This window comes from Prionailurus viverrinus, chromosome F1 (assembly GCF_022837055.1).
Source record: "Prionailurus viverrinus isolate Anna chromosome F1, UM_Priviv_1.0, whole genome shotgun sequence".
In the NCBI taxonomy this organism is placed as follows: Eukaryota; Metazoa; Chordata; class Mammalia; order Carnivora; family Felidae; genus Prionailurus; species Prionailurus viverrinus.
Window position 1 is genome coordinate 62557499 of NC_062577.1, and position 67970 is coordinate 62625468.

Genomic DNA, 67970 nt, shown 5'->3' on the forward strand with positions numbered 1-67970 from the left:
GAGGGGGAGAGAGGCTCACAGGGTCACAGAGTCATCATGGCGCTTCGGCCCCCGTTCTGCTCACCGGGCCTGGAGGAGAAAACGTACTTGGACGGTGCAGAGGCTTTGTGAGGCTTGGGGCACACAGACTGCCCGGGTCAGTTCAGTTTCGTCCCTGCAGGTTGGGGAGGTATAAGAGGCCGAACCAGACTGGGAAAATCATCAAACTTCTAAAAACACTTCTAGAACAGTCCATGCACAAACTGGGAAGCGGTTAAAAGGCAGGTTTCCCAAAGCCAGTTCCGTAGATTTCCATTCAGACAGCCGACAGGGCATGCGTTTTTTTTTTTTTGAATAAACTCCCCGGTCTCCGAGCTGGAGGTCAGAGGCCCCACACTTCAAGGAACTGCTCCTGAAATGACACACACATCCTCAGGGCGGGAAGTCTTCTGTGGTCTAACCAGACTCTCTCCTTTTGTGAAACTTGTTTCTTCTGATCCACGGTTGGCGGGCATCTCCGGGGCACCGGTGCAACGGTAACCATGGTAACCCAGGGGGTGTCCCGGGGCCTGGCTCTTGCAGGAGGGCCCTTTGCTAGACGTCCTGGGCCTATGCCAGGCCCCTGAGGGTTCGGGTTCCGACCCTACGGTCCAGCCAGAGCCGGAGAGGAGAGCCGGGGGCGCCCGCGCGGCTCAGCCTTTGCGGGCCACTGTTCCCACGCGGGGCAGGGGTTCGGGTCCCCAGACCGCGCCCGACGCCGGGTGCGTCCGCAAGAGCCGAGGGGCGGGGCCAGGGCCGGGGGCGGGGCCGGAGCCCGCGCGCTCTTGTTGCTATGGTAACGCATCAACATCCAGCGCCCTGGTGGCGGTGTGGGCTTTGGAGGCGGCGGAGGCGCGCAGCCAGAGCCTGCGGCTGAGATGGTGAGGTCCCGGGAGAACCAAGGAGGGGGGCCTCAGGTGTCCTGAACTGGGTTGGGGTTCCGAGCGGGGAGAGCGGGGGGCTGGGAAGCGCAGAAGTGGTGTCGAAGTCTGGGGTCAGGAAGGCCCAGGAGCGAGGCTAGAAGAAACAAGGGAAGTCCCGAGGGGGCTCCAAAGGAGGAATGATGGGTGGGGTCGCTAGGGATTGAAAGCGTGGGGTGGTACTGAGCCGGGGAGCTGCGGAGAAAGAGATGTTCTCGTCCCTGTCCCTCAGGCTAGGGCCCCCACTGGCTGGGGCCTGTGGACCGTGATGTGGGAAAACCACTAGTGAGGAGGCCACGTGACGGGTGATAGCACCTGTTCGGCCACCGATTAGCAGAGTGACAATGCACAAGTCACCTAGGGTCCCGAGCCCCTCAGTTTTCTCTCTTCGGATAGCGATGGGGGGGGGGGGGCTTGGTTCACTCAGCAGGTACTCAACAAACGTTTGTGAATGAAAGGTTTGAAAAGCCCTGCAGAGGGACTGGGTCTGCTGTGGCAGGCCTGGGGGTTCCCCGGGGTGGGAAGGATCACGGAGTCCTGAACGTTGACAGGTGCACCAGGCCTGGGAGGAGCCGAGAAGGGGTGTCTGGGTTCCGGTGAGGACTGTGTTGGTCCCTGAAGGATAAGGGCGAGGGACAGAGGACAGGCGATGGAGCCTTGGTTGGGTGTGGGAAATAACCTTAGAATTTCTGGGGCACACCAGCTGCCCTGGGTGTATCGTAGACACGTTTCATGCCCATAGGTCCCCCTGCTTTTCTAGGGCTCAGTGGTTCAAATAAATGCAGCGTCCCTAAGTTGGAATTTCAGAAGCGGTTTGTTAATTATAAAACAAACAAGTCTCCAACAAAGAGCAGCTCCCCATATCTGAGGATTCCCTGGGGTATTATAGTGGGGGATCCCCTTTCGTTTATCACTTTTTTCTTTTCTTTTCTTTTTAATATTTATCTATTTTTGAGAGACAGAGAGAGACAGAGCATGAGCAGGGGAGGGGCAGAGAGAGAGAGGGAGACCCAGAATCCGAAGCAGGCTCCAGGCTCCGAGCTGTCAGCACAGAGCCCAACACCGGGCTCAAACCCACGAACTGCGAGACCACGACCTGAGCCAAAGTCAGACGCTCAGCCAGCAGAGCCACCCAGGTGCCCCTCATTTATCCCTTTTATCATGCATACCTATTCCAAGCTGTCCTCAGCGCTTGTGAGCACAGGGTGTGGGTCTGTCTGTGATGGCCTATCATCACGCCTGGCATCTACGGCATACAGTGAATGTTAGTTCCTTTTTCTCCTGTTTTAAAAATTTCATATTTCAAGTGCAAATTAATCAGGGAATTGCACTTAAACTAGACTTGTGGTCTTAATTTTTTTAATTTTTGAGACAGAGAGAGACAGAGCATGAGCGGAGGAGGGGTAGAGAGAGCGGGAGACAGAATCCAAAGCAGGCTCCAGGCTCTGAGCCGTCAGCGCAGAGCCCAACGCGGGGCTCGAACTCACGGACCGTGAGATCATGACCTGAGCCGAAGTCGGACACCCAACAGACTGAGCCACCCAAGCACCCCCCAAAAATTTTTTTAATGTTTATGTATTTATTTTTGAGAGAGAGGGAGAGAGAGAGAGGGAGACAGAGAATCCCAAGCAGACTCCGTACTGTCAGCACAGAGCCTGATTCAGGGCTGGGACTCAGGAACCAGGAGATCATGACCTGAACCGAAATCAAGAGTTGGATGCTTAACCGACTGAGCCCCCCAGGTGCTCCCAGAATTGTCATCTTTAGAGGATTCAGATGAGGGATTCCTCACCTAAGGGCCACTCAGGGTCGGGGTTGGCCTGCTGAAATCCCTTGGACAGGACTGGGCATGTGGGCACCTTTGAGAAGTAGTGGGTCAAGTGAGTGATCTCTGCTCTTTCGGCAGGCCTTGTGTGTGTGTGTGTGTGTGTGTGTGTGTGTGTGTGTGCGTGCGTGCTCATGCGCGTGTATGGTGCTGCTCACTAGCTTTGGAGAGTGTTTGGAGGAGTGGGGAGGTTGGGAGGGGTGCTGATGGCCGCAGGAAGGCAGGGGTCACACCTAGGCAGATTTCCAGGACTCTTGCAAAAACAATAAACAGCAACACCCTTCAGAAGGAGGGTTGGGACCTCAGTACAGATGGCCAACCTTGTGTCCCGGCTGGCGAAAGAGGTGGCCTGAGTGGATCACTCAGCAAAAGACAGGTGCCTGGTGCGTGGACATCCCCACCTTCTTGGCCACCAAAGGCCACAGAAGGGGAAATAGAATCTGGCCAAGAGCTGGAAGTCTGCATTTGCCGGCTGGTGGTGCGAATCTATATGAAAAGAGAGACTGGAACCCGGGGTGGAGAGCACGTCCAGGAGAGGGCGTGAAAGGTCTTTGTTCAGCTGACAGGCGTAACAGGACAGAGAAAGTCCACAGCCGTCCGCGTCATCCATGCTTCAGCTGTCTTGCTGGATTTGAGCCGAACGTACCAGATCCGGTTTTTAAGGCCGTCACTTTTCTGTGTTCAGAGTCAGAGCATCAGGCCCACGGCCCTGTTTTGTTCTCAAATAAATACAGTGTGTTATCTATAAAAATAGTTACCTGCTCCACGGCGGAAAACTATCCACTACAAGAACCGTCTTAAGATACTAATGGTCACCCCAAGTTTCTGTCCAACATTTTTGTGGATACGCATTCTGGGCGTGTGCCCTCCAAACACACATTTCCGCAGGAATAATCTGCACGTTTCTTATAACCTGCTTTCTGCAAAAGTTGGTGTATTATGGAGATTGTCCTGTATCGATGACAAAGTGAAAGCCATCCGACTGACCAGCTAATCTTTCTGCATCAGAGTCTCTCCCCAGATTCCTAGCAGAGGCCAAATTCCTGTGGTCCTGGGGTGGGATGGTATTTGAAGAGAGAGAGAGAGAGTCAGCTAGGTCAGCAAGATGAAAATATCAAAGCGGGGCTGGCATTTTTATCGGTCCCCGATCCTCCCAGTCGCTCTTGCCTCCCCAGCTGTAGCCAGTTTTAACGGTCTCTCTTCCTTCCCTTCCTTCGGAAGCCGCCTCCCCCCGTGGGCTCCGCTCAGCTTCTTGGGGATATTTATTTGGTCATGCAAGAAATAAAACCAGCCCTTCACTTCCTGAAAGAACCTTTTGGCTACCGTCTCTGGCCTAGAGGGATCTAACTTTCCATTTCTGCTTGGTTCTTCATTTTTCCTAGTGCTTTTACACGGTGACCTCCCTAGTCCTTGTAACTCTTGGCGAAACTGGCTGTGCTAACCATGGTGCGTGGCTTGTGGCTTCAAAGTCAGCATTTCCCCCGTGAGGTTTCTCAGCCACCCAACCCTAGAGAGCTCAGTGCTTCCCTCTGCGCTGCCCACGGGCCACTTTCCTGTGGTCATCTCTTTTCCTTCCTCTCATCTGCCTTCTAGGCTCAGGCAGGCTCTCGTATCTCTTGAGTGACTTCCTCTGGACCCGGGTCCCAAGGGTGCAGGAAAGAGGGATTGGATCTCAGCCCTGGAGGAACCCGTAGTCTCGTGGACACCTGAGCGAAGAAGAAAACCTGCAGGAGCCCTGGAAAAGAACCGGGAAAACAAATGCAAAACAATAATCATACTTTCCATCTGTATTCCAAGCCCTCTCACATACATTCGTTGCCACGGTGATTCGGAAAACGCGGAGCGGTGTAGTGACCCGGAGCCAGGCGTGTTCTGGCCCTCGTGGAGGTCACCTGGCCGGGTTTTATTCATTCATTCTTCATCAAATGCATCCTAAGCGTCTACTGTGTGCCAGGCCCCACACCGTTCCCCTTAATTAGACCCAGAGCTCTCGCCATCCCTGCTGAGCCAACGCCTTCCACCTTTTCCAGGTCTCCCAATGCGTTCCCTCCTCCTCCCTTTCGTAGCTTCTATTCATTTCTTCTTATTCTATTTTTGGTGGAAAGGGGAGCCATTGCTCACCACTTACCATATAATAACCCTTCAGACTCTGTTATTAGGCATCCTCGGGGCCTGCTATATTTGCCTTTTAATAAATCCAAGCTTGCCTGCTCTGCCGTCCCCGGGGCTGCCTGAGGCTGTAAAGGGAGGCTCCCACTGGAAGCCAGGCGGTGCGCTCAGCTGGAGAATAATCTCCCGATTTGGTGTGAAAGCCTGATCCAGGTGGAACAGGTGCCCAGGGCTGTCTGGTTGGTCAGAGCAGGTCGGAGAGAGCTTTTAGAACACACTGCCCAGGGTCTGGTGACCTTGAACGACAGAGTCCGTTTCCCTGGACGGCTGCCGATTCCCAGGCTCGGGAGACCCAAAGTGGGTAGCTCGTGCCCCCGAGACGGCCCAGCTTAGAGAACTGTGGGACCGCGTGGCTCCTCCAAAGGGGGATTTGGATCAGCTTTAGATGAAGCCTGGAGTCGCCCCACAGTTCTCACAGAAACCGCCTCCTGGGGACAGACTTCCCTCCGGGCAGAGCTGAAGCCTCGCTGAGCCTTGGGCGCGGAGGGTGTCTTAGCCAGTCTCCTTGGTTGCAGGCCAAGGGCCAGAACTCTACTTTGAGTACAAGGGCATATACTGAGGGGATTTGGGAGAGCTCCCGGCTGGGAAAGTATGCTTGGAAAACGGCGACACAGGGAGATGCTGCAGCCGGAACCGGGGCCAAAATCACAACCCGGACCTGGCCTGGCAAGGACCCTTGACGCACGGGCAGCTTGGTGGGTGCTGCCGTGGGCGTCCTTATCAGCAGGGCCCCAGGCGCTGGGTGCGGCTGCTGCTGCTGCCTTCGCCAGCACCTCTCTGGGCCGCCAGCTCCCCTCCGTTCTCCGGCTCAGGAGATCCGATCGGTGAAGCCGAGGCCCTCTGCCCAGGCTCAGAAGGCGCATGTGTATCTGGTGTTTTTAGCGTCTATAGTTGGAGGAGATGGGCCTTAGCTCTCACAACTCATTAGATGAGGACTTCTCCAAATGGTGGGAGATACCGGGTGGTTAAATGCAGACTGGTGCACGCTTTTGGGGTCCCAGGAGTGGAGTGAAAGCCACAGTGTGGACACCATCAAGCAGTTTGCCTGATTGTAGAGGAGCCTTTGATCCACTGGAGTTTACGGGGCACCCACCGCGCGCCAAGCCGTGGGCCAGGTGCCTTTCCATCCTCGGTGTCCTCTGGTCTCCCCCCCGGAACCTCGTGAGCTGGTGGAGACATGGAGGAGGGCAGAGAGCCGTGTTAGTTGCCAAGGGGGCTCCGAGCTCAGGCTGAGAGGCTGGGCGGTGGAGAGGACGCTGCGTTTCTGGGGAGGCAGCCCAAGTGGCCTCACGAGAGAGTGTCCTTGTGGGAAACTGGGACCGGGATGACAATGACGTCCTCCTCCTTCCATCCCCATGTTCCTCCTCCCTGCTTCGGTGCCACACGGGGACCTGGCCTCCCTCAGGCCTTCTCACCCGGCCCCTACCCAGAGGATCCTCCGCTTCTGTGGGGTGTCTCCTACGTCTCAGGGTTTCCCAGCTGCTTTCCCTCAGTGGTTTTCCACCTGCTTCTCCCCACTACGGGCTGCCGGAGGGTTTACCTTGCCCAGGGTGCAGACGGCGCTGGGTGCTGACGAGCCCAACTTTCTGCCTCTCCCTGCAGCCGCTGAGCGCCGCTGGCATCCTGAGTTCCTCTTCCACCACTTCCAACAGGTCGAGGAATAAAACTCGCTATCGGACCAAAGCCGTGAGCTCCGAGGTGGACGAGAGCCTCTTCGGAGGTGTCAAGGTAACCCTCGCCCAGCCCCTTCCAGGTGGCCCCCCGAGGAAGACCCGAGCAGCCCCTGGGAACAGCGGCACGTGGCTTCCCCCACCCCTGCCAGCCTCACGTCCGCCCGGCGTGTAAAATCTGGTGTAACGTCGAGGGGGTTCTGTTGCCGAGAGCAGATGGCCGCCCAGTCAGTGCCCCAGGATGGAGACGTCTGAGGGTCAAGGTCGAGTTTGCAGATGGGGAGGGAGTAAGGTGTTTCCCCTCCATCCAAGAACAGCATCAGGGAGAAACCCAGCCCCCACCCCCACCCCGGGGGCTCAGCCAGCAGGGTTACTGAGCTTTGGGAAACCCCGAGCAGGTCTTCGTGTGCTGATGTCGCCCACACGAAGCGAAGGAGAGAAGGTGCCGAGAGGGAGAGCTAGCTAGAGCGGCTTGAGATATTCTTGGTACTGGGGACGTGCAGCAGGTAAGAAGGAAGAAGGGAGGCCAGGAGAGAGAGACGGAGAGACGGAGAAAAGACCAGCTGTGAACACCTGGGCGGCGGGCAGGTGGGGGGAGCGGTGGGGTGGGGAGGGTCCGCGCTTGCTATTCTCACCGTGAACTGCAAAGGGCTTTCCAGAGGGTTCAAGGCGACCATCTCTCTCCATTAGGAGACCCCCACCTGCAGCAGTTTCCTACGGACAAGGGAAAATCGGAGGAGCTCACTGTCACTTGCAGGCAGCTCTTGTTTGGGGCCCTTGGGGGGTTTCCTAGTTGCAGCGAAGATAGGTTTGGAAAGGGCCGCCTTCTCCAGGAGTCGTCCAGCTGGCTAGCGGGAGGGGCAGTGGGAAAAATGCCCGCTCCTGGCCCATTTCTTTGGCCTCTTGCGGGGGGAGTCAGAGCCGGCAGTAGGGGGCAGACGCGGCCCGCGGCGCGCCTGAGTTGCGCCCTCTTGGCGGCAGATGGGCAGCAGGGGGCAGCAGCACCCCGGGGACGTCCCTGCAAAGTGAGCTCAGGACCAGGAGGACCTCCACTGAGGCCATCCCCCTGCCTCCACTTGGGATCACAGTTACTGCATTTGGGACAAGTGAAATTCTCTCCTGTGCTCAAAATTTTCCTGAAATAAGTGCTTTTATTTTATTTTACTTTATTTTATTTTACTAAAAAAATTGTTTTTAATGCTTATTTGTTATTGAGAGACAGACAGACACAGAGTGTGAGCAGGGGAGGGGCAGAGAGAGGGGGAGACACAGAATCCGAAACAGGCTCCAGGCTCCGAGCTGTCAGCACAGAGCCCCACGCGGGGCTTGAACCCACAAACTGTGAGATCATGACCTGAGCTAAAGTCAGACGCTTAACCGACTGAGTCACCCACCCAGGTGCCCCTATTTTATTTTGTTTTATTTTATTTTATTTTTTTTTATTTTTTATTTTTTATTTTATTTTATTTTATTTTATTTTGTTTTGTTTTATTTTATTTATTTTATTTTATTTTTTATTTTTATTTTATTTTATTTTGTTTTCTTTTATTTTGTTTTGTTTTATTTTATTTATTTTATTTTATTTTTTATTTTTATTTTATTTTATTTTGTTTTGTTTTGTTTTGTTTTGTTTTATTTATTTTATTTTATTTTTATTTTGTTTTGTTTTATATTATTTTATTTTATTTTTTTATTTTCATTTTCATTTAATTTAATTTAATTTTTAATTTAATTTAATTTAATTTAATTTAATTTTTTTATTTTCAAGAGTCCTTAACTGACGGAGGCACCCAGGTGCCCCAGTGGTTTCGCATTCTTATTATCAGACTCGTTCACGGTTGGAACATTTTGGAAAAAAAATCATACATTTAATATGTATTCTTGCTAATTCTGACTCCCTGACTTTCTCACCACGTTAGTTGTAAGAGCAGTTCTCTACCAGGCCCTTTAGCCGTTTCTAACTCCCTCCATATGATTTTTTGGGGGGGGGGGAGTCCAAGTAAATTAATCATAAGGAAAGATTAAACACTCCCAAATATCATAGCCTGGATGAGTCTGTATCAAAGTGTGTTATCTCGAACCCACCGTGCGTCCGAGAGGGACCATTCTCTCTTCGTAAATATTTCATGGAGGGAGAGGACCCCGGAGACCCCAGATTTTCATTCCTGATGGTTTGGGGTTGGGAATGGACACATACTAGGCACTCCCCTCCCCATCCACCCAGGAGTGTCTGCACGAGACACGGAGGGTTGGGGGGGCTTGTTCTCGGAGAAGCTGGTCAGTACAGAACACATGCAGCCAGGTTCAAGTGCAGAACACCACACTGTTTTCTCAGTGCCCCAGCAACTCTCGGCGGTCCCCACAGGACCGGGTGCCGGCCAGCCTTCTCTGCCACCGGCTGGGGTGGAAGAAAGAGGGGAAGGCTACCCTTGAAGAAGTTAGGATTGACTGGCAGGTGTGGGCTGACCAGCTTCTAAGCCGTCCTTCCTGACCCCGTAGCCTCTGACCCAGGACAACAGTCCTACCGTGCTGCTCCGAGATAAGCACGCCATTCGGAAGACTCTCGCTGCCCTGAGCTTGGACCACAAGCCGGAGACCATCCAGGTCGTCACCCGGGACATGGTCCGGAAACTCATGTGAGTGCCCAGGGCGCGGTGCCCGGCCTTCCTGTCCCAGCCTGCCCTTCTGCCGAAGACCCGTGCGGGGAGAGGGGGCTCCCTGGGTTCATGAAGTTGGTCTGGCCCCCGCTTCTTTCCTACTCGTCTCCCCTGTTTGCCTCCTAGCTCTCCTTCCTCGGCATTTCGGCCTCTCTTTTTCTCTTCTTTTTGTATCTCTTCTTGCCTTTACCCTTGACCCCCAGCATCTTCCTTTTCCCTTTCCTCTGGCTGCTGACGGACCTATTGGCAGAGGGGCCCTGCTCGGTGGGTCCCGGCCGAGCCCCCCTACTGCTCTGGCTGCACCAAGAATCTGAAGTAAGGGGGAACTGCCCAGATGCTGCTCAGGCCCCTGGCTTCTTCCGGGGCTCTGAGGCCAGAAGAGGAAATTCCCAAGGGGGATTCCCAAGTTCCTCTGGGATCAGCCCGGCTTCCTGCCTGGAGCCGCCTCCTTGCCGGGCGCCCTGGGGTTAGGCCCCCCCCTCGGCAGTGTGAACCGAGCTTTCGCTCAGGGGCCCGGCTGCACCCTCGGGACCGTTCTCCCAACTCTGGCCGCACCTCGGAGAACTGGAGCTCCCCGCTGCGCCGCCCGCGTCGGGAGCTGGGGAAGCCCGGCTGCGACACGGCTCGGCGAGCACGGTCGGCTCAGCCCCTGGCGTCAGATGGCCCTTTATGGTCAGCAGAGCTGCAGCTGCTGGTGGGGCCCAAGGCAGCGTTCCTCCCTGGAGGGGTCTAGTCCTGCCGGCCGGGATGCCGTCTCAGATGCGACCGTTTCTGGTCCTTCAGGTCCCGGGCCACGTCCCGGATCCATCACTCATTCGGGCCTCCTCCCGGACCCTCCCCAACACACACATGGGCACGCGCGCACGCACACACACACACACACACACACCTGCACACACACGCACGCGCACCTGCCACATGCACACACGTGCACACACGCCTGCATGCACACACATGCGTGCACACACATACACACGCACACACTTGTGTACACATGGTCACATATACCCACACAATTCACACGTGTGCGTGCACACACACATGCTCACGCTCGCACACACATGCACGTATTCACACACACGTGAACACACTCACATGCACACATACTCTCACATATGCACGCACACACATGTGCATGCACAGTACACACACGTGCACATGCTCACATACATGCATGCACACACATGCACTTGCACACATACACTCACACTCGCTCACACGTGTACACATACAGCCACATGCTCACACATGCACATACACGCACGCAGACTCACACACTTGCACACGCAGACTCACACACATACACACGCACGTGCACACTTATACTCACACGCGTGCTCACACACTCACACACATACACACGCACGCGCGCACGTGCACACACATGCACGTGCGCGCACACTTATACTCACACGCGTGCTCACACACATACACACGCACGCGTGCGCACACAAGTTTTATGGGATGAGGTTCACTTCCTGCCTCAGACCGGCTGCGTCTCGCTGCCGTGTCCCTGTTAAATGGCCTCACCCAGAAGCAGCTTTAGTCCTGGCCCCTGCTGCTCCCGCCTGCATCCTCTATGTATGTCATTTGTTTGTAATCATTATAATTAACTATTGGTTTGTTGAATGTGCTGGGCGGCTAGGAGGAGAGGGCCACAGACATGCCTCCAACTGTTGTTGATCAGAGATTTTAATTAATATTTAGGGTTCAAAGCTTCTCTCTGGGCCGGATGGACAGGGATGCCTAGGTTTCTCACAGCATCCGTTTCGACCTTGTCCGGCGTCCCCTCGCCCTTTTTAAGTCGTCCTCGAGGAATAAGCTATTTTTGGAGTTCAGGTCGCCAGCGTCGTTTTGAGCTCTGCCTCTGGGCCCAGCTCTGTGCCGCGGCCTGGGCCGCCAGGCGTGCGGTCAGCAGAGTCTGAGTCCTGGAGGAGCGTGTGGCCCAGCACACAGGCTGCACCCGTGGGGCCACGGCACAGGCAGCGGGAGCCGCACGCATGGGCTCCCAGGAGGTCAGCTCCCAGCCCGGTGCGGGGATGCGCGTCTGTGCACATGGCGCAGGGGCTTGCGGCTGCACAGACAGGGCAACGTACGCACCAGGCCTCTTAGCAAAAGTCCTTAAGACGTCTCTGTTTGGCCCGTCCCTCGCCTGGGACCCCTTCTCCCCAGGGGGCCCATGGGGTGGCACTGGGGGACGCTGGCAGTGGTGAGGGAGGAGGGGAGGGCGGAGCAGTGCTGAGAGCTTCCCCCTCCTCCCCACTGACTGCTCATCCCCTGCGTCAGTGTTCCCGCCAAGGATCCCTCGGGGGAGTCCCTCATCATGAGCCCTGAGGACTTTGAGCGCATCAGGTGGGCGTCCCACGTCCTGAGCAGAGAAGAGCTGGAGGCCAGGGAGCAGGCCTTCCAGAAGGAGAAGGAGGCCATCATGGTAGCTGCCCTCCCCGAGCCCCGATCTCTGCCGATGGGAGCGGGGAGCTCTGGTCAGGGGGCCTTGGCAGGAGGCACCCACGTGTGCTTCCTGGAGACCGTAGAGCGCACGCCAGGTGTGGACGCTGCTGGGGGCGGGGGCGGGGGCGGGCGAGCAGGAAGCCAGGCGGAGAAACTTCTGGGTTTTGAGGGCATGACGGGGTGAAGCCATCCCTGGGGTCACACTGGGTCACCCGTGGTAGCGGGGCCAGCGCCCAGGGCAATCCCCCCACTGATCCAGACCGCGTCCCGTAGGACGCAGTGGCCACACGTAAGAAGATCATGAAGCACAAGGAGATGGTGTGGAGAACCAACAGGAAGCTCAGCGACCTGGAGGAGGCGGCCAAGGAGAGGGCCCAGGACCTGCTGCAGAGAGCCAGCCAGCTGCAGGCCGAGCAGGAGGAGGAGCTCAGGGGCATGAGCAAGGTGGGGGCCTCGCTCCTCCCGCACCCCCAGGACCCACTGCCACCCCCTCCCTCCTCTTACCCCCCCCCCCCCCGCCCGGACAGGCTCCGCCCCAGCTGGACGTGGGGAAAGCAGGGGTGACCGGTGAGGGGCTGATGGAGGGGGCGTGTTGCTGCAATCGGAGGGAGGACTGGCCTTGCCACAGGCTAGCTGTGTGACCCCCAGCAAGTCACATACCCACCCTGGGACTCACTTCCTTCATCTGTTTGTGTTTGTTTGTTTGTTTTTTTAATGTTTATTTTTGAGAGAGAGACAGAGCATGAGCGGGGGAGGGGCAGAGAGAGGAGTAGACACAGAATCGGAAGCGGGCTCCAGGCTCCGAGCCGTCTGCACAGAGCCCGATGCGGGGCTCGAACCCACGAACCGTGAGATGGTGACCCGAGCTGAAGTTGGATGCTCAACGACCCAGCCCCCCAGGCGCCCCTCGCTCCCTTCATTTGTAGAGCGAGAGTGGTGAAACCGCTTAGCAGGGTGATTGGCGGGGGTGAACGGGCTAACCCACAGCAGAGGCTTTCCCAAGTGTGGCGGGCACATGAAGGTGAGGACGCGACTTCCGCGTCTGTCCTGCTGGCTCCGTTCTGGCCGCGCGCCCTGCCCTTCCCCCGTAGCGGGCTTCTTCTCAAGACACCAAAGCGCCTCCTTTAGCCCAGAGCGTGAAGACCCGAGGCTCGTTTGGACTTTTGTTTCTCAGTTGCACGTGGGTCCCAAGCAAATGCACACCGCCGACCCCCAACCCCCTCATCTACACCTTCTCCTCACACCTCCTTTTATTTTCCAGAACTTTCTCTCGCTCATTCTCACGGATGGCCGTCCCCTGATGTGTCACGTGGGGCTCTTCCCCCTTAAAACTCTAGCGGCTTGGTCTCTGCAAGAGTGTCTTAGGTTCCCTGAGAAGCAGGACAGAGGGTCTGAATATGGGGGTTCATGGGTCCCCCAGGGGGAACCTCGAACCTCTGAAGTTTCATGGAAATGTAACGTGCGTGTGTGTGAGTGAATCTTAAGGAGGACGGGGTCCATAGCTTTCCTTATGTTCTCGAAGCGCGATGACCCCCCGAAACACGAAGGCCCGATACCCTGCAAGGCGCTACCGTGGCCTCTCCTCGCCCAGACCAGGGGCCTGGCACATGTCGGCGTGGAGCTCCGCCGAGGCGAGGGCGAGCACAGGATGCTCTCGCTCTCCCGGGCTTGCGCGAGGCTGTGCGCGTGTCCAGCATACCCAGCGGGACCCGTTTCTCGCCCCCACCTTCCACACCCCCGGCGCATCCTGCCCGATCCGCGTGCCTTGACCCAGGGCCCCTGTCGTCTCCCCGCCTCCAGATCATCCTCAATGCCAAGTGCCATGCCATCCGGGATGCCCAAATCCTGGAGAAGCAGCTGATTCAAAGAGAGCTGGACGCGGAGGAGAGGCGTTTGGATCACATGATGGAGGTGGAACGGCAGAAGGCCATTCAAAGGCAGGAGGAGCTGGACAGGAAGAGGAGGGAGGAGAGAATCCGGTAAAGCGGTGGTTTTGGGGCCTCCCTCCCTGGCGCTTCCGTGGCTCTTTGGGTGCGGGTAGCCTTGCCAAGGGAGGAGAAGAGAAATGGTCACGATCACCATCTGTGAGCATCTCAGAGCCTGAGGAAGGGATTCCGAGAACCGCAGAGCTTCTCAAGGCTGATTCCCAAGATGGTTGCTTCACGACCTGGCCCCCCTTCAGCCTCGTTTCCCACCTTTCCCTGCCGTCCCCTCTGCGCGTCCCCCCCCACCCCCTTCCCCCAGCACCCCTGGGCTTGTCACAGTTCACGCTTCTGTCCTTCCTCCTGCTTTGAAGCCTCTTCTTTCCCCCCTTTGCCCCTGGAAAACGCCTTCTCTTCTTTCCGTGTGTGACACTTTTGCCGTCACCTCCCCCGGAAACCCCTCTCCCTGCACCAGGCAGGCCCGGTGGCTCCCTTCTGGTGCCCGGCCACACCGTGGTGTGGTCTCCCACACTGTTATGATTCTCGCACGGCGGCTCCCCGGCCCGCGCCAGACTGCGTGCTCCCTGAGGACGGCGTCCCCGTCTTAACTCACTTCCGTAGCTCCCGGGCCTCGCAGAGAGTTTGGCCGGTGGTTAACACCTGTTAGAATGAATAAATTCAGTCCCCTTCCCTTTGCAGGAAAGGACAAGCCCCAGAGGAGGTAAATCATAGAATCATGGTGTCCCAGAGCTAGATAGAACACCCACCATGGAAGGCAAGAAAGATTTCCATAAACAGTCCTTGAACCACACTGACTGGCTGGTGTCTCTCTCCGTCTGATTCAGTCTTCCGGAACCATCCATCCCTGTTCTTCTCGTAGGTCCCTGGCAGACTACAGTAGGCTCCCTATAAACATTTACTCATTAGCTCAGTAGTTCTTAATCTCCTGCACAAACGGCTCTAATTAAGGAAAAAATCTCTGCCTGCCTCATTAGGCCGCTCTAATGATCTGAGCTGGTCCTTATATTGAGCCCCAGCCCTGCCTCCCTGAGACTCTTTTACTCATTCCTCCCGTTTATTTCATCTGGAGTCAGGAAGCCATTCAAGGGCTCCACCTGGATGGGAGTCTCGTAGTCCTTCCTCCCCATGCTCACCCCGACCTGTGTCCTCCCTCATCGTCCCTGCCTTTACTCATCCGTCATGGGGTCTGGACGCCTCTGGGTTTATTGTCACCCCAACGACACACACGGAGTCACCGGCCACGCTGATTGCAGACTCTGGGTTCTCTGCTTTTTACTGTGGAGCTGAGCCGAGAGGCTTGCTCACACCCAGCCCTGTCCACCGGCGGTGAGGGCCGGGGCATAAGACAGACGGACGGCTAGCGAAGTGGGCGGGGGAGGTGGCTGGGGGACAAGACAGGACGCAGCAAGAGGCAGCCCAGGAAGGAGACGGTGGGCTTTCTAACTGAAGCGAGCATAGGGGGGGCTGGTGCGCCACGATTGCTCTGGCGGGCTCGCGGGGGGCGACGATAGGATTTCAGAAGCCCTTGACACACTGAAAGGGAGAAGGCGCGTTGCGATGTGGGGTGCACTCGTGGGCAAACAAACGAAGAAAGGGAATCTCAGGCAAGGCAGCTTGGGGCGCCCGGGGGGGCTCGGTCAGTTAAGCATCTGACTTCGGCTCAGATCGCAATCTCAAGGTTCGTGGGTTCGAGCCCCGCGTCAGGCTCTGTGCTGACAGCCGGGAGCCCCGAGCCTGCTTGGGATTCTGTGTCTCCCTCTCTCTCTGCCCCTCCCCTGCCCGTGCTCTGTCTCTGTGTCTGTCTCTCTCAAAAATAAATCAACGTTAAAAAATTATTTTAGAAGAAAGGGGGCTTGGAAGGTAGGGAATCGGCCCCCTCAGGACAGTCTGGTCTCAGGAAGCACGGCGATGTTTTACGGGGCGCTCGTCGAGTTGTCCCTGTGACTGCCACCTCCCATCGTGGGGGCTGTGTGGGTGGAGGCTGGAGCAGAGAAGCGCGGGCCCGGGTTCCTGAGCCCCTGCGCTGCCGTTCGCTCCTAGGGGCAGACGGCACATCGTGCAGCAGATGGAAAAGAACCGGGAGGAGCGGTCGCTGCTGGCGGAGCAGCGGGAGCAGGAGAAGGAGCAGGTGCTGGCGTCCATGCAGCAGCTCCAGGAGGAAGATCTGCGGGTAACGCGCCCCACCGAGCGCCGCTCCCAGCGGCTCCGGCGCCAAGGCGCTCGAGATCCGGGGGACTGGGGCGTGCACTGCTTTTCTGTGAGGCACCTGCGCGTTTCACGTCGCCGCCCTTAGCTCGTCGCGGCCGCACTGAACACGCGTTGGGCCGTGGCGCCGCGCTGGGGGGCGGGGGTGGGCAGGGACTTGGACGCGTGGCCTCCCGCCCCCCTCCCCGGGGCGCAGGGTCCGACACCAACGCGTCTGCGTGAGTGGACGCAGAAAGGAAATACGTAGCTGTCTGCCTCGCACACGCAAGCCCCTAGGGATGTTTTCTAGCCCTCTTGCCATTATCCGGGGACACGATGTGCCGGGCAGGTGGACCGGACCGGGGTCCATGGCCCAGGCTCCCCGCGGTTCCCTCATTCAAAGCGCAGGGCACCCCAGTGTGATTAATTGTGTGCAAGAACCAAGCCTTCCCCCTGCCGCCCCCACAACCCCCCCCCCCCAACCCGTTCGTCCAAATAAAACCCGTGGGCACATCCATCACAGAAGAAACGATGACATACCAGCCCGAACTACCAGCCCCAACTCCGGAGACTTAAATCCTCTCCTGTTTGCAGGTCTGGTCTGCTGGGATTAGGCAGAGGCCCTTGGCTGGCGAGCATTTGGCACATTTATTTGTTCTCCCCTCCCCACTCCGTTTTTTTGGCCTGTGAACATTTAAAAAAAAAATCAAAAAAATTTTTTTAATGTTTATTTATTTCTGAGACAGAGACAGAGCATGAGAGGGGGAGGGGCAGAGAGAGAGGGAGACACAGAATCCGAAGCGGGCTCCAGGCTCTGAGCTGTCAGCACAGAGCCCGACGCGGGGCTCGAACTCACGGACTGTGAGCCTGAGCCGAAGGTGGTCGCTCAACCGACTGAGCCACCCAGGCGCCCCTTGCCTGCAAACATTTTTATATACACAGGCAAACTAGAAGAATTGTATCACACCCATCAGCGCTGGGCCGAGACTTCGAGACTTTCCCGTTGCCAGTCTGCCTTGCTCGCTTGTCTCTTTTCGGAGCACAAACGCGTTCTGTCACTGTTGCGCTATTCGGCGGTGAGCTGCAGGTGTCTTGGCTCTTTGCTACTAAATGCTGCAGCCCTTGTCTGGGAAGCGCAGAGACGTTCTCTGTCCAGTGGACGCCACGACACTCACAGCCCCTCTTCGAAAAGCGGAATCCAATGATTCTCTGATATCATTTAATACCGAGTCCACATTCCGTCCCCCAGTGGCTCCCTGAAGGCGCCTTGAGTTGTCTTCTGTCGCTCCAACCAGGATCCAGTCAAGGTCCCCACCTTGCATTCACTTGGGCCTCCTCTGTCAGCTTTCACCTGGAAGAACTCTGGTTCCTTCCTGCTTTCATTGCTATGGCACCGGGATTTTGGAGCACCCAGGCTAGCTAGACTTGAGGAGCGTCCCCCTCTCCGGCCTGTCGGGTTATGTCCTCGGGTGTCATTTAACTCGTGGAGTGTGCATTCTTTCCTTTTTCTCCTCATTCCCCACGTTAAGATGGCTGTCGTCCCCCCCCCCCCACCTCCACCCTGGGCTGTGATGGCGGTGAGGGATGGGGGTCCCTGAGGGGTCTTGGGGGGCAGCCTCACGGTTATGGAGGCTTCTCAGAGTGCCTCACAGTGTGAGGGCCTGGGTGGGGGGTGAGGGGAGGAGCACTGGGAGAGTCAGGAAGACTGGGGCGGGGGGGGGGGCAGGCAGCCTCGTGAGCTGCTTGAGAAGGGGGCCCAGCTGGGCTGAGAAGCCAGAGAGGCCTGGCAGAGCTCCTGGCTCAGGGAGCAAGGGAAAGAGCCCGGAAGAGGAGACAGGGCTTCAGCATGCAGGGAAGGGGTGGGAAAGGAAGGCCGGGAGATCCGGCTAGATTGTCGGAGGGGGAATTGGTGGACTCCCTGAGAAAGTTCCAGGCGTCCGTGAGTCAACACCGTCGCCTGATGTGTCTCGTCGTACTGGTACTGTCCTTCGAAGAGGCACTTTCCGAGCTTCCAGGAAGTGCTCTTAGGCGACTTGAAGATAGGAATGTGTTGGGGCGCCTGGGTGGCTCCCCAGGTGGCTGGCTCCCCTGGGCGGCTGAGCGTCCTGCTTCGGCTCAGGTCATGATCTCCTGATTCGTGAGTTCGAGCCCCGCGTCGGGCTCTGTGCTGACAGCTCAGAGCCTGGAGCCTGATTCGGATTCTGTGTCTCCCTCTCTGCTCGTCCCCTGCTCGTGCTCTGTCTCTGTCTCTCTCTCACTCTCAAAAATAAGTAAACAAACATTAAAAAAAAATTTAAGATAGGAACGTGTGTCTCCCAGCTCAGGCCTGCCTTATGATCTCTGGGTGGTGCAGGGCAGTGCTCCCTACCTTGCTAGCAAGAGGGAGAAGAGCAGGGCGGGGGGTGGGGGGGTGGGTTCCTGGGGTTGCTTTGCAATGGCTTCAGAGATCAGAGACAGTGAAAGTCCTTCAGTTTCTTGGAAGTCTAGTGAGCCAACAAAAACGACAAACTGAAAAGTAAATAAATAGGCAAAGACGTGAGTCAATGCATGGTTGTATGCATCGTGGATGGGAAGTCGGTGGGTTTTCTAGTTGAGCGGGTCAAGGGATTAAATAGTGCATGGGTACCAGTGGCAGCCCCAGCTCTGGTGGGAAGCAGATAGAAAGGAAAGGAAGAAAGGGAGAAGGGGGAGAGGGGGTGGAGAGTCGCTGGGCCAGGTGGGGAAAAGTGGGGTGAGTGAAGAGGTAGGCACGGCGAGAGTGGGGGAGCGCTGACGGCCATGACTCATGCATCACAGGCCTGGGGGGGGGGGAGGTGGGGGGGGACAGTCAGTGCTGTGTTGATCTGGTGCACAAGGCTTCCCGGGAGCCCTGAACTCGGCTGTGAGTCAAGCTTGGGGAGAGCCCGAAGTTGCCTCAGATGAGTCAGGTCAGAAGCGCGGCTGGGGAGGAGCTGGAAGTCTTGGGTGGGTCCTGGCCTTTGACAGATGGAAGGAACTGGAAACAGCACACGGCGGGAGTTGATGGGTAGAAGAATTGGGCACAAAGAGATGGAGATTCCTGGGAGAGTATAGGTGGGCCAGATTCCAACATTCCATCTTGTGCACAAGACTCCGCATGGGGCCCTGAGAATGTGCTCCGTCGGATCATCGGGGGCTTTGCAAGTTCAGGCTCCTTCCTTAGAAGGGATCTTGTCCCTCAGGGTCAGGTGCCTTGACCGCCATCATTCATTCATTGGGTTTCTCTGTGTCTACCTTTTTTTTTTTTTTTTTCTTTTGCTCACATGCCATTCACTTTGGTTCTCCTTTATCCCTGTTCTAGTTTATTGAGTATTTGCTGTTTTCCTCTCACTGGGCCGCATGTTGCCAGGGAAGACAGGAAACGTGACGTGGTTGCCGTCCCCTGGCCGGGACAGAGTAAACCCACAAGAATGAATGGGACCCACAAGGCAGTGCCTGAGCTGTGGCACCATCTTGAGTGCAGAGGGGATTCAGAGGTGCAGAGAGAACTGACAGAGAATCTTCCAGGGAAGACTGGAACTTTAATTTAGAAAGACCAGGTTCCAAAATTCTGGAACTGGCGTTTGTTAGCTGGATGGCCCCGGACAAGTCACTTAAATTCAGGGCCTCAGTGTCTTCATCTGCAGGAGAGACATAACAAGCTTTACCCTTCAGGGTCTTGGGGTGCATTTAGGTTTCAGAGCTAGGCTGCATAAAGTGCCCAATGGGTAGAACATACTCAATGAGGGCAACGCTTTATTATTTCGGTCATCGCCGTTGAGTCGAGACCAAAAGCTAGGGTTTGCCTAAGAGAAGAAAACTGAAGGCAGGGGAAAAGCCCGGGAACAGCGGGTAGGACTTTGCAGGACACATGGAGACTCCGGGTAGAGTTTTAAGAGCCTCTGCTTCCCTGAGAGTGTATAGAAATCAAGAGTGTCAGGACCGCCACCAAGCCAAGAGGGTACAGACGGCAAAGAGGGGCTGCGAGGGGTCACCGGCGACGCTGGAGGGCCCCTTGACCAGGGGCCAGCGGCGGTGGCTAGACCGCAGATGGCGCGCGTCCCCTGCCTCTCTCTGCCCCCACGTGCCAGTGTCTCCTGGTCTTGCCCCCTTCCACTTGGAGGCTTCCTTCCTTCAGGACATGGAACGAAGGCACCAGGAAAAATTGAAGATGCAAGCCGAGATTAAGCGCATTAACGACGAAAACCAGAGACAGAAAGCAGAGCTGCTCGCCCAGGAGAAGCTGGCGGACCAGATGGTGATGGAGTTCACCAAGAAGAAGATGGTAGGGTTTCTTTCTTTCTTCCTCTGAGCGCAAGCAGGGAAGGGATGGGGGGGGGGGGCGGGCAGAGCATCCGAAGCAGGTTCCATGCTGTCAGCACAGAGCCCGACGTGGGGCTCGAACTCATGAACCGCGAGATCACGACCTGAGCCGAAGCTGGACGCTCCACGGACTGAGCCACCGAGGCGCCCCTGAAGACAGTAGGTTTCCGAGGCCTGGGGCTTGTGGCCACGAGCGAAACATCTACGACACGGAGAGGCAGGCCTGAGATCTAAGGGGACTCGCCGCAGGCAGCCATGCCTCCCTTTCAAAACGGATGTCCTTCATTCAAGGACCTGGCTCCTTTTCCTCTTCGTGTTGGCCGGTTCACTTATTCATTAACAGAGAGCAGGCTCGAGGGACACCCAATTTAGGGTGTTATATCCTTGTTAACACCTTTGATTAGAAGTTGGATGAGGGTTAGGTACCGGCAGGGAACAAAATGAAAACTGTCGGGGAAAGGGAAGTTTTTGTGGATTCCTGGTGGCCTCTGCGTAATTATATCCCCGGTAATCATGGGTCACCCGCCCCATAACTTTCTTGTGAAAATTCCTAGATTGGGCATCCTGTCCTGGGTGTCAGAAAATAGAGCCTTCTCCCGCAGTGGCTGTGCAAGCCGCAAGCACAGGTGTGGCGCAGAGCAGGGGATCCAGGAGAGGCTGCTCACGCCACGTGGGCTCACTCAGGAGCCGGGCTGAGAACCGGAGGGACCAGGGTCAGTGAGGAGCGGCGAGTGGAAAACAGAGCGAACGTGGCTTAGACGGAGCGAACGTGGGGTTAGGTAAAACAAGAAGGAAGGGCTGAAGGTGGCAGGAAAGGCGCTCAGTGCTGCATGTGCGTGCCCCCTCCTGCTGGCTCCGAGGCTCCGTGGTGACAGAGAACGTGCCCTACTTCCCTGTAGTAGGGATGACAGGCAGGGGGGCATCGCGGGCGTGTTCTGAAAACGGCGGATCGGATATACCTGTGTGCTCCAAACGCAAGCCACAGAAAATGAAGCTCAACAAAGCTTTTTAATGTATTTATTGTTTGGCTTTGGCTTGCTTATCAGATGCCAGGAGATGCAGACAACAGCAGGAACAGAGGTTGGGGGCAGGGATGGTTGGGGGCGGGGATGGTTGGGGACAGCGATGGTTGGGGATGGGATGGTTGGGGACGGCGATGGTTGGGGACGGGGATGGTGGGGAAGTCACCGGAGATTTCCGAGCAGGAGAAGAGTAGGGCTGGTCTTCACATGTGGAAGGGACACCGGGGGGCGGAGCTGGGATAGGCTGGCGACCGGCAGAGCGGTCGGGCGCTTGGGCACGCCCACAGCCCATGTCACCGGACTCACCTCACAGGGGCCTCTGCTCTTGCAGCCGGGGCTGCCCCTCTAGGGCTAAAGGCAGAGACTGGTTGTGGAAGTCTCCAGAGTTCCCTGCCCTGCCATCTGGGGCGAGGTGAAACCGAGGCCAGCTTGACACACAGCCCCCTGTGCACAACTCACAAGCGGGCAACTCACTGGGCTTCACAGAAGGCTGGGCAGGTTGAATGATGGCTACGGAACATTCTTTATGGGAGGATCACGTTTCCGCCCGACCCAAGCCATTAGTCTTATGACTACCCAAGAATGCTAGTTGGGAAGCCGGGTTTGGGAAGATTGTAGGGATATGTCTGCTCTTTCCGAGAAGTGGCAAAGGGCGCCGACTCTGATGGTTCGCTCCTTGGGTATCTGCTGGCCCCCGCAGGACTGCCCGAAGCGTGGCTGGCCGTGTGCCCAGGGACTAATGAGGTAACCCCCACCTGCTGCGTTTTACACGACACGCAGGGCCACGAGAGACGGCCCACTGGCCTTGCTACTCGGACACGGTCTGCGACGCAGTGGATGGAGCATGAAGGCTGGGCTTGGGATGCCTGCATGCGTTGCTAGCTTTGTTTTGTCCAACCCGAAAAGCAGTCAGGGAGTGGAGACCCCGGACAGACCGTGGCGGGGGCTTCGTGTCTCTGCAAGGCTGCAGCGGTGGGGGCTGCTCTACGAGACCTTTTCTTCCTGGCAGGCTCGAGAAGCAGAGTTTGAGGCTGAGCAGGAGAGAATCCGGAGGGAGAAAGAGAAGGAGATCGCCCGGCTGAGGGCCATGCAGGAGAAGGCGCAGGATCACCAGGCACAGCAGGTACCCGCTCAGTCTCGGCTCCCCTGTGCCTCCCCCACTCCCTTAACTACCCCCTTTGACAGCCTGCGAAACCACCCTGGAGGGCAGAGGTGCGGAAGAGGGGATGCAGGTTACGTAGACTTGAACAGTCTGATGAGGGCGGGGAGGAGCAGAGAGAGAGGGAGACACAGAATCTGAAGCAGGAGCCCGATGCGGGGCTTGAACCCGCGAACCGCAAGAGCATGACTGGAGCCGAAGTCAGACGCCTAACCGACAGAGCCACCCAGGCGCCCCGATCATTAGCAGTTTTTAAAACGAGAGGCAATCGCAGGACCGCCTGGAGGTGTTCGAGGTCTGGGGAGGAGAGCATTGGGATGGGTGGCGGCGAGGGAGGGCAAGGTGACCCCTCGGGGTATCTGCGGACCAGAAAGTTCTACGAGATTCCGTGTGCTCTTCCCTGCAATGACCTCGTCGCCAGAGAAATCCACGCCACGCCTCAAAGCAGGCCGTGTCGGAGTCTGCAGCCAGTGTCTTCCTGAGGTGCCCGCTGGGTCTCGGGGTCGGTTTGCACCCTCGCTGGTCTCCCCACCCTCTCCTTTCCCAGGACGCCTTGCGGGCCAAGCGCAACCAGGAGGTTGCGGACAGGGAGTGGCGCAGGAAGGAAAAGGAAAACGCGCAGAAGAAGATGGAGACAGAGGCCAAACTGCGCCAGAGCCGGCTGGAACAGGTGGCTTTCAAGGAGCACGCTCTGGCCGTTCAGGTGCAACGGGACCGGGACGACTTCGAGAGGATTCTTCGGTAGGTGGGGCCGGGCACCCCGGCTTCCTTTCCTTGGCCTGCGGCAGGGATGGCCCGCACCGGGGGGAGGACCCTGCTGGCAGGTGCACAGACAGAGGTGCCCTCCTCCTGCCCGGGACGGTGGAGCCATTCTGAATGGATGGGTAGTTGAAATGTTTCAAAGACAAGAATGGAGAGCCGAGAGGTTTTTGTTTTTGGTTTTTTATTGAACTTTTAATGTTTATTTTTGAGAGAGAGAGACAGAGCTTGAGAGGGGGAGGGGCAGAGAGAGAGGGAGACCCAGAATCCGAAGCAGGCTCCGAGCCGTCAGCATAGAGCCCGACGCGGGGCTCGAACTCATGAGCTGTGAGATCATGCATGACCTGAGCCAAAGTTGGACACTCCACCGACTGAGCCACCCAGGAGCCCCAGGAGCCAAGAATTTTCCGATTAGGGATTTGGAAACCAGCACCCGGAGGTGTCTAAAGAATTGGGTATTATTTGGATTGTTTATCCCGGAGGATTAAAGGCATAGGTAAAAGGATACATCTGGTCCCTCTGCCCTCCCCTGCCTCGACGTACCCCCGCTGGCTAGGGGTGAGGATAAAGCAGACAGTGGGGGAGAATACGAGGAACGGAGAGAGCTTCGGACACCAAGCTCGTGAGTCACTGGAGAAGAGCTCCGGGGGGCGGGGGGTGTCTTTGCCATTCATTTGATAAACAGTATCCAACACGAAAACTCAAGGCTCCGCCGTGGGACATATTGGAGGTGAACAAAACACAGTCGTTGGCCATCGCTGTGGGAAGGATGTGAGCAACTCCTGCTTGGATTGACCTCCCCTGTATCCATCTGTCTTTCCTGCCAGCTCGTCATCCTTTTATTTTCGTTGTCTTTTGTCTCCGCGATAATTCCCACCTGTAAGTGGAAGCGAGGTGTTCACAACTGTCGCTCTCCCTGCCCGTCGTTCACCCCCAGAGCCGCCAGCCGTCACGGCTGCTCTGGCGTCAGTCGGGGTCACCTGCCGCCACCAGACCCCACCCCCTGGGCTAAGTGTTCTGGGCTCACCAGGAGTGACTCCTTTCTTGCTCTGGTTCGGACTCTGTGATAGCAGCAGCTTTCAAAGAAACAAACCGAACTGCGATGGGGGTGTGGATACGAGATTACAGAAATCATGCTCCGGTGAGTAGAGACTGAGAGGTGCGGCCCGGCCTTCTCGTCTACCTGGTCTATGTGCCGGAGGTCCTCCTTGGTATTGACCCCATTAGTTGCATGCCAGACCCCAGGGACCCCCGCCAGAGGCAGCGCAGATCTGTAGGAATCTCCGTCCCTGCCAGGGCCGGGGTCCTGGTCTTTTATTGGACCCTGGGCCCCCCGCGCCTGCTCCCCCAGCCGCGGTGGCCTTTGCCTGCCCTCAAGGGTCATGCCGTGGTCTCCGGAAGCCTGCCGAGGAAGGCAGCTTCCTTAATGGCCCCGAAGATTCTGCCCCTGGGCTCCAAACTACCTTTCAGATGCCTGCCCTCACTGCCACATGCCTTTAGCAGGCACTAATAGATATTAATGGAAAGAAATTAAGGTCCTCCTTCTGCCCCTGACCCATTTGTCCCTTCTTTGCTTTGTTTGCCTGAAGCATATGCACCAGCCAGTTATTAAAGCGAGACCAGCCCCTCGGAGATGTTCGGTCTCACCTGCTGTTCTGGGTTAGCATCTAGACCTGGTGTCTCCAGGGCCACGTGACCACCAGGCCAGGTGTCTTCAAGTGCTAGGAATGTCCCTGCCCGTAGCCAGCAATCCAACTTTTCCTACTTCAAAGCATGACCTTGTGGATGGCCTCTACACGGGCTTCCTGCTTCCGGACAGAGGGATGCCTTTGACTCTCAGCTCACCGACTAGGCAGGGAGAGCTGACCTCCCCTCCCCCGTGGTGCTGAGAATTGCCTTGGAGCTTTCACCAAGTACTGTGGCCCTGGGCTCCACCTCCACAGATTCTGATGTAACTGGCCGGGGGTGAGGCCCAGGCTCCAAGGTCACTGCCCTAACCCCGTGAAGTGACCAGGCTCTTCCCCACTCAGATTTCTCACTGCCTGCCAGCCCGGGGGATCTCCAGTGACACAAGCAGCTTCCCATTTCCACCCTGTCTCGCAGGATGTAAAACAACAGAAAACCCTTATCCATCCAGGAAAATAAGGGCGAGGCAAAGAGGCAAGGCTTCCTGCTGTCACAGATGTGTCTGAGCGGTGGAGGTTTGGAGTCTAAATACAGAGGGGTGAGGAAGCCAGCGCGTGTCTCCTGACAGCCTGGGAGGCTCCGTGGCAGGTGCAGGGTTTGGGAGGTGCCCGCCGGTGTAAGGGACGTGCCCAGAGTTGAGACGATGCTGCGTGTTGTGGGTCTGGGGAGATGAGTAAGTGACTTGTGCTTTTGGAAGCTTTGTCGGGGACACGAGTACCCTCAGGGCAGGGGGGCAGGTAAGGAATCCCTGCCTGAGATGATTTTACATGTTGTTTTGGTTTTTGATTCTGTCAAGAGGCATCTGGGTGGCTCCGTTGGTTAAGTGTCCGACTTCGGCTCAGGTCATGATCTCGAGGTTCGTGGGTTCGAGTCCCACGTCGGGCTCTGTGCTGACGGCTCAGAGCCTGGAGCCTGCTGCGGATTCTGTGTCTCCCTCTCTCTCTCTCTCTGCCCTTCCCCTGCTCATGCTCTGTCTGTCTCTCTCTCAATAAATAAACATGAAAAAAACAATTTAATAAAAATAAAAAAGAAGAACTAAGATGATAGCCCAGGGTGGCCTAGCACCGCGCTCCCCCTGGGATGTGAACACAGTACCTTTGAGTTTTCCGGAGCCTGTCTGGCCCACACGGGCTGCTTGGCTGCTTGGCCGGGGAAATCAGGGCCCGTAAAAGTCCCCTCGTGAGGAGGCCCCTGTGGGGAATTTGGCGAGCTCCCGCCTTCTTCCCGCAAACACGAGAGCCTGCACGGCAGGTGTCAGTCCTTGTCACTTCTAAGCATCCCCGTTGCAGTTTTGTTAATGTCATTGTTATTGTTTGTGGGAAGGAAGGGAGGGAGGGAGGGAGAGAGAGAGAGAGACTATCTTAGAACAAGCCAGAGACGAGTTCTGCATTGTACTACAGAAAGAGCTGGAACAGTAGCTTCCAGTGGGCGAAACCCTGAGCGCGGGCCGGCTCCTGGTGAAATATAAGAATGCGGGATCTCTCGTTCAAAAAGTATTAAGAATTTCCAAACAGTGGGCGCCTGGGTGGCTCAGTCGGTTAAGCGTCCGATTTCGGCTCAGGTCTCATGGTTTGTGGGTTCGGGCCCCGCGTCGGGCTCTGTGCCGACAGCTCAGAGCCCGGGGCCTGCTTCGGATTCTGTGTCTCCCTCTCTCTGCTTCTCCCCTGCTCACACTTTGTCTGTCTCCCTCTTTCTTGGAAATAAATCAACATTAAAAAAATTAAAAAAAAAATTTCAAAACAGTGATGGAGGAGAACCAGAGCACGCACGGGGCCCTTCGGAGCCCGCCCGCGGTGCCGGGCCTGGCTGAGGAGGGGGCGGCATGCCTGGGGGCAGCTCTGGTCTCTGAGCCCCGGAAAAGGGCCGCAGTGTGCGGGGCTGCGGTCTCTGAGGCACGTCCACCGGAGGAGCCCTTCCGGAAGGTTCCCGGGGTGCCTCTCCTCGCTGGGCCGGCCCAGACGGGCCGTTCGGCAGCCGGTGTCCCTCCTCCAGGGCTCAGAGAGAGCAGATCGAGAAGGAGCGGCTGGAGGCGGAGAAAAAGGCGGCGGGGCGCCTGCGGCACGCGGACGAGCTCCGGCGCCAAGTGCGCGAGAACCAGCAGAAGCAGGTGCAGGACCGCATCGCCACCTTTGAGGAGGGCCGGCGTCTCCAGGAGGAGGCCCAGAAACGGCGCGAGCGCATCGATGACCTCAAGAAGAAGAAGATCCAGGAACTGAGGTGCGCCCGGATCCCTGCGCCCTGCCCCGTGCCCCCTCTCCCAAGGACGGTGTGTGCGGGAGTCGGGGCGACTCCTGGCTCCGGAGGGGGGCGGCTGCCGCAGAAGGTTCTGGTCCCGGGGCCTCCTGGATCCGTGGCAGGGGCCGGAGCCCTGACGGGAACGTGGCTGGGGGACGGATTGTAGGAGCCGGGATGGGGGGTGCGGGTCCCCAGGTCCCAGAACCACCCCCCCCCCCCCACCCCGGGGCCTGCTTCCTGCTGCTCCTGTCTGGTCCCACGGCCCACGCACGCCTGTCCCGCCCCCTGCCCCCTGCAGAGCCACCGGCCTCCCTGAGAAGTACTGTGTGGAAGCCGAGCGGAAAGCCAACATCCTGCCAGCCGCCTCTGTGAACTGAGGGGGGCCTCCGTGTCCCCGGGGACGCCTGCAAGGGGACAGGCTCTGCCCAGTCTCTGGGCGTCCATGACTGCCGCTAGCCTAGACATTTTAGAGGTACAGATTAAATTTATCCCACTTCTTTAAGGAACGGCTCAGCTTTCTTGGGGGCGGGGGGCTGTGTCTGCTGCAGGGTACTGAGCTGGAGCCAGGGCCGAGGGCGGCGCGATGGCCTGGGGCAGGGGACCGAAAGGTGCCCTCTGCAGGTGGTCCCTCCCAGCCTCTCGGGCCCTTCACCCTGCGTCCTCTGGCCTTTTTGGGGCCCCGGGATGTGGCCTTCGTGTCCTCCTTCAGCACGGCCTTGCTCTGCCCCTGTCCCACGCCTGGTTTAGAGGTATTTCAGTGCCAGCGGTTGGAGCTGTCTCTCAGGGAGGGGCTGGGGCAGGAGGGACCCGGGCTGGGCCCCCACCTGTGGCTCAGACCCCACCTCCTGTGGCGGGGGTGGGGGGTTGGGGTGGCGTTTGCACCCTCCTGCTCTGCCCTCTCCACTCCAGGCAGTGCCTCAACACGGACACCTGTCCACCCCCAGGCCCACCCAGGGCCCTGCTCCTCGCCCAGACCCGGCTGCCCCGTCACCTGCTCTCTCCTAACTCTGGCAGCTGGGGCTCCCCAAGGCCACTGTCGCCTCTGTTAGTCAGCTTGCCTCCCGTTTCCCCCAAACACTCTGATTCATTCACGCATTCAAAGGCTTCTTGAGCGCCCGCCTCGGCTGGGTACCCCCCAGGCACCCGGTGCAGCGGACCTGGGTCCACCCTCCCGAAGCTTCTCGCTTGGCCAGTCTGCTCCTGCTCCTCCCTCGGCTGCCCCACGCCAAATGTCTTGTGCCTCTAGAATAGTCTCAGCCTTTTCTGGAAGGACCCCGCTCACCAAGCTCCTTGTGGGCTGCAGAGCTGTGGCCCAGGGGTGGAGCCGTTTCCCCGTTCTGTATGCCAGGGGGGTGGGGAAGGCTCCAGCCCGCCCCCTCGGTGCTCTAGGCCTCGAATCCACAGCCCAGCCTTGCTTCCCTCCATGGGCCCCGCACTAGAGGAGGCAGAGGGCAGTGCCGGGCGCGTCCTGGCTGTTTGCAACGCCAGGTTATAAGGGCCTCGGGCAAGAGTGCTCTTTTCATAGGGCCCGGGGAGAGTGGGCAGGCAAGCTTCTCCCTGTGCCTCGTCTTCGTCAGGGAAGCCTCCCCAGGCACCTTCTCCGCCTGCCCCACCCTGCCCAGGCTAGCTGCTGGGGCGGGGGGCTCCCTCCTTCCTGCTCAGTGGCCCTGAGTGCGCCCCCCCGTCTTGGAAAGATGTGGTACTCTCCCAGGACGGGAGACACCCCTTGACCTCACGGGCACGCTGCTGAGGATTCCGGCGCCTTCTGTGGTGGTTTAGCTCCTCAGGCTCCTCAACTGCGGTTACTACCTGCGGGGACCAGGCAGTGAGCCCTTACCCGTGCCAGGGCAACCTCTTGCCAGGAAAGCCAGAAAGGGCCTCGGGTGCCTGGAGTTTGCCCAGATCCCTTCCTGAGTCACCCATCTGAGGGCCAAGGAGGCAAGGGCCCTGTCGGAGTGCGGATCGGGAAGAAAGGGTGTTCCAGGCCCGTTGCTGACTTGTGAGGCCCTGTACGGAGAAGCGGGAAGAGTTCACAGGCTTAAAGCATGGCCTGCACTCCACCACAACTGCTGCTCGTGAAACCGCGGGTGTGCGGGGCCTGGCAGCTCCCGCGGCCTAAGAACAAGACCATCTTGCCGTGGCCTAGACCCGCGGTGGGGGGGAGGGGGGTGGTGGCAGGTCTGAATGAAGGCCTGGCTTCGGGGATGGGGGAACACGGCCACCTCTGGGCAGGTGCAGACGGTCTAGGAGTCGTTCCCCTCCAGGAATCCAGGAATCGGCCTGTGATGTGGAAGGCGGGCTTGGTTGCTGCTCTTGGGATTCCTCGACACCCTGCACAGGCTCCCGCAGGCTTCAGGGCCGGCTCGAGTCGGCTCCTAGAAGTGGGGCATTCCTGACGGCTTGCTTCAGATGCCAGCTACATGCGGGCTACGTCTTTTATACCCTCCGCCCCTCTCACTGCGAAGGGCAGGGGGCATGATGGCAGGGAAGAGGTCCCTGGCATTAGTGGGGGCTGGTGGGGTCAGGCCGCATGAGGATGGGGGCAGAGCCAAGGGGGGGGACCGTGTGAGCCCAGCTCTGCAGAGGGGGGGATGGGGGGGACAAGGAACAGAGAAAACTGGAATTCCTGAGGACTTGGGGGCGGGGGGCCCACAGCTCAGGAACAACCAGCTAGACATCGGGCCTTTGGGGGGGGGGGCGTGCTTTCTCCCAGGGGAGGCTCTAGCATTCCCCCCTCTGCTCTGAGGCAGAAGCGTGTGCGGAAGCAGGGCTGGGGGACCAGGAAGTGCTGTTTGGTGCGTCTTCGTTGACGTAAATGCAACAAAACAAAACAAAACAAAAAAGAAAGAAGAGAAAAGCAAAGCTCCAGCTCCTGACTCTGTGGTCTGGGTTCCCGAATATCTTCCCAACTGCCTGTCCTCTGCCCCTTGGGTCCTCGGGTCTTCACAGGGTCAGGCCGGGTGGGTGTAGTCTGGCAAATCCAGGGGTGGGGCTCCACCTAAGAGCCCTGGATCAGCTCTGCAGGTGGCCGCCGCTTGGGCACATGTCCCCCGGCTCTGGGCTGGCCCCGCGCCCCTACCTGCCCCCTGCATCACCCTCTGCTGGGGCTGGGAGGCGGGCTCAAGCCCCCCGCACCTGCCGGAGAAGTGGCTGCATGACTCAGCAGCCTTCCCTGGTGGCCAAGCCCGGCTGTCCCTGACTCAGCGGGGTGCTGGGATGTCCTCGGCACCCCCAAAGCCTCAGCATTCCTGTCTGTGACTCGGGTCACCGCCGGACATTAATTGGTCTCAGTAAAAGCACTTTGATTCGGCTCGGATGAAAGGGGCTCAGAGAGTTCAAAGCCAGACAGGGCTTTTGGGGTGAGAAAGGGTGACAGCTGCCTGGGTGACAGTGGAGGGGAGACGCTGGAGTCTCAGACAAGGAGTCGAGGTGTGGAGGCCACAAAGTCCCTCACTGTTTCCCCCTCTTATCCATCCTGGCCACTCCCCCTGCAGAGGGGGAGCCTGGCAGGTAACACTCCAGACCAGAGGGCGACCTCTCCCCCTCTCCTCCCCCTCCCATACTCTGGGACGTATCCCAGCAAATCACCCAAGGTTACTCGGAAGAAGCTCATTTCCAACATCACAGAAATCTCGAGTCCCAGGAGAGGCTAGGTCGAGTCCCAGGAGAGGCTAGGTCGTTCTTGATCTGCCTGGCTTTACACAGCCAGACCTTCCCTCTAAGCTTCCTCCCTGCTGGGACACTCTCGGTCCCGGTGCCGGTTCTGCATTTTCCTTGTGCTCTGCATGCACTCTCGGCAAGGCGTGCCCATCACCCCAATGCCCTTTTGATGACTTTGAGGCTGGGACAGGAATAGGGTTGAGATTTTGGGTGGCTTTCTCAGGAGACTCCTGGAAAGAGGAGTCAAGGCACCAGGTGGGAGTGGAGAACGGGAGAAAGTGCCCAGAGCTAAGGAGCTTTTCTGCATGGCCCCCGGGGAGAGACCGTCCAGGGGCTAGTGGGGTGAGCACCAAATCAGAGTCTCAAATCTGGAAGGGGCCGCAGAGACCCTCTCGCGCTTGAATCCCTTTTGCAACCTCTAACCAAACGATTGGACAGTTCGGGCTTGCACACCTTGAGAGACAGGATGCTCATTACCTCAAAAGGCAACCCAAACGGTCTCAGATCAGCCCCGATGGTCCGAGTGTCATCTTCTGCATCCGCCTGGCTGCCGGGACCACACGAAACAAGTCCGGGCTCTTTTTACACCACACCCCTTCAGGTACCTCACACAGCCATGTGGGCAAGCATTCGAAATTCTAGAAACACAGGACTCTTCGGAGCATTTTGTGGGGTGGGGTGGGCTGTTGGAAGGAGAGGGCGGGGGAGAGCCGGGAAACTTTATCCCTTGGGCTGGGCAGTTAGCTCTCCTGATGGTTAATACTTCCATGGTCCCAGCCAGCCCTGGCCCGGCTGCCCCTGAACCCCACCCCTCGGGCACCGCCTTCCCCTCTCCCAGCAACGGAAACAAACAGGGAGAGGAGAGTGAGGGCAGGGAGAGGAGAGTGAGGGCGGGCCAGGCGGGCTTAGCGGGGAAGGCTGAGGCAGACACGCACCCGGCCCTGCTCGGCCCCTGCCAGCTTCCCCACAACCTCCCTGGAAACTGCCAGGCAGGCCAGGCGGGCCAGGGGCGGCCCCCCGGACACCGAGGGGGACCACAGTACCCGTCCGCCATGTGTGTTGGGGGGAATCCACACGGCAGAATCAAAAGGCAATTTTATTTCTATAAGTTCAAAGTCCGAAGTCCCACCGGACGCGTGAATGAAACCATCCCAAGGTCTCTCCGCACACAGACGTGCACGCGGTCCCGGACGACCGGTCTGAGTTGTGTGGCCGTCCTGAAGGCCTGGCTCCAACCCCGGTGAATGTTCTGCGGGAATGGGGAGAAGGTCCCCAGAGATCCGGCCGTCAAGGCTCTTCCCTTCGGGGCAAAAGTAACCATCAGCGGACTCTCCTGGCTCTGCTCTTCTGAGTTGCGTCCTGCTGGACCGTCCCCTGGTTTCTTTCCCAGGGACTGAAATGCTCCCCCAGCAGCTTGCGGTGCCCCGGGCCCATCACGGGTCACCCCCAGAGCTGTTCAGAGGTCACTTCCAGCAGGTGAGGGGGCTTGCCGCACATCACCACGGCTCGTGACCTTGGGAGCAAGCTGGCACCCCCTTCCTCGCTGCCGCCCCCACCAGACCCAGTTGTGCTAATCGCAGCCTCCCCAGGGCCCAGCCCACTTGTCCAGTGGATGAGGGTCCTGGTGGATACGGTTGACCTCCTTGAGGTGGACATAGTTCTTACCGTCAGAGTCTCTTTTAAAAAAATTTTTTTTTAAACATTTTATTTACTTTCGAGAGACAGAGAGGGACAGAGCGTGAGCGGGGGAGGGGCAGAGAGAGGGGGAGACACCGAATCCGCAGCAGGATCCAGGCTCCGAGCCGTCAGCACAGAGCCCGACGCGGGGCTCGAACTCACAGACCGTGAGATCGTGACCTGAGCCGAAGTTGGACGCTCAACCGACGGAGCCACCCAGGCGCCCCATCTTATCATCAGAGTCTCTTAATTCTTCAGTTTGTCATCGGGAATTCAAGTACTCTTTCCAGGTGGTTCCGTTGACAGCAGGTCCGGTCCTAACCTTCAACCCTCCACTCCCACCCCCTGCCTTGCCGTGCCGACACGGTAGCGGGCAGGCCACTCCGCTAGAGGCTGGGGGCCCCTCTGTGCTGCTTGCTCCCGTGAGTCTGGGCCATCGCTTGATGGGAGGGATTTGGGTACATCTGGGCCCCCTCCCAGGGGCCCCCCTCCTCCTGGGAGGACCAGCAGGAATCGTGGAGCCTCTGGAGGCCTGAGCAGGGGATCGGGGAGGCGCAGGGGTCAGGAGCTCTTGCCCACCACCCCTGACCGTGCAGCACTGACCTCGATCCCCGAGCCCTGGCCCAGTTCCCGAAACTGAGCCCACCCATGGATCTCAGCCTTCTCTCTGTCACCGACCAACCGTTCCTTGTCTGAGCTCGGCAGTGTCTTCCCATGTCACCTGGGCCTCCCCACCCCGTCCCCCCACTCTTCTGGTCCCACTGTGGCCTGGTCCGGCTGCCTTCCCGCCGCGAGCCCTTGCTGAGAGCTGTCGAAAGGGATCAGCCGCAGGGGCTTCCTGCCTCTGTGTGACCACCCCGTGGGCACCTGTCTGCCCTCTCTCAGACTCTGTGGTGATGTCCGTCCATGGTCGTCCAAACCCTCTCCTCTGGGGGTTTTCTTGGCACGCTCACTCTTGGGGTCTGCTGTCCACTTCCTGGGTGTTGTAGGGGTGAGCCTGGGTCTACACGGGGGCCTGGGAGAGGGGTAAGGGCCTGCTGATTGTGCATGTGTGTGTGTGTGTGTGTGTGTGTGTAGCTTAGCAGGGGGCAGGTTGCAGACCTGCGGAGATGGGAGCTCCAGCTTGAGCCTGGGGACCTGGGGGCAGGGCAGGAGGTCCGGGCCCGCAGCGGTTGTGTGGAATTGCAGTGCAAGGCTTTGGAGGAAGGGGAGGACGGCCGGGGCCTCTGCCTGTCCTTCCCCAAGACGTCGTGGGGCTGGGCTGCGCCTCATCTCAGAAGCAGCCTCTGGGCCTCTCTGGGTCCTGGATCTGCCTCTTCCCTCCTCTGTGTCTCTGTTCACTCCTTTCTAAGCCTGTGTCTTGGGATTCTGTTTCTGTCTTAGGACAGAGGCAAATATAATCAGGGCGCCTGGGGGGCTCAGTTGGTTAAGCATCTGACTCTTGGTTTTGGCTCAGGTCCTGATCTCACGGTTCGCGGAATCAAGCCCCGCGTCCGACTCTGCTGATGGTGCAGAGCCTGCTTGGGATTCTCTCTCTCCCTCTCTCGCTTCCCCTCCCCCACTCATGCTCACTGTCTCTCTCTCTCTCTCTCAAAATAAACATTGAAAAAAAGAGAAGCAGAAGCACCTGGGTGGCTCAGTCGGTTAAGCGTCCGACTCTGGCTCAGGTCACCATCTTGCAGTTTGTGAGTTCGAGCCCCGCGTTGAGCTCTGTGCTGACAGCTTGGAGCCTGGAGCCCGCTTCGGATTCTGTGTCTCCTCCTCTCTCTGCCCCTCCCCTGCTCACGCTCTGTCTCTCTTTCTCTCTCGAAAATAAATAAACATTTAAAAAGATGGAACAAATAAATTTAAAAAAAAAAGCAAATACAGCCTCAACTGGCGGGTGTGTGCAAAGGAGGCCCCGTCTCCTGTGCTGAATGAACTGTGGATTTCTTAGGGAAAGGCAAGGGGGGCCGTCTAGGGTACTCTGGACCACAGATGGCAGCCTGGGCCCTCTGCCTCCTCTCTCCCCCTCGGAGCCTCTGACGGGCCATTTGGATGCCACAGGTGTTTCTGTGCCCCTTTGCTGAGCACGGACTCTCTCAACCGTCTTCTCTCCCTGGGGCACAGACAGACCCCAACAGTCCCCTGGATCTGTCCAGGCCTCTCTGAGACCTGAAAAGAAAGTGGGTGGGAAGATGGGATGTTTGGGGTGGAGACTGGGTGAGGGAAAGGGAGAGGAGGAGTTGGGGTGGAGGTGGGGGGCTCCAGGGAGCGGCCTCTCTTCCTCTGTTGAGGATGAGCCCAGAGAGAGACTCGGGCTGGGGGCTGGTCTCAGAGCCAGGGGGCTGGGCCTCTGCTGTGAAAACCAAGCTGGCACTCAGTCACCAGCCTCCAAACCCTGCAGGGCTCAGGGCACAAGGCAGGAAGGCCGTCAGCTTCATTTATGGGCCCCAAACTGCAAGGAGGTGGCAATTAGCCCTTAGTGGGTCAAAGGAGAACAACAATGTGACTTGCCTTTTGAGGCTCTGAGGGCCCCCGGTGTGGAGCCCTCAAAAGTGGCTGTTCTTCTAGGAGTATCTAGGTCCTCAGTTTCCCCCAGCACGTGTCCCCTGGGACCCCCCCCCCCCCAACTCCGACCCAGTAAAAGTGCCCCTGGTGGCCCCTGTCTTCCGGATCACTTTGGAGCCCAAGCCCCACTCCCTGCTGATAGCTTCCTGCACCAGCTCCCCAGCTGTCGCTCGGGGAGCTTGACTGCTGGCGGGCTTAAGCTGTGGAGCAGGACTCGGGGGGGGGGGGATCCTTTGTTAGGGGGCTAGGTTGCTTCTGGTGGGCTCACGCCTATTTGGGACCCCCTCCCAAACCCTCAATTCACACACTGATCCGTGTTGGTACGATGCTGCTGGTGTTGTCCCAGAGCCAAGGGATAGATAGGCTGGCCAGTCTGCCCTTTAGCAGATGGGGACTGAAGTCTTCCCGTGTCTCAAGTCAAACTTCATTTCTGATCCCCATGAATCGTGCGGCCCGCTTAACGCACGTCCCTAACCTAACCACAGTCCACCCTAGCTCAAATCCCGAACGCAGAAACCACAAACCCCAGCCTCAACCTACTGGAACCCCAACCCTAAGTCGGCCTCGGCCCAGTCTCCAGTTTGGCCGTAGCTGCATTACCACACGTGGCTGTGAATGAACCCCTCGCTCGCGCCTTATCCTAACACGGACCCCAGCCGCACACCCTAGCCTCAGCTCTCGCTGTCACTCTAGCCTAATCTAGCCCTAGTTCCTCAAGCGTGACCTCGAGCTCATTGGTGATCCCAACCACCCGACCCAGCCTTCGCCCCGGCTCTGATATGAACCGACAGCCAGGACCCAATCCACCGGCCCTACACTTGACCCTGATGGAGCCACAGCTTTCCTCTTTGCCGTGCAGTCCCGCTTCTTCCTGGCCCCCCCGGTTATCCGCCCCCCCTCCCCCATCACTGGCCTTCCAAGCTTCTACCCCGTGGGTACATCTACTAACCCACACGACCACCGAGCCCTTTCCTTGGGCCGCTCTGGGTTGAGGGTCAGGATGCCCGGGCGTCCCCCCACTTTGCCAGGCTCAGCAGCAGCAGGTGGGCTGAATCCCCACCCCCCCCCACCCCCCCCCCCCCCCCGTCTGTAAAGGGGGGATAATGATCCTTGCTCTCCCGAGGGTGCAGGGCAATCTCATAAACCTCAGAATAAACAAGGAAATACAGATATTCGTTGGTACCTCTGGCGGGCCCTAGAGCACCCTGTCATTGTTGAGGAGGGGGGGGCGGAGGGATTTGGAGCACAGAGGCGCGTGGACTCCTCGCGCTTCCTCGTTGAGCTGGCCCTGGCCCATAACTCTCCCCAAGGCTCTTCACCCCTGCCCTCCCTGTGGCCCCTGTCAGCGACGGCCCCTCTGAGGGAGCTGAGCTGCTGAATGGGACCACGCAGGACCTGACCCCCACCTGACCCCTAGGCCAATGAGCCGGGGGCTGGTCCTCCGCCTTCTCGCTCTGCCTCCTCCCCTACCCACCCAGCTCCAAGCTGCCCAGGTCACCCCAATGAGCAGTCCAGGTCTCGAGGGGCCTAGTCTCCCCTCCTGTGCCTGGAAGCAAGGGCACCAAGTGACCCCTGAAAGGTGTGCACGAGCAGAGACGTGACGCATGCACGCCCCCTTCCTGGTCTTTCCGGTGGCCGCCAACACCCCCGCGCCCAGGAACCCCCTGCGCTCGGGGCTGGCCTCACCTCAGGTAGGTGTGGGCGCCACAGCTCCCTAGGGGCAGCCAGGGGAAGCCCCTGTGCCCATGCACCCCTCCCTCTTTCAGCCCTGGGGAGACCTGGCTCCCTTTGAAGGGCCAGAGGCCTCAGGGGCAGGCGGGCTGGACGTTCCCGGGGCTCTTTCATCTGCCTGGGCCTTCCTTCCAGCCCGAGTCCCCTTTCCTGCTGCCCCTTCCCACAGACCTCAACCAGGGGCGGTAGGGGGGTTCCCCCAGGGTCACAGATGAGCTTGCAGGGAAGGCTGGGTCAGACCCCTGTGTCCCTGGGCCCGGGTTAACCCTTCCCAGCCTGGCCACCTTTCCTCCCCAGGCCTGGCTCTCCTTCCGCTTCCCCGTCTCCCCGGGGGAAGGAGGCAGCAAATGAGTGGTGAGGGGAGCTCTGTGGACGCTGTAGAACCAGGCGACTGTTGTTAGCCCGAGCATGGGGCCAGGAGGAAGTGGAAGCTTAACAGGTGCCTAATTACAAGTCCCGCCGGCCTCCCTTTGCCACTCTCGGGAGAGGGAAGAGCTTGGGTGAGGGCTGGGTAATACCTGGGTAGGCCGCTCTGTCACCCCGATAATTAAGGCTCCCGGGGCTCCTCCCCAAGGCGGGGACCGGGCCCCCTCCCTCCTATAGAAATAACTCCGGCTGTGGCCCCGGCACTCACTGCACCTTCCTGCCACCCCGGGCAGTGTCTGGGCCCTCCGCTCCCCCTCCCTCCACCTGTCCCCACACACCCACCACCGCTGGCCCCAGGGACACCCAGCCCGAGCGGAGGAAACACCAAGCCTAGAGACATGGCAGTCCGAGGAGCGTTCCACCTTCTGCTCGTGTGCCTGAGCCCAGGTATGGGGCTGGGCATCCGGCAGGGACACCCACGCGATGCCAGGAGGGCAGGGAAAGGGACCACAACGGGCCCGCAGAGGCGCCTCGGAGGTGGTCCGAGGCCCCGCTGCCAGCTGGCTGGGGATATGGCCAAGACGGCCCCGTGCCCGAGGGTCTGGGGCACAGGCCTTGATGGATCTTCGCGGTGCCTGTGAGCCGTGTGGGGCTCGGACGTGCGTGCGCGCACACGCTGTGCACGGAGAGCAGGGCTTGCCTGGAGAGCTTGCCTGGGGATCTGGGGGTGGGGCAGGGTGTCAGGCGCATGGCGAGGCTGGTGTCGCCGGGGAGGCTCTCCCCGGAAAGGCCCCTTTTCCTCTCTGTGTGCTGTTCCCCTGGGGAGGACCCACTCCCACCCCCAGGCTAGAGCCAAGGGCAGGGAGTTGCTTTGAGAGGAAACAGCGCCCCCTAGGAGACGGACTGTGCTCTGAGAGCTCCAGGGTAGCGCCACCCCTCAGGATGAGATGGGTGGTGGGGATGGCGCCTCCCAGAGCCCCCTCACCCCGAGGGGGCACACCTCGAGAGCAGGGCTCAGAGGTTGATGCTGTGGCCCCCTGCCCCTGTTGGGGCAAGTCCCAGCAGGAGCCCCTGTGTGTGGGCATCGCTGGAAATGGCTGAGACCCTCCTGGGGTCTGGGTTCGCAGGAGCGGGTTTGTGGGGGGAACTCGGGGAGCATTTTCAGCCTTCGTGCACACGTGTGTGTGTGTGTGTGTGTGTGACACAGAGAGAGAGAGAGAGAGGGAGAGAGGGAGAGAGAGAGACTGCATTACTGGCAGGGTGACGGCAGGGCCCCCTCACGAAGCTCCAGCTGTGGTCTGGGGACCCGGGACACGTCCATGTGTGTGGTGCGGGGCAGGACAGACCAGCGCTCTGTGTGTCTATGCTCCAACACCCTCTCTCTGCTCTGTCACCTCCAGAGGGAGGGTTAGGAGCTGTGCAGGCAGCTGGGAAACGCACCAAGGATGCCCACAGGGGGCGCACAGTCTCAGGTGCTTTGGGGGGGGGAGGGGAGGGGGCCCACTGTGTCGCCTTGGCCCCCTTCCTCCCTCCTTCTCTCCAGGGACTCCTGTCCAGCTCTCTCTCCTTGGCTCTCTTCCCTCTCTTGTCTCATGCTCCCTGCAAGACTTCCTCAGTGCAGAAGCAGGAGGGACCAAGGTGAGACAGCGAGGAGTGAGGGGTGTGGAAAGGCTGGAGCCCCGCGGACAGGGCGGAGGTCGAGAGGCTTCTGGAGAGACTGAAAGGCTAGGGTGAGGCTCCCTGGCCCGGGACAAGGGAAGACACTGCCTAGTGCAGGGTGGAGGCGCTCTCATTCAGCCTGTCCCCTCCTTCCCCAGCCCCCTCCCCTACAGATCTACCTTCCTGCTGGGCTGCTGGGCCAGCCCCCTGGGTATGGGGACAGCCCTCCCGGCAGCCCTTCCCAGGGTGGAGCCTCTGCTCTCTGGGCTCTGGCTCATCCCTGGTGTGCCTCCTGGCGCCCCAGGAGCTGGCAGTCAGTGCCAGGATCCTTATCTCGGGAGAGCCGATCACATCTCCCTTGGCCCGGGGCTGGAGGAGGTGTCCCCACGATCCGCTAGTGCCCCGTTGCCGGCCCGCCTGCTCTGGGTCACCCTGGAGCCTGTGGGGTTAGGGTTGCTGGCCCTGCCAGGGTTGGGGGCGGGGCGGGGGATGCCTGAGGTGTCTGGGGGTGTTAAAAAGGCCCCTGCTGGCCCTCTGGAAGCGAACCAAGCTTCTGCAGGGACGTGTAGTGTTGAGCGGATGCGCACGGGGAGGGCGCCGTGGGCAGGGATGCATGCCTTCCAGATGAACGCGCACTGTGTGTGCAGACGCGTGTCTGTCTGGATCTGACGGGTGTCTGTGTGGGTAGCAAAGTGGGACCCGCACAGAGATGTGTCTGCGTTTTGAAGGTCTGTTAAGTGTGGCGATGTGGGGCGGTGACCGTGTGAAACTGGAGGTGTGAGACACTCTAACAGAGACGTAGGCCCCGAGAGATCCGGAGAAGGGCAGAGCGGGAGTTGCCGAGACCAGGGCTGGGACTCCGGGGATTTGCTGGCTGTCTGGTGGGCCGGAGCGTGAGCCAGGCCGGGCCAGGGGCCTGGGCAGGGAGGGCTGCAGGAGCCTGGGGGGTGGAGCCTGCCTGTCCTGCTTGCCAAGGTCGGGGCGGCCCCCCCCCACCACTCCCCACACTCCGTATTCCTCTCTGGGTCCAACCGGTTGGGGCTAGTGCTTGCCTGGGGCTCCAGGGGAGGGAGGGCAAGGAGCTGGGTCCTCAGCTTCCAGATCTTGGCTTCTCAGCGGGGCTGACTCAGTGGAACCAGGGCTGTGAGCAGTGGGAGGGGCCCCAACTGGAGCCAGCATGTGTGGGCGGCTGTGCCTGAGCCATTCGATGGCACAGGGGGACGGACACAAAATCCACAATGCCATGTGTCATCACACAAGGCTCAGACTGTCCTACGGATGCATGTGGCCATATTCCCAGGCCCAGGCCACGAGCAGCGCCAGACCCACGCAGCCAGGCTCCCGGTCCCAGCTGCCTGCCATCACACACAGGCACGAGCGATCACTCAGCGCCCTGACACAGCCAGTCACACGTGGTCACACCCAAGGGTACAGCCACAGACACGCAGGTGTCATACGCAGAGACACCTGCAATCATGTCAAGTCTTCGACTCCTTGGGCTGGAAAGGGACCCCAGCGGCCATGGCATCCACCCTCCGGTCTCCACGTGGGAACACTCTCTTGGCCCAGAAAAAGCCATATTTTAATGAGCCAGGATTTTCCATCGGAGCGTTCAACTCTGGTCGCTTCGCGTGCTTACACACACACACACACACACACGCACGCACACACAGCAGCCACTCCTCCCCAGGCAGTTCCATGCAGGATAGCAGAGAGAGGGGCAGAAGCTGACTGCCCCCGCCCCCTGGTCTTCTCTCCCCCCTCCCCCACCTGCCCTGCCCCTCCCTTAGCACTGCTGTCTGCTGTGCGGATCAACGGAGATGGCCAGGAGATCCTGTACCTGGCAGAAGGTGATAATGTGAGGCTGGGCTGCCCCTACATCCTGGACCCTGAGGACTATGGTCCCAATGGGCTGGACATCGAGTGGATGCAGGTCAATTCAGACCCCTCACACCGGGAGAATGTGGTGAGTGCTGGGCTTAGGGTTCCCCTTGCCCCACCTGTAGGCCAGCCTGAGGGGAAAAGGAGGGCAGAGGAGGAAACGAAGACCTTGAACGTCCCCAGTGGCCTCTCCGGGGATGAGGCGACAGGCCCGCGGGCTCTGTAATCACAAATCACCATTAGTTGGCCTTCTCCCACCTGCTCCGGAGGGCAGGGGAGGCCTCAGGACGGTCCCAGCCTGACCCGACACTTTCCAACGCTTTCCAAAGCGCCTGATCTCATCTGCTCTCGCACATTCACTGGGAGGTTAATGGGTCAGGTATCATCGTCATCGTCTTTCAGCAGAGAAAGCGGAGTCGCGGAGAAGTTCGGTGACATGCCCGAGGCCACCGAGCCACGTGGCCCTCCTTGGCCGTGCCTGGCTCACCACTCCCGTTTCCTCTTTCTTCCCAGTTCCTTAGTTACCAGGACAAGAGGATCAATCATGGCAACCTTCCCCACCTGCAGCAGAGGGTCCGCTTTGCAGCCTCAGACCCCAGCCAGTATGACGCCTCCATCAACCTCATGAACCTGCAGGTGTCTGACACGGCCACCTACGAGTGTCGGGTGAAGAAGACCACCATGGCCAGCCGGAAGGTCATCGTCACTGTCCAAGGTATGGCCGGACTCCTCCGGGCGCCCCCCACTCCCCCCCCCCCCCCAGGCTCCAGAGCCCCTCGGCCGGGCCCCGGCTCACACCTGCCTGGTTCCCCGCAGCGCGGCCCGCGGTGCCCCTGTGCTGGTCTGAGGGCCACATGACCCACGGCAACGACGTGGTGCTCAAGTGCTTTGCCAACGGAGGCACCCCGCCCCTCTCCTACAAGTGGGCCAAGATCAGCGGGCACACCCACCCCTACCGCGCCGGTTCCTACCACTCACAGCACAGCTTCCACTCGGAGCTCTCCTACCAGGAGTCCTTCCACAGCTCCCTGAACCAAGGTGGGTCTGTGCGAACAGCGGGACCTCGGGGGGACACACCGACAGAGCCAGGCCTGGGTCCTGGCTGCTGCACTGACCCGCTGCGAGCCTCAGGCGGCTGGCTGCACCCCTCCATGCCTTGGGTGCCTCACAGAGGGAGAGGGAGCGATAGCATCTGCCTTCCGGGGGCCATGGGGGGGACTCAGAGGGCCGAGGCCCACAGGGAGGCTGGACAGTACTCACCGCCAAACAGAGACTCTCAGAGCTGGAGGGACCTGGAGAATTCCTCTGGTCTCACCTTGTCCTCACTGTACCAAGAAGGACACCAAGGTCCAGAGAGGGGAGAGATTTGCCCAAGGTGGCAGAGTTAATTAATGGTGTTTCCGTCCCGTTGCTGGGAGAGGGGCTGCCTTCTCTCTCCGTTTCAGCACCACCGGGGGAGTGAGTCATCGGGAGAGTGGGGTGGGCCGGTGTGTGTGTGTGTGTGTGTGTGTGTGTGTGTGCGCGCGTGTGCGTGTGTGCATCTGCCTTCCCTCCTTCCCTCCCCACCGGCAGTGGTCTAGGCTGGGGTGGCCCCCGGGCCCTTGCCACAGCCCTGTGGTGCCTTTTCAGTTTCAGGCCTGAACAACGGCGACCTGGTGCTGAAGGACATCTCCCGGGAGGATGACGGGCTCTATCAGTGCACGGTGGCCAACCACGTGGGCTACAGTGTGTGCGTGGTGGAGGTGAAGGTCTCAGGTGGGTGCAGTGGCAGCGGCCCTGGGGGCCCTGGGGCGGGGAGGGCGGGACTGGAGGAGCCTGGGCTGTCTGCTCTGCCTTCCCATTTCCATCAGGGCCGGGAAGCCGCGGCGGGGGGGGGGGGGGGCACAGGCATCTCCTCATCCTTCCTCACTGGGTGTCCCCGGGCCCCGACACCCGCTGGGACCCTCGCTCTCTTCCCCACAGACGGCCGGCCCCACACTTCCTGGTTAGGAGGCACCTGCGGGGCTGCAGGAAGCCTGACTGTCTTCACTTGTCTCCACAGACTCCCGGCGCATAGGCATGATCATAGGCGCAGTGCTGGGCTCCCTGCTCATGCTGGGCTGTCTGCTGGTGGGCATCTGGGGGCTCGTCTGCTGCTGCTGCGGGGGCGCCGGGGCCGGCGGCGCCCGCGGTGCCTTCGGCTACGGCAACGGCGGCGGGGTCGGCGGAGGGGCCTGCGGCGACTTGGCTAGTGAGATCAGGTAAAACCTGATGCATGCTGCATGCTGCCGAGCGGCAGGGGACCGGCGCCCTGCCCCTCCTCACCCCTGCCTGCCACCGGGCCGGCCGGGACCCCCACCCCCACCCTGCCGGCCATCGCCAGGAGTGCCGGGGACCGCAGCATGTCGACCTGCCACCCGCCGTGGCTCCTCTCTCCCCGTCCCGAGCCAGTCTTCACCTCTGCTCCCCTGCCCTCCGTTTCCCTCCTGTCTATGCACCTCTCTGTGCATCTTGTCTAGACTGTAAGCTCCTGGAGGGCAGGGACCGTATTTTTTTTCACCCCCCCCCCCCCGTGTTTGCCCTGTTTCACGCCGGTGACAACTCTGGACATGCTTATTTAAGAAGAGTCAATAGTAAGGATAGTGCTAATAAGGTACATTAGAAACCGACTAGAAATAAAAATAGAACAAGCCTAGGAGTGCTAATGACTGCAAAGCCCCGGGGAAGGAGGCAAAGGTGGAGAAGGAGGTCGAGGGGCAGGGGTGAGGAGAGGAGAAGGCGAGGGCGAGGCTGGTGTTAGCTAAGGAGAGCGAAGGACAGGGAAGGCGGCTCCTCCCGGGCCTCCGAGCCTCCCTCCCCGTCTCGGGGACGGGTGCGCACGTCGGAAGGGGCCGGGGGGCGCCCGTGGGGCTGCCCGCCGGGGGCTGGCGGACGCTCGCGGACGGGCCCCGTGTGCGGCGTGGGGTCGCCGGCCAGGAGGAGGCAGAGGAGAGCAGGCGGAGGCCGAGGGAGAGGCGAGGCGCCGGTGGAGGGCGGCGCGGGGCCGAGAGGCTGCCGGCAGCCCCCGCTCCGGCCAGGCCGTGCCCACGCCGCGCCCGGAGGAGCCCGCTCACCCGCCCGCCTGTTGTTTCCACAGAGAGGACGCCGAGGCGCCCGGGTGCAAGGCCGGCGGGCGCGGCCGCAGCGTCACCCACCTGCTGGGGTACCCGACGCAGACCGTCAGCCGCTCCCTGCGCCGCAAGTACGCGCCCCCGCCCTGCGGCGGCCCCGAGGACGTGGCCCTGGCGCCCTGCGCCGCCGCCGCCGCCGCCGCCGCCGCCTGCGAAGCGGGCCCCTCCCCGGTCTACATCAAGGTCAAGAGCGCGGAGCCCGCCGACTGCGCCGAGGGGCCTCGGGAGCGCACCGACGGCCTCCTGGTGTGAGCGCGCCGCGGGGCTCCCCGCCCGCAGCCGGGGACGCGCTCCGCCCCGCGCCCGCCGCGCCCGCCCGGGCCTCCGGGCCTCCGGGACCCACGGCGCCTCCCCCGGGGCCCGCGCGCGGTGGCGGGGGGTGGGGGGGACGGCGGGGGGTGGGTAGGGGGCAGCGCCGAGCGCGGTCGAGGCCGGGGGCCCGGCGTCCCCAGGCGAGGCGGAGGGCCCCGGGGCCGGCAGTGGGTGCGGGTCCGGACTGGATGGTTGCGCGTCAGGTCTGAGCTCCCGAGCGGCGGTGTTAGCACAATAAAGCGACTGTTAAGACCCGAGATTGTGGTGGCTATGGTTCCACGGAGGGGCGGCGCGCGGCCGGGGGCGCGGGCGGGAGGCTGCTGCCCCTTCGCCCCGGTCCCTCCCTCCCACCTCCGAAGGTCGACGGTCGGGCTGGGCTGGGAGGGGCTGCCAACCCCCCTCCGTCACCCTGCGGACGGGGAACCGCCTGGTAGGCCCGGAGTCCTGCTTTCCCCTCTCATTCCTGAAGCAGGCGAGGGGAGACCGGGGGGACTGGCAGGGCTGACCTCCCGAAAGGTTCCCGGCCACCCTCGGCGCCTTCTTCCTCCTCCCTCATCTACCTCCTGCCGACTTCCTTCTCTCCCCAGGCTGTATGCCTTCCTTCTGTACCACCCACCAGGAAGGATTTCAGAGCCATACTTTGGGGCTTGTAGACCTTGCACAGCATCTCATGTAGCGACTCCCCCCCCCCCCCCCCCCCCCCCCCCCGCCTGCTTGAAAGGAAAGGGGGTGGGCATGTATTGCGTGCCCATGAGGTGCCAGGCGCTTGCCCGTTTTTGTTTTTTTTTTTTTTTTGTCTTCTTCAATCCTCGCTTTAGTCCCATGAAGTCGTGCACTCTCCCATTGGGCAGATGAAGAAACAGAGGCTTGAGGAAGTAGCTATCTTGACCAAGGCCACAGAGGTAATAACGAAGGTGTCGATCCAGGCATGTTGGACTCTAGGACCTCAGGCCGGTTCTCTGATACCTGAATTCCTTCCCCGGCATTTCTGACCAAGGATGTTCCAGCCCCTTGAAGACCTCCAATGTCATCTTCCTACCTCCCAAAGCGGTCCATTGGACCTCTGTCCGAGACATATTGCTACTGCGGGGGCCCAATTTTTATTCCCAGGGCTTTCATCCCTGGGTCCCAGTTCTGCCCTCAGGGAGCCCTAAGCATCACACGTTCAGTTCTCGGCTGCCTCCAGGGGACCAGGTGGTTGTCCCCTCCCCCCCGACCCCCACAATGGCTGCAGCAGTCACTAGCAGAAGTGTGTCTGGCCTAGGGGGTTGGAGGGTCTTCTGAAGAGCATAGTTCTGCCTGCCTCTGCCTAGCCACCTGCCTGTCGAGAGCCCGGGCATTTCCGTCTGTTTGCCTCTTTTCCCCTGGAGGCTTCCTAACCCTCCCCGCTCCTACCCTGCGACCCACCGCATGAAGTGTGGGGTATGGGTGCACCTCAAAGCACCTGGGTTTCAAGTCTCTGAACCGAGGAAACCCTGCAACCCTGCGTGGCCACACGCCGCTTAGGAAGCCCTTCCGGTTGTCTGGGATATGCACAAAAGGGTGCTGGCGTTGGAGGCTCTGCCTTGCTAGAGCGTGGGAAGAGAAAGGAGAGACAGTGGGACCGAAGGAACCAGGGACAAATGCTTTGGGGTGGGGGCAGGGTTACAGGGGAGAAGGGCATTGAATGGTGAGGGGAACAGAGAATTGCAGGAACCGAATTCATCCCCTTGTTTGCTTGGACACATTCACGAGCATCTGTAGCAGCTAGAGAGTTAGGTCCTTGGCAGGGACGGGGCCTGGCACACTCTGGCCCGAAGGCAGGGGACTGAACGGGATGACTGGGGAGGGCCCTCCCAGTCCGAGGAGCCTCCAGCTCAGCCTCCTGCAAGGTGGTGAGGGATGGACAGCTGGCTGCGGGGGTTGTGTTGAGTGACATCATCTTCTTCATTCCAGGAACCAGGGAGCTGTGCTCAGACAGCCTTCCTTGGAGGGTGAGAACAGTGAGAGGCCCTGGCAAGGAAAGCTTATTAAAAAGCAGTAAGAGATTTTAGAGAGGTTCTGGAAACAACTTCCAAGAGGGTGACTCAGTGCACGCCGGGAAGTGCCTAGAGGCGGGCTCTCAGTGGGTACCTGTGGGCTCACCGCTGGGGTGCAGGGGTGGGGGAGAAAACACTTGCGGTGAATGTTTAACAGTGGCTTTGGGAGTGGAGGGAGGGACGGGGGCAGGGACGCCCTGACTGGTAACATCTGGCCTTTCTGAGATGCGCGCGTCCCCCCCCCTCCCCCCCCCCCCCCCGCCGTGCGGCTGATTTCCAGCTGTCCCCGCGTCGAGTGGGAGCAGCATGCAGGACGCTTGTTCCACGAGGCAGGTGCCGTGGAGGTAAATGACCACGGAGGCAGTAGTGAACTTCAGTGAAATAATTCGGAAGTGAGGCGTTTTTCGACTACCTACCTCTCGTCTGGATGCAATTTATTTGTAAATTTCTGGAAGTTAATTTTTAACAATGGCCGTGTTGAACGGGGCGGGGGGTGGGGGAGCTTGTACATTGTCAGGGGGCCACCCAAACGCGGGAGAGGGAGTCTCAAGTCTGGTCCCGGGTGTTCTGTGCTTTTCCGTGGAGACACCAGCAACACGAAGCCCGCTGTCTCCGCTCTGCTTCCTAGCGCTGCCTTCGGTGTCCCTCCCCAGCCTTGCCGGGGTCGAATCCTCTGCTCACTGGAACATTAGATAACTTGTGCGTCCCTGGTCACCACCAGATCCCTAGCTTGGCATCCACGGAATTTCCATGAATATGACGTCTCTTCACGAGACGCCGAGTCCCTCCTGACCCAGTTCCTCTTGAGTCTCTCCGCAGGTTTTAGGAAGTCGTGCTGCAGTCACCCTCTCTTAAGCCCCCATTCTCAAGACCCCAGAGGCACGGAATCCCAGTGAATCTTCTTCTCTGGGCTGCCGTTCAACTAGCCACATCCTGCTGCCCGATGACATTTCCATTGCTCCAGACCCGCAGACCCCGGGGTGACTCTGGGGAGGGGTTCCTTGTTTCTCCTGCCTCCCCGGAAGCCAAGGGGTTTTGAGAATTACACAATCACTGTCTGGAGGCTGGGGACTGGTTCGAACTTTGGCCTTGTCCCTGTGCTTCCCCGGGAACCCCCGCTCCCCGGAACCCCCTCCCCGCCAGGAAAGCCCTGCTCTGCACCCACCCGGCCCCTCTGGAGCGATCAGCGATCTCCCATTTACTCCTGGTGTTTAATAAGCCCCCAGCCCTCAGCTTCTTCATCTGTAAAATGGACTAGTCATAGGGCTATTTTGTGTGAGTGCTTATTACGGAGCCTGGCACACCGCTGGGGCTTTGCAGCCTCCCCGCCTGCCCTTGGTATGGGCCAGAGGGCGTGGGGGCTGGGTCAGTGGCGGGCCCAACACGGGGAGGAGGACGGAATGAATGAAGCCTTGGGTTTGAACCTGGAGGCGACTTACCCTGTGGGGGAGGAGGTAGGGAGCCCAGAAAGTAGCCAATAGGGAAGTGGGAGGAGAGCCAGGCCGTGCCTCTGAGCTCCGGGATCCACACGCGGGTATTAATATTGACAACAATCTTCATTAGTAATAGGGTTACTAATAATAATAACAGGAAGCACCAGAAACACAAGCTCAGCAGGGTCCCAGAGTCAGGCCTGGGGACCGGCTTCCAGGATCCTCAGGGCCACCTCCCTGGATGGACCGGGCGGGGCGTGCCCTCCTGTGCCCTTTCTTGTCTACCCACTAGCACTCAGGCCCGCGTCTGCTGCCCTCTGGGCACGGTGCCCACTGGGGCAACCCCTGGAGCGGGGACCTCGGCAGCCCCTCCCAGGTGCGCAGTCCCTGCTGAGGGGTCCCCACCCAGCTGTCCCGAAGCTGAGGGGCCACCCTCCCAGCAGAGGAGTTTCTCACACATTTTTGGGAGAATCACTTCAGTCTTGGGGCTGAGTTCCTTCAGCTCAGGACAGGTTCCACTTCCTGCCTGTCTCTGCCTGTCGGTCCCTGCGGACACCCCCTGGTCTGTGCCCCTCCCCCTCTCCCACTTGGACGCCACTTGAAGCCCAAGGCCCCTCCCTGTCCGACCTGCCTGAACTGGCTTGCTTCTCGGCTCAGCCAACTCGTAATCCCGCCTCCAGCCCCAGCCCCCACCTGGCCTGAGCCCCACTGCCTGCCACACTTCTTACTTCCTCCCCTCCCCTCCCCTTCTCCTTCCCCCTCCCTTCTCCTCCCCCTCCTTGCCCTCTCCCCTCCCCCTCTCTCTTTCCCTTTTCCTCTCTTTCTCTCCCTCTCTCCCTCCTTCCCTCCTTCCCCCACTTCTCTCCCTATTTCCCCCCAAACTCTCTCTCTGTCTCTCTCAACCTGTATCAGGTCTTCAGAGGCAGACTGATCATATCTCGTTCTATTACCCCAGGCTCTACATACTCCCAGAGGAGGGGAGAGGATGTTTACTTTGCTATCTTTGAGCTGTCCTGGAGTGTCCTGCCACCCTCCTATCTCCATCCCACTTCCACTGAGGGCAGGGCTGGATCACGTCCTTTCCCAGTATCTACTCCCTCTGAGAGCTCAGACTCTCTCCCTGGGCTGATCTTCCCTAAGATTAGTGTGACGGATAAAGATGACGCTGGACGCTTCTCCCCCAGCTTGGGTACCACCAACAGCCAATGGCTGTGATTCCCTTGGGGGTACGTGACGGAAAAGCCCCACAAATCCCCCCAAGCCCTCCTCAAGGTGAACATTGCTCTTCCGCTGATGAACAAGTCAGGTAGGACCTGGGGAGAGTCTACTGGTGTTCCCGACCTTCCAGAACAGGGGGATGGCCACCAGGCAGCACTCTCCTGGGCAGGCCACTGTGCCCCATGCCTTTGACTTCCAGGCTCGGTAGGAAGCTCTTCCTTGTATGGCATGGGGTGGCGGCAAGTGGCTTCTCCTTCTCCTTCTCCTTCTTTCCTCCTCTGCCTCTTCTTTTAAAGTTTATTTCTTTACTTTGAGAGAGAGAGTGAGAGCATGAGTGTGCAGGGTAGGGACAGAGAGAGAGGCAGAGAGAGAGAATCCCAAGCAGGCTCCACGCTGTCAGCGCAGAGCCTGATGTGGGGCTCACACCCACAAACCGTGAGATCATGACCTGAGCCAAGATCTAAAATCTGACGCTTAACCGACTGAACCACCCTGGGGCCCTGGGAGGGGGCTTCTCATTGGTAGCTTATTAAGGACCTGAGGAAATGCATGTTCGTGATTATCGCCATCAGAAAATTGCTTGGTCAGGAGCCTAAGCTGTTCTTGTAACGGGGTTCCTGCGGGGAAGCTGGATTCCCTCCTTTCAATGCCCATAAGCCTTTCCAAGAATGTAACGCACAGCTGGAGATGGAGAGGAGTGGGGATGGCAATGACTTCCTTCCAAGCTCTCCACCTAGCCGTCTAAAGTCGATATACCGATGGGGCACCTGGGTGGCTCAGTCGGTTGAGCATCCGACTCCGGCCCAGGTCATGATCTCACGGTTCGTGAGTTCGAGCCCCACGTCGGGCTCTGTGCTGACAGCTCAGAGCCTGGAGCCTGCTTCGGATTCTGTGTCTCCCTCTCTCTCTGCCCCTCCCCAGCTCATAAATTAAAAAAACTTAAAAAAAAAATTAAAAGTCGATACACCGATAGCACCCGGACTTACGCACCACGGCCAGACCTCACTCCGACACCCCATGCTCCCTACCTGCTCAGATGTCGAATGGGCATCTCAGACTCAGCACGCCCCTGACCTTTGGTGAGTCTCTTCTGGTACTGTCTTCCCCAACTGTCGATGGCAGCTCTGTCCCCCACTCTGCCCTCCCCCCAACACATCCAACCTGTCAGAAGTCCAGTTGGCTCTACCTTCAGAGGAGCTCCAGAGTCTGAGCCTCCTCTCCTCCTTCCAGAAGGCTCCCAGCCTGAGTTACAGCGACAGCGTCCTGGCTGGGGTCCCTGCTTCCTGCCCCCCCCCCCCCCCCGCGCCTTGCCCACCTACACGTCATTCTCAGCGGAGAGGCCAGAGTGATACGTAGACCATTCTTCTGCTCCAAATACCGAAACGGCTTCCCCTTTTGCTTGGAACCGAGGTCAAGGTCCTTACACTAATCCTCCAGACCTGTCATGGTGCCACATACCCTACGGCCTTTCTCCCTTTGGCCCTCTCCTCTCCACCCACCCACGCTGACTCTTGTTTCTTGAACACCACAGAGTACCAGCCCTGGCTGTCTCTCTGTCCAGAATGGCTTTCCTCCAGCCTTCCCAACGACTAAATCCTCACCTCTTTCAAGTCTGCTCAAGTATCTCACTGAGTCTTATTTAAGGTTATAGTGCCCTTCCGCCCACACTTCTGATGGCCCACCCCCCTCTACGTTTTTCTTTAACCCCTAGAATGCAGCCCCTTCTAAACATGCTAGGACAGGAGGGTATTTGTCGTGGTGATTGCTGATTGACACTCGACCCCGTGACAGGGACAGAGATCTTTGTCTTATTCGCTCACGTACCTAAGACGCAAAAACGCCAGGCACGCAGTAGGCGCTCAATACATGTTGTTTCAAAGGGTTGGCGAGGATGCGGGAAGATAGGCAAGCTTCAGCAGGGAGAGTTAACCCCCGGCCCAGGGCCCCTGAGGGGGTGGGAAGTTCATGGGAAGCAACCCGTCTCCTCCCGGGTGCCCATGAGCTCCCTTGGAGGCCCCAAAGGTGGTCTGAGCCCAACCACAGGACTACGCTGCCTGGAAGGGGGACAGCCAGGTATCGAGTCTCCCACCCTGAGACTCCTGGCTTCCTCAGCGAGGGGTGGTCTGAAGAACAGTGCCTTGTTTTCCACCTGCACGCCCCCCACACCCTGCACTGACCGCGCTGTTCCCGAGTGCGTTTTGGCCATGCACTTCCTGTGTGTCGGTGGTGGGAGGGGCTACTAAACCTTCTGGGTGCTCCCGGGCTCCCTAGGGAGACTGTTAGCCTCATCCGGAAAAATGAAAGAATAATGCTCATGATGGTTGATTCGGCTTCCTGCAAGGCGGGGACACTTGGTGCTCTGAGGTCCCCGGAGGAAAGGGTCCTGGGACCCCAGCTGGCTGGGGCTGGTTTCAGAGCTTTGATCAGAGAACAAGATGGATAAAGGGCTGTATTCTCCCTGGCAGGTGCAGGAAGAGCCTGGAAAAAGGGACGAAGTGTGTGAGTGTGTCAGGCCCTGTGATGGAAGGTGGCTGACTGCCCAGTCATTTTTAAAAAAATTTTTTTTAATGTTTATTAAAACATTAATAAGAGAGAGATACAGAGCAGGAGCAGGGGAGGGGCAGAGAGAGAGGGAGACACAGAATCGAAAGCAGGCTCCAGGCTCTGAGCGGCCAGCACAGAGCCCGATGCGGGGCTCGAACTCACAGACCGCGAGATCATGACCTGAGCCGAAGTCGGACGCTCAACCGACTGAGCCATGCTGGTGCCCCATGCCCAGTCATTTCTAACATAAGGCCTCGCAGGGCAGAGCAGCCACACTGTGTGTGTGTGTGTGTGTGTGTGTGTGTGTTGCCTGAGATGCTCGCCAGACAGGGATAGGGTGTGTGGGAATGTGCTGTTCCCTCTTCCATTCTGTAGGCTGAGGGCCCTCACTTCTGCTGAAAATGTCCAATGAGGCCTCATCCTTCCGGGACTCCAGCTTGTTCTCTGTCTCCCCTGCCTGCTGCCCCAGGCAGGACAGGAGCATTCCTCTTCTCGGTGGTGTAAGGGACCAGGAAGGAGGCCCCGATCTCACGGCAGCATTGAGGCTATGCTGGTCCCCAAGGCAAAGAGACGTTGGTGATGGGATGTTTGTGTGTCCTTCAAACTGGGTGGTTGGACAACCTCACAGGAGGCCGTGTGTGAAGGGGTAGGATGTTCACCACGGCCCGTGGTGGCCAGATGGCCTCAGCTCCAAGGGATGGGCCACAGCAGACCGCCAGTGCCCCCCTCTGTTGGCCTGAGAACACCCCCACCCCTAGGCCCTGACTCATGCTGCCCCTGGCTCTCTGCCCTGCCCTGCCCTCTGCTCTCCTAGGTAACTCATTGCCCCTTCAGGAGAATCTGGGACATTTCCAGCCCAGAGTGACTCGGTAGCTAGATATTCTCTGCTTCGACCCTGCTCCAGCTCTGCGGCTGAGAGCCCCATGCAGGCAGGCGCTGGCCTCCATTTTGGAAGGCTGGACCCTCCCCTCCCTACCATCCACCAAGGCTCACCAGACTCTGCTTCCACCAGCCGGCCTGACCCTGAGGCCACTCCTCTCGATGTCCTCACTACCCCATGGCCTTGACCTGGCTAGCGCGGCTTACCTGTGTGGGACAGTGTGGTGTCTGACCGTCACTCCTCTGAAGTGCCCTACCATGACACTGTCCCTTTGGTTGGAAACGCGCTCCTGAGTAGCATCGGGGGCTCCACCTGGACCACCCAGGTGGGACGCAGGATGCTGCAGCAGTGGGCATGAGGTGGGTTGCATTCGGAGGGTGTTGGGATCAAGGACAGCCCTTCATGGCCACCCGTGCAGCTCCAGCACCTCCCACCCTTGTTAGCCTCAGATGCCGAGTGTTCCAGGCTTTCCGGGGCCGGGTTGGCAGGATTCAGGCCAGGCAGAGAAGCTGACCAGGGCAGGAAGGGCAGCGCGGTGGTGCAGTGAGGGTGCGGTGGGGGGGGGCCCTCTGGCCTGAGGCTCTTGTAGCCCCTCCAGCCTCAAGTTCGGGTAGAAAGATCTGGAATGGAAACACCTACCCCGCTCCAGGCATGAACCATTGTCCTGGGGCAGGGTGGGCGGGGTGTGGAGCAGAGCAGAAGTGGTGGCTTTTCTTCCTCAAATCATCTGCATTTAAACCATTAGCTTGCACTGTATGAAATTACCCATATAGGACCTTTTTTTAACTTCTACAAATGGCCATTTTCATATGATTCAATTCAACACGCTGTTCATCCTCCAGATATTTTGTTTCTTTAAAAAATTGTTTTTAATGTTTATTTTTGACAGAGAGAGAGAGAGAGAGAGAGAGAGAACATGAGCAGGGGAGGGGCAGAGACAGAGGGAGACACAGAATCTGAAGCAGGCTCCAGGCTCCAAGCTGTCAGCACAGAGCCCGACCTGGGGCTCGAACTCACGGAGTGTGAGATCCTGGCCTGAGCTGAAGTCGGACGCTCAACTATCTGAGCCACCCAGGCGCCCCTATTTTGTTTCTTTTAAAGCCCCCTTCCCCGGAAATTCTGTCTGCGTGTCCAGTTTGGGTACACGGCACCTCCTTCCTCCTGGTTACTAAGGTCAGACGCCCCGGTGTCTTCCCTGACCCCTCCCCGCAGCCACGCTGTCCCCGTGGTCTCGATCTTGCTGCTGTCACTGCCACAGCTCACCTGCTGCTCTCCTGCTCCGTCCGTTCCCCCCAGGCCCCAGAGCGAGCTTTTAAACATGCAAGTCTGGTTGCCTTCCTTCCCTTCGTAAAACTTTCCAGTGGCTTCCTTTCGCATTAGAATTAAATATTAAATCTTCCCGTGTCCTACCAGACCCTGCGTGAATTGACCTCTGCCATTCCTGCCTCCCAGAGTGCAGCTTGCTCATCACTGCCTGGCCACAGGGACCTTCCTGCAGACACTCCTGGATCTTTCCAGAAGGGCTTTCGGGTGGCTCATTCCCCAGCACGGCAGGCCTTCCCCCTCGGCCGTCCCTGCGGGTCTCAGCGTGGGCTGGTCCCCGGAGTCACCCTTTGTGTCGACCTGCCCCGGCCCTACTTGGCTCCCTCGTTACTCCTGCTCACAATTTTTGGCTCTTCTCTGTAGAGCTTAACGCATTTTTTAAAAAATTTTTATTTATTTTTAAATTTGCATCCGAGTCAGCATATAGTGCGATACTTATTTCAGGAGTAGATTCCAGCGATTCATCCCCAAGTATAACCCCCAGGCTCATCCCAACAAGTGTCCTCCTTGATGACCCTCCCCCATTTAGCCCATCCCCCCCCACAACCCCCCCCATCAGCCCTCAGTTTGTTCTCCATGTTTAAGAGTCTCTTCTGTTCTGTCCCCCTCCCTGTTTTTATATTATTTTTGCTTCTCTTCCCTTGTGTTCATCTGTTTCGTCTCTTAAATTCCACATATGAGTGAAGTCTTCGGATATTTGTCTTTCTCTGAGTGGCTAATTTCGCTTAGCACGATACCCTCCAGTTCCATCCCCGTAGTTGCAAAGAGCTTAACACAGTTTTAATTGGAGGTTGTGTGTATTTGTTTATTGTCTGTCTGTCTCTAGACTAGACTGCAAGCTTCCTGGGTGCAGGGCCCCATCTGTCTGGCTCACGGCTGTGTTCCCAGGGTGCTACCCGCTCATTACAAGATGCGCTGCGTGGTGACTGCTGGGGACAGACTGCTCAGTCCTCCGGGAAACCAGGGGCCATTGTCCCGGTCTGATCAAGACCCACTCCCCCGTGTTCCTTTGGAGCTGCAGTGACAGCTGGTGGGGGACGCCACGGGGGGAGGTCTCAGGTTCAAGAGGTGGGTGGGAATCATGATAGAAAGAAATCCAGGGGGAGAAGTGTCCATATTGCCCTTAACACTTGCAGTGCTAAACCAAGCTAACAGCTTGTTACATAAAACACGTCCTGCCCTCCTGCTTTGACAAGTACACCTTCAAAATGACCCGGAAGGCCAGATCCAGATTCCGAAATCTTGGCTTTTGGGGGTTTCGTAGCAGAGCTCAGTCTCCAAAGAAGACACCCTCCTCCCCTTCTCGCCCACAACTCCGTCCCACACTGTGAAGGGCTTGCCCACCTGCGTGGTACCCTGGCTCCGTGTCTGAGCTTCGAGCTGACCCCCAAAGCTGCCTCTTAGCTGCCCTCAGGCGTAGGGGTGCCCATACAGGCACTTTGGTCCATCTTTGGGAGGGCGAGTGCAGGAAAGGGCTTGTACAAGGCCCAGGTTCCCATGTGGACAAGGGATTCCAGGATTCTGGATTGTTCTAGAAGGGTAAGAGGGAACTCCAGGTGGACGGACCCTTGCCTGTGCAGGAGACTCACAGCAGGCTCTGCGGTACAGACCCGGGGCCGCGGCCCTCTCGCCTTGGCAGAAGGGTGACACTATCTATGCTCGCGGCCTCCGGGAGTAACTGGACAGGGAGTGGAGAGGCAGACACCCTGTTGTACCTGTCCTTGCTGGACACAACCCTCGGAAGAACAAACTCTGCAGGGACCGCTGCCCGGAGTTGGCCGAGGCTCTAGCTGGTCCCTCTCGGGTGAGTCATACGCGAGAGCTCTCCATTTCCTCCTGGCTGCTGTCCCCTGGAGGGGACCCTAAGGGCAACCCGCCGACCCACCCGGGATGCTGCCCTGGGAAGACCGGCCCCTGGAAACCTCTGTGCCGTAGTTCCTCCTGATGGAAGCTTCACTCCCAGCCGGAGTCTCTGTCCCTTTCGTCACTTTCTTCGGGGACCTGACTGCCCGCCTTGGGGACCGAGGTCTCAGGAGCCAGGAGATGCCTTGGCGCACACGCTGGGGGCTGCATGACGGTTTACTCGCTGGCATCGGACTGCGACGCCTCTATCCGGCCTCCTCTGCCTCCCGGCTGGTGCTGGGGCAAGAGGAGACCGGCAGGTGAGCGGTCGGTGTGTTCCAGATGGACCGATAGACGCATTGCCTTTCCTACTGATCCCAGTTCAGACTTCTTCTTGCCCTTGATTTTGTTAAACCGACACCCCCTCGGACAAGATGTCCCGCGACTCTTCTCCGTTCCCCACAGGGAGGACCCCTGACCCCAGCTAGACCGACTGCGCCCAGTTTGTTTGCCGGGAATTTCAATCTTCAGTGAGCCACTCGGGAACAGAAAGAGAGCAGATTTATGTGACGGCGGCCCCGAGGATGCTGTGCCCATGCCTGTATCCCCGAGGCCACCTGGCTTTGTCCTTTCTGAGGCCTGGTTCCTCAGTGTTTTCTTTGGCTCTCCCAGTGCTGTAGACTGAACATTTGTGCCCCCTCCCCCCAAACTCATATGCTGAAATCCTGTTCCCAGTGTGAAGGTATTTGGAGGTGGGGCCTTCAGAAGAGACCAGGTCCTGAGGACAGGGCCCCTGGGAATGGAATTAGTGCCTTTGTAGAAGGGACCCCAGAGAGCTCTCTCTCCCCTTCTGCCATGTGAGGACACGGTGGGAAGATGGCCATCCATCCGTGAGCCAGGAGGCGGGCTCTCCCCGGACACCGAATCAGCCAGCACCTTGATCTTGGACTTCCCAGCCTCCAGAACCACGAGAAATAAATTTCTGTTGTTTCTAAGCCACCTAGACTCTGGTACTCTTCTACAGCAGCCTGAACTAAGACACTGAGCTACCTACAGCTTTCTAGAAAATTCCTCCTTTTGCATTAGTTAAAACCAGAGTTGGCCTCTGTTCTTTGCCTCCAAAGAACTCTGATGCCAGGGTTTCACAATATTGTTAGATATCCTAAAGAACATGGCTATTTACTTATCTATTAAATTTTTTTAATGTTTATTTATCTGAGAGAGAGAGAGAGAGAGAGAGAGAATGAGCGGGGGAGGGGCAGAAAGAGAGGCAGACACAGAATCCGAAACAGGCTCCAGGCTCCGAGCTGTCAGCACAGAGCCCGACGCGGGCCTCGAACCCACAAACCCTGAGATCGTGACCTGAGCTGAACTCGGACGCGTAACCGACTGAGCCACCCAGGCGCCCCAAGAACATGACTTATTAAAAGGCCAAATGTATCCTATTGAGTTATTTGGCTGATTTCCTGCCGTTTTGTGCTTTCCTGGCTTTCCCACTGATGCCTCCCCCTGTTCATTTCTGGTACATTTCTGGGCAACAGGCGGAGAGAAGGGCGGAGGAAAGGAAGCTGGGAGAAATCTTGTTTGCAGGAAGCTGGCGTGTTTCTGACACACAAGCTGCATCGTCTCATCGGCCTCCTTCATTTCACTGTCCCCTCATTCTTCCCTTACTTTACAATTCTCGTGTGATGTGGGAAGGCTCTTATGGGTTGTGTAGGGCAGGGATGGCTAATAGGTTTCATCTTGGCTCCCAACTTCTGTTAATTGGCCCGAGTCACTTGAGCGTTGGGCTGCCTGGGGACTCAGTGGGACCAGTGTGTCATAAGTAATTATGCCCGGCACGGGGCTGGAGGGCGGCGTGGAGGGAGCGCATATTTGTCATTCCCGATGTGCCGCGACTTCCCACCTGACACGAAAAGGCTCTAGTCTGTAATATCGCTCTGCGATGGGTTCTGTGCCACCACTGTCGCCGAAACAGCTCACTTCGTATTGGGCTCTCCATCTGGCAGGGAGCTTTTCCCTGGCAGTGCGGAGCAGGGGAGGGGCTGGGCCGATTCGATAACCTGAAGCTACCTCTGACTCTGCCACTGACCAATTATGTTGTTCCAAGGAGTAACCATCTCTTTGGGCCTTGGCTTTCCCCCTGAGAAATGAGAAACCTGAACTGAGAAACCACAAAGTTTCCTTCCACCTTGAAGGTCCTATTACTGGTATGAGTCACCGTCTGCCTCTCAGGGATGTGTTCCTGTGGCCTCGGCTGTACAACCTGCCTACGGGAGAGCCCTTTGAACACTTGGGGACCCCCTGAGTCTTCTGTTCTAGGCTCAGTATGACCAGTTTCTTTCGTCATTTCTCCGACGATAAGGTTTCTAGACTTTTCGCGATTTGGGTCATTCTCTTTTTGACACCCAAGTTTTCCAGTGGTTCCCTGGAAGTGTGGCTCCCAGAACTGGCTAGTTGTGCAGAGGGAGTATCTCTATTACTTACCCGTGTGCTCAGCCTGCCATTCCCCCCACACCCCCGGTAGACGGGGCCGACACTGACCAGGGCACAACCCGAGGGGAGGCGCCACTGAAACTTTCCCGGATCTGGGGTGGTTGAGATGGTTGCTCTGTGTCGTCCTTTTTTGTTTTTATTTAATTTGTTTAATGTCTATCTATTTTTGAGAGACAGAGAGAGAGAGAGAGAGCACAGGCAGGGGAAGGGCAGAGAGAAAGGGAGAGAGAGAATCCCAAGCAGGCTCCACAGCGTTAGTGCAGAGCCAGAGGCAGGGCTCGAACTCACAAACCGTGAGATCACGACCTGAGCCAAAGTCGAGAGTCAGACGCTAAACCCACTGAGCCACCCAGGCGCCCCTGCGAAACTTCTTTTAAATGTGGAACTGGGCGTTCCTATCCCCACTGATGCCAAAAAACCATGTATCTCTCACACTTCTCTTCTGCCGTGCCCCCCTCTCCACTCTCTCCGGCATCGTGTCACAGGACCCCTCCACCCTAGCAGTTCTTGCTTTTGTGTTTGGCATAGAAGGACAGGTACAAAGCCTCTTGCTCAAGGAAAGTTGGATGAAAACAAACAGTGAAAAACAGAGCCTACCGGAAATAATGGTATAAAGGTTGTCGTGGGAGGAATCTGGCTCCCAAACAGATGGGGGCGCTCCTGGCTACCTCAACCCCAGGGATGTGTATTCTGAAGACCACAAGGTCCCCCCTGCTGTGGCCCCAGTCGCCCCGACCCTCCCATTCCGCCCTCCCCCACCGCACCCTCCCTGGCCTCCACTAGAGTGGAGTTTTGGAAAGCACTCACCATGCCCCCACTTCCGGGCCTTTCTTTGTATCCTCTGCTCTCTGGATTACTCTTGGCCCACCCACCGCACGGTTCACCCCACTCGCCCATCTGAGATGGGCCCTGCTTCCCCAGCACACCCTTCTCTAGCCTTTTACTCTGCTTTATCTTCTTTTTTTTTTTTTAAGTTTATTTATTTTGAGAGAGAGAAAGAGCGTGGCAGAGAGAGAGGGAGAGAGAGAGAGAATCCCTGTGCCAGCAGCGCGGAGCCTGACTCGGGGTTTGAACCCATGAACCGCCAGATCATAACTGGAACCATGAAATCAAGCTCCAGATGCCTAACCGACTGAGCCACCCAGGTGCCCTGCTGCTTTATCTTATTAGAGCCCATCGACCTCTGACACATACCTCCTTGCTTGTTTGTATTTCTAGAATATAAACTCCATGAAGGAAGGGCTTTGTCCGCTTCTGATTTGCCTCAGACCGTACCCAGCACGTGCCGAACCTTCAATCGATGTTTGTCCTGTGTGACCTTTAAACCATCGGTCCCGGTGCTTGTTAGCACGTGGTTCTCTCGGAAGTTCTTTGAGTTTTTCGGTGGAGGGCTGATTAGTCCACCAGCTGACAAGTGTATCGTGGGGAACGGGAGCATCCGTCTATTTGAGCGGCGTGGGCCTATTTAAAAAGGCCCCGGTGCACCGCATCACAGAACCACGGCTAAATGAGGTCACTAAGAGTTAACTCATGAGGGGAGAAATGTGGGTCCCACCCCCCATCCAGAATTTGCCTGATCTGAGGTGGGGCCTGGGAGATGGAGGGAAGAAAGTGGGGGGGATACAGGGTGTGTGTGTGTGTGTGTGTGTGTGTGTGTGTTTCCTCCACACAGCCACCATGGCTCCTTGCTAGTTCCTGGGCTGTCTCTTTCACATCATTTTTAGGGATGGAGGCCAGTTTTGCGTGAGAAATCAGTGACCACAGGGAATGCCTCTGGGTGGCAGGTGGGGGCAAGACCCGTTTCCAGGTTGGGAGGCCATGGGCACTGTTTAGGGGGACAGGGGGAAGGTTGGGTGGGGACAAGTGGGTGCAGGAAAGGCAAGAAGACAGGTGTAGCCCCGGTGACCCGCTGGGGACCACTGAGCAGAGCCGGCAGGCAGGGAAATTCCAGAACAAGTTGAGTGGAGGAGTGGGGATGTGACGCTAGAGGCCAGCTGTGCTGACCATTCGTTGAAGGTAAAGTGACTTTCCAGCAACTGGGAGAAACAGGGGAGATCCTGGCACAGGACTGACCTAGTGAGTGACTGAAGTTTCCCTGGGAAAATATTCAAAACTTGCCCCGTTTCCTCACTGGGATCACAGAACATCCCCTCTAAGACACTGGATGTTCTCCAGGATCCACAGGGACATTGACTGTTCAGGCATTCACACCCCCTTCCCCCACTGCTGATGAACTATTGTTGTGGGCTGGATTTGTCTCTTCAAAATCCATTCATCCAAGTGAGAACCCCTAAGATCTCACAATACGACTGTACTTGCAAATAGGACTTCAAAGAGATAATTAAAGTTAAATGAGGTCACCGGGATGGGCCCTAGTCCATTATGACTGGTGTCCTTATAAAAGAGGGAGAGACACCAGGGATACGTGCACACGTAGAGAAGAGGCCACGGAAGGACACCTAGAGAAGGAAGGCATCTGCAAGCCAAGGAGAGAGGCCTCACAAGAAACCAAAGCTCCCTACACCTCGGTCTTCTGCTTTTAGCCTCCAAGGCTGCGAGAAAGTGAATTTCCGTTCTTTAAGCCCCCGCCGATTCTGTGATATCTTGTTACGGCGGCCCTAGCAGACCGATGCAAGTATTAATCGGCACCAAAGAATTGCATCCAGTCTGGGTCCCGGATCCTGAAAGATATTAGACATTTGAACTAACAGAGAAACTCTGAATCGCCCATTTCCAGCTCTGGCCCCAGCCCCACCCCTGTAGTTTGAGACCCCGATGTCCCCTGATGACCAAGGCCTTATCATGAGATCCAGATAGAGATAGACAAAGGTGAAGGAGGGGGTGCTCTGGGATCTTGCCCCGAGCAGAGCCAGGACACGCAAGGAGCGGAGGGTGGGGGGGCGGGCGGAGAAGGAGGGGACGTGGAAGGTTGTGCCAGTGTTTTCCGTGTGGTGGCTCCCAGTGCAAGAGCTTCCCGGGCTGCTCCAGGAGGTGGGACAGGAGTGTCACCAGAGGCATGAGGACCATGGTCGTTTCCAGACACCAGCTATGGCCCAGAGCATCGTGTACTTCCTGACGGTCCAGGCAACAGTTTATATCCTCCCTCTTTGCAGACCCTACACAAGGGGATTCTCCGTCTCTGGAGCCACTCTGTCGGTACAGATGTCCTTCCGCTTTTTCCCTGGCAAAGACACCAGAAAGGTTACCTTCCAACATCTGCCCTCTCAGTTTGGAATCTTAGCTTGGCCCGAAGCCATCCCGGACAGCCTGGGGTGGACCTCCCCATGAAGCCCAGGTCGGTGGGGTGTGTCTGTCAGGGGCAGGGCATCCTGGGGTCCAGGCAGGGGCTGTGCCGGAGGGATGGCTCAGAACCCAGCCCCACCTCTGACTTTCCCCTTTTCTCTTCTCCTGGAGAAGGAGGACCTATCAGCTCCCGGCCTGACAGGTACTTCTCTCAGGGAGCATTTCCTAGGAATGGTGGGCAAGCACGGGGCTGGCGTTCATTTAGACTTGCGCTCAACAGAACTTTATCCCTACGAGCGCTGTTCCAGGGACCATCGCTAGATACCTGGTGGCAAGTCAGCCTTTGCCTTTAAGGGGTTGAGAAGGCAACAGGAGAGTGAGTGCAATGAAGGCTGGGAGCAATGGAGATTAAAGGAAGAACACCAACCGCGCCTGGGCTGGGGGAGCAGGTCAGGAAGGCCTCCGGGAGCAGGTGCACCTTGGGGACTGTGGAGGAGATAGTCACACCAAGGAGGGGGATGGGGTGGGAAGCCATGGAAAGTGCGTTCCAGACAGAGAGAACGGCTGGCACGAAGGCCTGAAGAGGCAGGCAAGAGGAGCGTTCATTTTCAGAAGTGCAAGAGACACTTCGCCTTGTTCAATCTGATTGGAGACCAGGGGATGCGGTGAGAGTCAGGACCTGATGTGATAGAGGGAAGGAGGACAGACCATGTGAAGCCTAAAACGGAAGAGGTCCAACCTTGCCTTCCTTCCCAGTAGGTCCTCCTCCTCCAAAGACATCTGGCATCTGGAGGACTCCTACCTGGGTAGCAGGGGTGCCAGACAGAGAGGAGACCAGCCAGGGTCAGGAGCAGGGCCACGGGCACCACCACCAGCACCATGTCTTTGTAGGAGGTCTTTCCTGGGGCTGAACACGGAGGGGGCAGGGTCAGAGGGGGGCTGGAGGCTTCACAATCCCTTAACCACTGACCCCTGGCCCTTGGCATACCTGCCTCGTGATGGCAGCTCTCCCAAGGGGTGACGGTGGCCACGTCCCGGCTGACAGGGTTGGAGACAGTGCAGGAATAGGCCACACTCTTGTCTCCTGGTCCCAGCGAAACCTTCAGCACCTGTCCATCCGTGAAGAGGCTGCTTGGCTCAATACCAAAGTCAGTGGTCCCCTCCCGTCGCCAGCTATAGGTTATGTCACTGATGTTGGGGGCCCAACAGGACAGGAGCACCTGGCAGGTCTTGGGGGGCTGAGCGTCCCCTGACACAGCGATGAACACTTGCACCACGGGCCTGGGCACTGCATCTAGGCAAGAACAGAAGAGCAGGCACGGGTTACAGTGATGCTGGGCAGGGCCCAGAGCGCCAGCCCCGGGATCCATGCAGGGTTGGAGGTCACCTCTGACCAGGCACCGCACTCTTGCCGCAGAGCCTAGTCTGGTTTCCCGTTGTCCAGGACAGAAGCTGAGTTCCTTAGTCTGGGAGTCGAGACCCTTCAGGAGATAGTCAATGCCAACCTCTCCAGTTGTAGCCTCCTGCTGGTCTGACTCACCTGCCCTAATGAATTTCCAGTTCTCTGGAGCACGGCGCCCTTCCGCGTCTCTCATGCTCTCGTATGGGTCACCTGCGCACGTGTGCCTTTCTCTTCTCTTCCTCCTAGGGAAGTCCTACCAATCCTTCAAGACCCAGCTCGGACATGTTGCTTACTGCTCCGATTGTGAAGCCTTCCCTCACATTCCAGGCTCCGAACTCTCCAAGAACTCGGTCTGTCCCGTGTCATAGCACTTTCTTCATGATATATCAGCCAGAGAGATGATCGGCAGATATTGAGTCAGGCAAGAAAACAGACACATTCCTGGACTATTCGAGCTTACAGTTTGGTGGAGAAGACAAGTGATCGAATGACTAAGAAAATAATTACAAGGCTGCAACCCCCTATGAAGGAGACCCCGGCAGGGGTTGGGGGTTCTGTTTTGTTATCTTCATAACCCTAGCCCTCTAGGTGCACAGACACCTGGAGCACTGCGCAAATTGGAGTCCTGGCATCCTAGACTGTGGCTTCCCTTTCCTGTGTAGCTTGATGAGTAAATCCTGAGTCTCTGTGGCAATGGGGGCCAGCGGGAGAGCATTCTAGTGACAACGGGAGGGCTCAGTCTCTGACAGTATTCCAAAGTCAAGCCGAGTAAAACCTCATTAATGCCAGCTCAATCTGGGGGGATTTGTGAGATGGAAAAGGAAAGATTTGCTGGGCACACTAATAGTATAAACAAAGATTACCGCACGCGCGCGCGCGTGTGTGTGTGTGTGTGTGCGCGCGCGCGTGCGCGCGCGTGTGGTGGATATTTACATCACTTAAGAGGACAAGCTGCTTCCAAACACTATCAGGCACAGTAGAAACACCCATTGACATTTCTAGTAACTGATCTGCTAATTCAAATCATTCTTATCTATTGTCAAAGCAGAGCTCCCAAGGACGGCTGCTTGGCAGCTTTGTGCAATTAGTTCTAATCATGCTATGTATTTGGAAGCAATAAAACAGCAATTTCCTTAAAATCTGTAATTCAGATGCTGAGAACAAGGCATTTTAGAGCTTAGTGGTGTGGGTGCCGCATGTATTATCACATTCAATGTCCTCACTTCACATGTGCAGCAGCTGAGACTTAGAATAGGAAGAGGCTCCAGGGCTGCCTGTGTGGTTGTGGAGGTTATTCACTGCACAAGGGAATGGGGCTGAGGGGATAACAGGTGAGGGTGGGGCTGCCTAAATCCAGCCCCCCCTCTGCTTGCCAAGCTGGGCAGCTGGGTTCAGGGCTGCGCGCATTCGGGACGCCCATCTAACCGCACACTGGCACCCCCAGGGGCTCACCCAAGGGCAGCCAGCCAGCTGTCTTTGGGTTGGTTCGTGGGGGGCTCTCTCTCCTTCCCAGTTTACGACTGCCCTTCTCTCCCTCTCCGTCTTCTTCCTCCCAGGGGTCGCTCGTGCTTTTAGTTCTTAAAGTTGGGCTTTGCTCTCCCCACTACTCTACCAAATGTCTGAGGTTTTACTGAAATAGTGGTTGGGGGTAACTCACCCACCTTTTCCGAGCCATTAGGTAGATGAATGAAAGCTCAAAGGCCACTGCTTTTTTCTTGATCGGCAGGAATACAGTGCAGGTGGGGGCAGTAGATGCAGAAGTAGAGGTTTTGATGGTGACAGAGGTGATGTGGCAGGAGGCAGAGGGAGTAGGGGGGAAGTTGCTGGAAAGCAGGGTCCACCTAGTCCGCAGTGAAGTCAGCCGCCCCAGCTGAGGTGCCAAATGCAGCCGCCTGAACGACCTTGGCGGACCTCGGGGAGCAGGAGGCCCACCCAGCCGAGCCCCGCCACCCACAGATCACGAGAAATTAACAGCGTTGTTTTCAGCCCGTAGGTTTGGGGACGGTTCGCTCTGCGACAGTGAATAACGGAGAGAACCTGTGACCGTTATACGTCGGAAAATCTCTAAACACGGCGAAAAGAACTCTCGAAAGCAGTGTCAAATAAAAATTCCATACTGTATGATAAAAAACATCGCGTCGTAGTCTGATGGGCCGTACTTTTTTCCCTTGTAGGAGTTTGTCAGGTAATGGCACATCCTATGAGCTTAGAAGTTTGCAGTGCGGGCCCCGCGCCCTCTCAGATGTTTGCCCAGACGCGCTCTATTTCCCCCTTTGCAGGCGCCTCGTGTGACATTGCTCACGACGCCCATTTTCTAAGGGAGAAAGGTGAGCGCCAGGGAGGCTTAAGCTTGTGTCCTTGGCCACCGAGCCAAGAAGAGGCCGCTCTGGAGTTCAGGCGAGGACCGCGGGGTGGCAAAGCCAGGCGGCCCCAGCCAGGAGCTCACCTGGGAGCACCGGAGGAACTTTCTCAGCTGTGCCGTGGGGACAGCTGTGCCCTGCGTCAGCCGGGAGGTCAGAGGCCAGAGGTCCCCTGGAAGCCTGTCCTCCCCAGCTCCCAGGACGCAGGATGCCTTTCCAGGGTCGGGGGTACTCACCGTGCACCTTGAGCTGCAGGATCTGGGTCCGGGCCCGACCTCCCGTGTCCACCAGCAGCACAGAGAAGTTGCCGCTGTCTCCCGACTCCAGCGGCTGGAGCGCCAGGCTCAGGTTCTTGTGCAGCTGGGCTCGGCCCAGGAAGCGGGAGTGGTAGAGGGTCTCCGGGGCGCCCCGGAAAAACGTGGCCACGAGCTCCTCCGAAGGCCAGAGCGATCTCCAGATGGCCTCTCGGACTTGGAAGCCAGGGGGGCACTCTGCCGCCAGCAGCACGGAGCCCCCGATCTGGCCGTGCACTTGGGCACCATGGACGGCGGCGGGAAGGAGGGCTGAAAGGACGGAGCCCATCAGTCTGCCTGGCCCACAGCTCCTCGCCTCGCTCCCTCTGCTCCTCCCGCACCCCGCCAAGCTGCCGTGAAGCAAGCACATTAGGGCCCCTCTCCCCACGCTCCCGCCACCCACGCTGAGCAGGTGCACCGTGCCAGGGACCGGGAATAAAACCGTAAGGGAGAGAATCCCTTACGCTCACAGAGGAAGTCAGACTCTAAGCGAATGATTAAAATATAGTAAGCACCACGATGGGGAGAGAGGGAGGCTCGGGGAGAACCCAGGGAGGGTGAATGGTCTTGAGGGGCTCAGAGGGGAAATGGCTAAGCTGAGACCAGAGGAGGAGTGGGGATCCGCCAGGCCTAGGAGAAGAGGGCTGTCTGGAGCCGGGAAGCGTCTCAGGCAGAGGGAAGGATGGCGGAGGGTAGGAAGGCCCGGCCAGCAGGCGAGCAGGAGGGCAGGGTGCAGGGGAACTGAAACCAGTTCTCTGCAGGGGGGAGTCAGAAACCGTACTGCGGAGTCCGTGGCGGGAGCCAGCCGAGGCCTGAAAGCAGCGTCTGGTTTTATCTTTAGAGCCGTGGGGGGCCTTGCACAGGGTTTAAGTAAGAGAGTAACAGGATGAAATTCTGGTTCGAAAGACCATGGTGGGGGGGGGGGGGGCGCGCGGGGAATGTGCCGGAAGCTTCGGGGGCGGGCTGCTGCTCTTTTTCCACCTGCAGTGAGTGAACTCCTGCTGCAGGGGGGTGGGCAGCGGCGATGGGGAGAAGTGGGAGGGGTGGAGAGGGACTCAGGTGTGCAATCAGTGAGGCCTGAGCCTAGGTGTGGTCCGGGGAGCCAAGGAGGGGGAGTCACGGATGCCAGGGACCCGAGGGCGCCGGTCTCTGCCGTCAGGAGCTGGCGGAGGGGAGAGGCTGAGGTGGGGTGATGCCTCTGCGGGAGGTACCCCTGAGCCCTTTGCTGGCCGATCGCTGCTCATCCGGACCCACTGCCTCCCCTGAACCCCCCCTCCCGTCAGGGCAACATCCACGCTGCTTCTCTGTGCGCCCAGCACCCTGGGGCGCCCTGCTCCTCTGCTGCGATTGCCCATAGGTGAGTCAGGCGCCTGTCGCGAGACGGCGAGCCCCTCGTCCTCTTCGTACCCCCTGCCCGCCACCGTTCAGAAACTCAACTCGCCGTACTGGGTGGATGATGGGATTCCCGGGGGACTCACCTGGCGCCTGGCACAGGGGGCACCTGGCACAGGGGGCACCCGGGGTGCGGGGCACAACACGGCCCGTGGAGAACGCACCCAAGCGCCGGGCGTCTGCTTGAGGAGTCGTGTTCTGGGGGCGACGCTCGGCCGGCCCCCTGCCCCTCTCGCTGCCCTCCCCGGCCCTACGCATCGGGCCCGGCCGCAGAGGCTACAGTGTTAATGCGGACTGGGGCCCTAACACGCGTACTGGGTGTGCAGAGTGGTGCTGGCTCCCAGTCGAGGCTCCTAGGCCTCCCGCAGGCTGATGGAAAGACGTGCCTCTTTGTGAGAGTCTGCTCTGCCCTGTCTTCCTCTACGAGAATCGTCTCGCCCTTCTCACAACCGTCTCTGTCCGAACCACGGGCACCAGCAGCCTAAGTTCTAACGGCCCTGGACCACAGGACGTGTCTCACGGACGCGGATGCTTCTAGAGCAGCCAGCACGTCCCATCCAGGACCCTGCATCTCTGGCTCCCTCCGGCTTTTCAAGGTTGCCTGAGAACCTGCTTCCGCCTTCCCTGGCCCTCCTCGGCCCCTGGGTCCTTGCTTGGGATGAGGCCCCTGCCCAGAAGGCTGGTGAGGGGCCCTGGTCACGCACCTGCCCCACTCACCTTCCCAGAGAAGCAGACTCCACAAGGACCACGTGGCCATCCTTCTCCAGAGAGGCCAGCAAGCTCTTTCCACAACCCCAATCCAGAACATCCTGGGTCAAGTGGATACCCAGAGGGAGCTGTGGTCCTTCTGGGAAGTCCCATGTTCAGAAGGAGGAATCTTGACTCAGAACAAGATGGCCCGAAAGTGAAAATATCCAGAGGAAAGTGGAAGTTGGCCGTCGGCCTAGCTGGACTTTCTCAGGAGCGGATTCTTGTAAGTCAGCCTCTTTCATGTGCCCGTGGTTGGCCAATGCCATTGCCAGTGGCAGGCGCCCCAACACAAGCCCACGTCTTCCTGTGGGACCCGCCGGCCCTCCCTGCATCCCACTGGCCCCCTGGCTGGCCGCCTTTCCTGCCGCAGCCACAGAGAGGCCTCCAGATCGCAATTCCCTCTGTTACTTCTCTAAAATTCTTCCGCACCTCCCGCCGCCCTCAAAATAAAGACGAAACTCTTGGCCTGGTGTGCAAGACTCTCCTAAGTTCGACTCTGGCACGCTTGTCCGAGCTGGCCTCCCCGGCCCAGCCTGCTCTCTGGCCATCCCAAGCCAGGAGTGCTCCTCCTGGGAGCACCCGCTCCAGCCCGGTGCTGGCTCCTCCAGTGGGCACCCTGCTCCCTTCGCCCCTTCCGGGCCGGGCAGGCTGCAGCCAGTGGGCTCCCACCTGAGCAGACGGAGTGAGGGACCTCCTCTCCCGAGCCCAGTGCCGGCTGGGTCTCTGCCATGACCCTTGGCACGCTGTCCTGTGATGGCTTTCTTGTCTCCACG

General features: G+C 58.6%; 3 protein-coding genes across 5 annotated transcripts; 2 read left to right on the forward strand and 1 right to left on the reverse strand.

The window, feature by feature from the left end:
- The first annotated feature begins 829 nt into the window (after window positions 1–829).
- On the forward strand, window positions 830–27497 carry CFAP45 (cilia and flagella associated protein 45). The gene is made up of 12 exons (XM_047840369.1): window positions 830–899; window positions 6535–6660; window positions 9102–9238; window positions 11546–11690; window positions 11984–12154; window positions 13511–13689; window positions 15694–15823; window positions 19973–20119; window positions 22189–22302; window positions 22886–23079; window positions 26776–27000; window positions 27317–27497. The coding sequence occupies exons 1-12, from the start codon at window positions 897–899 to the stop codon at window positions 27393–27395; spliced, it is 1650 nt and encodes a 549-aa protein (XP_047696325.1). The 5' UTR covers window positions 830–896; the 3' UTR covers window positions 27396–27497.
- A 9903-nt stretch (window positions 27498–37400) lies between these two features.
- Window positions 37401–43943, forward strand: VSIG8 (V-set and immunoglobulin domain containing 8). Its single transcript, XM_047841208.1, has 7 exons — window positions 37401–37449; window positions 40452–40627; window positions 41056–41257; window positions 41359–41580; window positions 42178–42297; window positions 42584–42782; window positions 43658–43943. Exons 1-7 carry the CDS (start codon window positions 37401–37403, stop codon window positions 43941–43943), a joined length of 1254 nt encoding a protein of 417 aa, XP_047697164.1.
- Window positions 43944–58600: 14657 nt separating this feature from the next.
- Window positions 58601–67288, reverse strand: SLAMF8 (SLAM family member 8). Of its 3 annotated transcripts, none has more exons than XM_047839635.1 (5): window positions 67165–67288; window positions 64999–65325; window positions 61989–62294; window positions 61803–61907; window positions 58601–60938 (listed from the first exon to the last, which is right to left on the reverse strand). In XM_047839635.1, the coding sequence occupies exons 1-5, from the start codon at window positions 67253–67255 to the stop codon at window positions 60874–60876; spliced, it is 894 nt and encodes a 297-aa protein (XP_047695591.1). In that variant the 5' UTR covers window positions 67256–67288; the 3' UTR covers window positions 58601–60873. The 3 variants fall into 3 exon arrangements, with proteins under 3 accessions (XP_047695591.1, XP_047695592.1, XP_047695590.1); XM_047839634.1 differs by lacking the exon at window positions 58601–60938 and adding an exon at window positions 61523–61679; XM_047839636.1 differs by lacking the exon at window positions 64999–65325 and having other exon boundaries at window positions 67165–67231.
- Between the last annotated feature and the right edge of the window lie 682 nt (window positions 67289–67970).

Coding starts and splice junctions, on each gene's coding strand:
- CFAP45 (XM_047840369.1), top strand. Junction 13,690..15,693: donor AGGAGGGAGGAGAGAATCCG/GTAAAGCGGTGG, acceptor GTTCGCTCCTAG/GGGCAGACGGCACATCGTGC. Junction 23,080..26,775: donor GACTTCGAGAGGATTCTTCG/GTAGGTGGGGCC, acceptor TCCCTCCTCCAG/GGCTCAGAGAGAGCAGATCG.
- VSIG8 (XM_047841208.1), top strand. CDS start 37,401: ATGGCAGTCCGAGGAGCGTTCCACCTTCTGCTCGTGTGCCTGAGCCCA. Junction 37,450..40,451: donor GCTCGTGTGCCTGAGCCCAG/GTATGGGGCTGG, acceptor CCCCTCCCTTAG/CACTGCTGTCTGCTGTGCGG. Junction 42,298..42,583: donor GGTGGAGGTGAAGGTCTCAG/GTGGGTGCAGTG, acceptor TTGTCTCCACAG/ACTCCCGGCGCATAGGCATG.
- SLAMF8 (XM_047839634.1), bottom strand. CDS start 67,255: ATGTTCTGGATTGGGGTTGTGGAAAGAGCTTGCTGGCCTCTCTGGAGA. Junction 62,295..64,998: donor CCTGCAGCTCAAGGTGCACG/GTGAGTACCCCC, acceptor GTTCTTGCCTAG/ATGCAGTGCCCAGGCCCGTG. Junction 61,680..61,802: donor CTGGCACCCCTGCTACCCAG/GTAGGAGTCCTC, acceptor CTATCACATCAG/GTCCTGACTCTCACCGCATC.